Source organism: Peromyscus eremicus, chromosome 2 (assembly GCF_949786415.1).
Source record: "Peromyscus eremicus chromosome 2, PerEre_H2_v1, whole genome shotgun sequence".
NCBI lineage: Eukaryota > Metazoa > Chordata > Mammalia > Rodentia > Cricetidae > Peromyscus > Peromyscus eremicus.
Genome location: NC_081417.1, coordinates 119,184,371 through 119,245,318, shown reverse-complemented (window position 1 = coordinate 119,245,318; position 60,948 = coordinate 119,184,371). Strand labels below are relative to the sequence as shown.

Sequence of the window (60,948 nt, the reverse complement as noted above, 5' to 3'; positions counted from 1 at the left end):
CTAGAAGAGTGGGAGAGTATATCCAGGTACGGCATCTTCAGTGCAGATGTGTTGGCTATGATTGGCATTATAATTCCAGAGAGAGTTTCTAAAGATGTGTATTTAAGACATCTGGTCCCTTTGAGACATAAATAGGCTGGATCTTAATGATACTCAGTGTTTGTATCAAAAGTAGAAAGTCCAGTGAATCGCATGCATTCTCAGGCTCCAGATGTTTGATAATGGATAGCAGAACCTCTGTGAAACATCCCTGCACTCTCCTGGATGTTTGCATCTGAGCCGATGTGCCAGATGAGCCTTGAGCCTTGCTGCTGTCTTGAACAACAGACTCATCTGATGTCAGAAGCTCCAAGAGCCACTTAAAAACACTGGGGTTCTTATAACTGTATCTTGGTTTTGCATTTTGTCTCTCTCTGGAAAGAAAACTCTTTACTGAACCAATTTTAGTTAAATATCACCTTTCCTTAGCCATATGGGTATTTTCCAAAAAGGGCTAAAGGGCTCGGGGCCATTTTAAAGGTATTTAGCTAATCAATACCTTGGTTACTAGTTAATCACATTGAATGGGAACTGATGAACTTCTGACCACTTTAAACATCTGAAAGATGTTTGGGGTTCCAGCCTGAAGATACCTACAACTTCTAAAGTAGGCCATTTTCTTCTTTTACGTAGATGCTAGATGGTGACTTCTGGATGAGATGTTTGCAGTTGCTTTCTTTGGCTTGTCTTTGATGGCATGGCACCCCAGCATAACTGCACAAGAGAAGGTGAACCAGTAAGTAGGCTTCAGGTCTCTGCAAAAGTGGGATCCTCTGCTGGGGGACAAGGACACTGCGATGTTGGCAGTAGGCTGTGTTGGCATGGAATAGAACCTCTCTTCATACTGTTACTAATCCAGTAAAGGAGTTAGAACAGGAAAAAAGCCAGTTAGTTATAATCTGATCAGTCCAGCTATAAATGGCCATTCTTAATACGCAGCAGTGGGATAATCCAGACTAAATCATTCAATCTCTCTGATTCTCAGTCTTCCTATCTGTAGACTGAGACTTATACCTCTTCTCTAACAGCTAATGCGGATGTAATAAAATCCTGGATTTAAAGTTTCCTCTGCATACAGTAGACATTTAATAAATAGTATTTATCTCAAGCAGTGTGAAGTAGTTAACTCTACTTCATTATCTATATAAGAAAGTGGTGAAAATCCATCCTACCTTACACTAGTTGGGAGGATATATTTAGATCATATATGTAACTATTTTTGTGGAGGAAAACAAGGAACTATCGCGAGACTCAGCCACGTCATTCTAACCCTTTGCTCCGGGGGGGACAGCAGAGGTAATATCTTCCCATGTCAGTTGTATTTCGCTGATTCTATTTACCTGAGATTTCCAACCTGGCTTCATTTGTTTATACTTCACCACTGAATATTTTGTGGTTCTTAAGCAGCACCTTAATCTCACTTTTGGGACAGCTTTTAAGCATGCGCTGTCTCTCAAACATGGGAGGTTTGAAATAGAGTTATTGTATTCAAGTTCTTATTAGTTGACTCAATTTTGAATCATTATTGTTTAAATGCTAGAGTAAGAGAGATTCCCTTTAAGTAACAGTTCAGAAGGGGAAACGTGTTTTACAGGCAGATAATCTGTAACTTGTATTTAAAACAAATACACTCTTGAAACATCATAAAATTCATCGCTAATAATTAGAAGACATAGGCAAGAGGTCGGTGGTGAAGAAAATCTCAGCTGAGACACTCTCAATTATAAAAGCTTATCATGGTAATCCTTTCTGAAAATGAACAGAGTCCTGATGTTTGATGAACTTATCAAACAAGACAGATCAGCGAAGAGGCAAACTTGAAGTCGAGGCAGAGGAGATCCAGTTCAACGCTTTACAGAGTGCTGAGGGAGAAATCACGGCGCTCTTGCGTTCACTGCCTGTGCTTCTGATGTTGGTTTTGAAAATAGAAAGTTACATGACAAAATCATTCCCCTGGGTTCCAATCCCCATGCCGGCATTTACTATTAATAGTTATTTGGTCTTAAGCAAATTACATAACTGTTCAGGGCTTCATTTGACTCACTTGTAAGATGAGAGGAAAATAAGAGCAGGAATTAAATGGCTGAAAGTACCTAGAACAATGGAACACTGCCTCCCACTTAGCGAGCATTCATTAGGAGCTGCTCCCAGTGATAGCAAGCGAAGGATTGTTATTGTTGGTTTTTCCATTTGTTTGGATGGTTGACAGCAATCAGAAAGAAGAAATTTATAATGTGCCAATTGGCATGGGTCTTCCAGATTTATCCAGATCAATTAGAGACTTCAAGTTTTTGTTGGATTTTTAGCAACAGTGCTCGGTTTTTTTTTCCCCCAAAATAAAATTCCATTAGAGCCCTAACGTGGAAGGTGTGTGTGTGTGTGTGTGTGTGTGTGTGTGTGTGTGTGTGTGTTTAATAGTGCACGTTTACTTTGTAAGCTCATGCTTAACATTTACTTATTATACCATCTTGAAAAAAATAGGGGTTGTATAAGTATAAAATCTTAAAACCATGGAAGGAAGTTACAATTAGCAGCAAAATCAGTGATTCTCTAGTAACATGTTTTATTTGAGTAAGATTTTTTTTTTGGTATGTGTTAGTTATGAAACTTTTTTAAAATTTGAAGTTCTTTCAATTTATTGAGATTTCTTTAATGGCTAGGAATGTAGCATTAGTGGATATTCCATGTTGTTCAGTATACATACTTGCAAATAAATCAAGTCAAGTTGGGCAACCTGTGGCTTGAATTTTCATCTCTTTGTTCTATCACTTACTAAGAGAGGGGGACAGTGTCCAAAACTATTCTTGTGTGTTTCCCTAATCTCTGTTTCAGTTCTATCAGTATATACTGTGCATCTTTTGAAGGTGTTATTAAACACACATACACACACACACACACACACACACACACACAAACACACACACACACACACACACACACACACACACACACACACACACACACCAGAAAGAGAGAGAGAGACTGACTGGATTAGATGGAGTAGTTACCTTTTAGCATCACTATGACAAAATGGCTGAAGGGGCAATGATAACATCCAGCCCATTGGATGGTTCCACACACATTCAGGGCAGGCCTTTTCTCTTCAGTTATGTTTTCCTGGAAAGATCTTCATAGATGCACCCAGAGGGTGAGCTTCAGCAATCTCCTCAGTGATCCTGAACCCAGGAAGACAGACAAGGAAGATGCGCCATCACACAGGACTGTCTTCTTGATGAGCAGTCCTTTCATCATTGAGAAATGCTTTCATTATCTTAGATGATTATTTTTCATTTGCAGTGCATTTTGTTTAATGGTAATGTAGTCATTCTTGTTTGCTTGTTGCTTGCATTTTCATGGCAAATGGTTATCTAATGTTTTGTTTTACTATATATGACCATATTTTTAAAATGTATTATCATGTAGACATAGTCTAAGTATGATCTCTGTCTTTTTAAAAGACTTAGTTGATTATCCATTATTAGTATCATCATCATCATCATCTTTTTATTTTGGTGGTGCTGAGTATTGAACTCAGGGCATTGTATATACAAGACAGGCATTCTTCAACTGAGCTACCACTCCAGACTCAGTCTCTGCCTTTTAGTCAAAGTAATTAGACGATTTATATTGAAAGTAGTTATTGGTGGAGGTTGTCTTTGAGTTCATCATCTTACTATTTCCTATTTGTCCTATATCTTGTTTCCATATTTCTCTCTTTCTTAGATCATCTTTTAAATTTAGTATCTTAATATATTAAATGGATAGAGTATTTTACTTTATTTTTGTTGTACTCTGATAAGATTTATAATGTATAATATTAACTTACCACATCCTATGTTCAAATGATGTTATATCACTTCTAATACTGTTATTTCATCTGTATAACTTTCTTTGACATTTATTATAGTGCATTTTTATCAATGAGTTCTTTTGTTCTTGTTCTGAAAATGGTAGTATTACACAGGACTTAACATCTGATTTAATCGACTCACATTACAGAGAAAAACTGAGTGCCAGAGAGAGAGAGGGAGAGATGTTGGTAACACGATTTCTCATCTGGCATTTCATGAACATTGAATTTAATCATCACTGCATCCTTCTTAAGTTGCTTTTTTATAATTCTTCGAACTGAAGACTGGGGAAGAACGGGGCAATTTGGTGCATTCCCCTGAGATGTGTGGTGGCACGGGCCATCTTCCAGCCTCTGGACCAACATTTTCACCAGATCCATTGCCAGTCTCTCACACCAAGAAAACAAAACAAAGAAATTACCTCTTCAAAAAACAAGCTCCTGCTTTGATAAGTCACGGGCTTAATTTGGAGTTAAGATAGCTCAAAGATTTCACCCTATCATTTCTACTGGTAAAAACCAGAATTCATTAGGGAGACTGAAGAAATGTAAATGAAGACCTTAGTCCTAGAGGAAACAGAAACACCACCCAAGCATCCAGTGGAATCGTCACTTCTCCAATAACCCCCATACGTAGTGGATGCCAAAGAAGTGTCAATCATGTTTCTTCTTTTTATTTTATTGCCTTTATGGGCATCAAAGTGTGTTTGCCCAAGTGTCTGGGCCAGAGCCATGTGAATGTTCTCAGCAGTCATCAAGATGGCTGGAATTAATATGCACACAGGCAACACTGTCTTCTAATTAACATCCACAATTGGGTGGCTGTGATTCGAAAGTAAGTCATAGTAATATAGAGATTGATATTCAGAGTAACTAACTATAAGCTATGCATCAAATGACACTGGGTATGAATTATGGAGGAAAGCCTGTTTACACTCTTGGAACTGTAAGTGTGTGTGGAATGCTATGTGGCTTGCAGATACATTTTGGTATCATTCATTTGTTGTTTATTTAATAAGTAAATATTCTAGGTATAGTAGTTACTAGGTAGTAAAATAAGCAAATTATATCCCGATCCTCCTGTAACTTACAGGCTGTGTGGTTTGAATGAGACTTGTCCCCATAGATTCATGCATTTGAATACTTGGTCCCCCATTGGTAGAACTGTTTGGGAAGTGTTAGGAGGTGTGGCCTTGTTGGAGGAAGTGTGTTACTGGGGGCAGGCTTTGAGATTTGGAAAGCCCACACCATTCTCATTTAGCTTTCTTTATCTGTGCTTCATGCCTGTGGATCAGGATGTAAGCACTAAGTTACTGCTCCAGCACTGTACCTGCCTGCCTCCTGCCATGCTCCATGCCTTTATGGTCAGGGCTCACCCACTGAAACTCTAAGCCAAATGAACACTTTCTCCTATAAGTTGTCTTGATCATGGTGTCCTAGAACAGCCATAGAAAAGTAACTAAGACACAGGCTTAGATAGTAAACATACAAACACAAATTTTCATTTAAAATTGTTAAGAATACTATGAAGGACTCAAACAGAACATGTTGAGAGAGAGAGAGAGAGAGAGAGAGAGAGAGAGAGAGAGAGAGAGAGAGAGAGAGAGAGAGAGAAATTGGTTGGGTGACAATCTCTGTAGAGGAAGCATCTATGCTGAGACACGAAGGTTGGGAGAAGCTGTGTCAAGAAGACAATATGAGGAGATGAGCAGGTGCTATGCTCCTGTTGTGGGAAGTAGTTTGTGATGCATGGCAACTGAAAGAGGTTGTTAGGAATGAAAAACAAGTGCGCATGAATGCATGTCAAAATGGTGAGAAGGGGCTGTATCTCAGGGAGTCATGGACACCATTGTAAGGAGGGCTTGGATTTTAGTTTATGTCTAGTAAAAAAAAAGAAAGAAAACTAAAGAGGGACTTATAAAAGAGAAACATTGCATGATTTCCCATTTTAAAAAACCATTGTGTTCGTTATACAGAAATAAGAAAAAAAAAAAGAAAAGAAAAGAAAGACAGAGAAAACCTTTTCCAGAAGGGGCCATCAAAGGATGTGGTGATGTCATGGGGTCTTAAATTAGCATGGTTGGTACTGAGGTTGGGAGGAAGAGAAGAAACCTGAGATATGTTTTAATAACAAATTGACAGACATTTCCAAGGGTGAGAGAAAGAAGGAAAAAAGGACCACTGCCAGGAATTCAGTGTGAGAATTTGTATGTGTTGGTGGTCTCACTAACGATGGGGTTCAATTGAGAAAGGAGTTGGTTGAAAGTCAAAACTAAGAGGTTCAACTTAGAACCATTATGTTTTCTGTGCTGCAGTGGGGAGTGGGGATGTGAAGCTGGGGAGCTTGGAGGGGAGCAGCAGGGCAGCAGTGCAGTCCAGGGTGGCGAGCTAAACTTAGAAAGCACTGGCATGGATGGTATATGATGCTGGGGGAGCGAATCTCAGCTCCTTGAGAAGAAGAAAAGCAAGAAGGGAAAGGAAGGACAAAGAGGTGTCCTGAAGAATTCCAGTTCTTCAAGAAGCCCAAGGTACTGGCCACTGAGTAAGAGAGCAAGTAGGGGCTGTATGGAGGAGGTCAGCGGGAGGGAGCTTCCAGAGGGAGTCATGGCCAACACAGAGTGAGTCAGATGAAGTTGGAAAATGCTTCAGTGGGCTTAGCAATGAGTAGGGTGCTGAAGATGGAACACTTTCAAAGCCAAGTTTAAAATACCTTCATCTCATGATATAATTCCTATGTAATTGAATGGATTAGTTCAAGATTATATCATTAGTGACAATCAGTTTTGACTATAAGCTGAACCTGCGTATTAGGATACCCCCCTGTAATAACCAGATAGGCTTTCGGACCTACTGGCTTAGGATCAGTTTGTAACTAGTTAATGACTTTGTTTTCTAAGTTGCTGAGGTGGCCACATTCTGGGGTCAAGCATTTGACTCTCAGGTTGCTTATTCAACTCGATTTTAAGTCCTTTGTCTAACATGCCAACCCGAGTTAAGAAGTCAGTAAGGGCTGGGGAGATGTTTCGGTCGGTAAAGGGCCTGCCACAGGGCAGGATGATATGAGTTCGGGTTCTCAACACTCAGGTAGAAGACCAGCACAGCAGAATGTGGCAGTAATCCCAGTGCTGGGAAGGTAGAAACAAGTGGATCCCCAAGGCTTGCTGGACAGCCAGTCCAACCAATCAGTGAGCTTTGGGTTCAGGGAGAGACCTTGAATTAATAAATGAGGTGTAGAGCAATTCAGCAAGACATCTAATATTGACCTCTGGCCTACATGCTCATTCACATATATCAAACACACACACACACACACACACACACACACACACACACACACACACACACACACACAAAGTATCTCAGTGGTCCATGGCCCTGTACAGGGTATGTTTCTGATGAAGATGGCGAGGTTGGTACGTGGCTAAATTGAAAGTATTTGGAAAAACTGGTATGTGTCCTAGGCTGCTGCTTAGGGTCTCATGCATGATCTCACTCCAGAGTTTTACAAGCTGTTACCTGTTTTTAGTTGTGAGCAGCAGAATCTGGGCTCAGATGTGCAGCTGATGGACTCTAAACTCCTGTTAGCTCAATGTTTCTTCAACTGTGCTCAACAGCCTTACAGATGTTGTATGGAACAACATGGTTTGAGTTTAAAGTAAGTGGGGAAATAATGACATGAGCAAAGTAAGATGCAGAGCCCCTAACACTATCAGGCGTTTTAAATGTACATGGATGGCACATTGTAAACAATTTATTCAAATGAACTTGACCGTGGAACTTGTCTTCTCCCTGACCCCCACCTGGATACACAGTTTAAAAACTGGTACACTAGAGATCAAACTTGGAAGAAATATGCAGCCATACTACAGAACTTATACCATTTCAATAGATGAAGTCATACAGAGTAACTTGCTAATAATATCAATTGAGTTAGAAATGAACACCTGACTAGACTCACATGCTCTCAGGTTCTGGTAGTCCAGATTAGTTTCTTACTGATTGAGTGGGTTATTGCTAGCTGGGAGTTACTTTAAAATTATTTGCCAAGATTTCATAAGCCACAGAATTATTAGTACCTCCTTAAGTGTCACTGATTCATTTTGCACTGCTGTAGTCAAATACTTGTGGCTGGGCACTTAATGAAGAGCTTTATTTCACTTGTAGTTTTGGAAGCTTAAGAGTATACTGCTGGCATTCCTTGGCTCTTGGTGATGGCCTCTGGCTCAGTCACAACATGGCAGATGGCATCATGGGAGAAACATATTGTAAATGAGAACATGTAGTGAAGCAGAAAGCAAGAGGCTGGAGAATGAATGGCTAGGTTGCTCCTTGTATAGCAACCCCCTGTCACAGGACCAGCCACTGAGAGACCAACGTTAATCCCTTCCTAAGGATGGTGTCCCATGATGTAATACTTTATAGTAGATCCTACCTCATACAGATTTCATCATCTCAACACTGCCTTGCTGGAGACTCAGCCTCCACTGTAGGAAAACTGTGACGCGTAAACCACATCAAACCATAATTAAGAATGGACACAACTCCCTGGGAAAGCTATTTGGCAACGTGCATCACAAGCTTTAAAATCATCCGCTCCATTCTACAGGACATATTGCAAGCAAATAATCTAAAATTCAGGGAAATCTTGGGGCTCAAATATCTACTTATTATAGATAGTGAAGCATTACATAGTCATCATAAATAGTTTATATCTCTTCTGTATTAAGTGGAAAAAAATCAAGTTATACAACATGATACTCAGTATGTCCTCAACTATATTATGAAAATAGAATGGAAAGAAATATAATAAAATATTAATGGTGCTAAGATTTGAGATAATTTTTTATAATCATTGCTATACTTTCTTTAATGTGAATGCATTACTTGTATAATCATCAAAAATGAACTACATTTAAAAATTCATTAAAATGATGAGAGACTATTGGTCATGTTGGCCGGAGCTGATTTAACGGCCGTCCTGGTGTCTCTTCTGTGTCTGGCCCTCTGTGATAGCGTCACCATGTGCCTCCGTCTAGACATCATGTCATGAGCTTGGGAAGCTGCAGCTGTGTAACACTGCTGTCTGGGTTTCTGCTGTCGGCTGCCTGGCCTTGCTGTTTGTTTCTCTCCATTGTGACATCACAGCACAGGCTGTGGACTTCCAATGGCATTATCTTGGCAGTTCCGCAGTGAGGTGCAGTGCTAATGCAAGCCCTCTTCAAATCCCCAAATCTTTGGCTTGTAAATTCTCTCCATGTTGCTCCAAAACATTCTTTTATTTTAGGATAGTATATCAGAAACAAAAAAATCTTGTGGCTCAAACTTGGAGCTCTCAGCATTTCTAGATGTCAAGATTATTTAATTTAGTTCTAACTAGGAATCGGGTTCAAACAAATCTCTTTAAAATGTCACTGTTTTCCAGAAATTGGCTTTATTTTTCCTTCCTTCTCTTCCCTGCCCCTTCCTCACCTCGTATCCCTCCTTCCCTCTCTTCCTCCTTCTCCTCTTTCTCCTTTTTTTTCCAGTGTAGTACTTTCTGAATATCTTCCACAGGTCTAACTCATGACAGATGGTAGGATTCAGTAGCAATAGAGACAGGGCCTGAACTCCAAGGGTTTGGACTCTGGTGAAGACAGGAATTTTATCAATACTGCAAGCATGCTAATTCAACATTGAGGAGATGGGCTTTGAGGATGCTAGAGAGCTGAGGGCTGAGAGAGGGGCTCAGCAATGCCTACACACCTCCTGCCCTGTTCCCTGGTTCAGAATGGTACACTCTGTTATGAGCTGGGCTCAATAGCCAGCAGAGCCTAAAGTCTGCAAACATCCCTTGAAAGGGAAGGATTATGTGGATAAATTCAATCAAAGTCTTATATTTTTGGTTGTGAGCCTAGCCTTGGCGGCTGAGCAATCTCTCCAGCCCAAGCCATCTCTCCCAGTGGTGGGACTGGGACACCAACCCATCTACAAAATCTATGACCCACAAGCTGCCCTGCCAACAAGACGCACTGGGGCATTAGTGGCTCAGAGCTTGTGGGAGTGCCCAAGCAATGACTGGTCTAACCTGAGGCTCACACCGAGAGAGGAAGCCCAGGCCTGACACTGCCTGGATGGCTAGGATCCAGAAGCAGGATGGCTCAGAGACCTAGGGTAGAATCACTCATGACTGACAAAAAATAAAAAAGTCAATGAAATGATTCCTAATGATTTTCTGCTATATTTATAGATTGATGCCTAGCTCAATCATCATCAGAGAGGCTTCCTCCAGTAGCTGATGCGAGCAGATACAGAGACCCACAGCCAAACATTAGGTGGAGCTCGGGGACTCTGCAGAAGAGTTGTAGGATTGTAGGAGCCAGAGGGGTTGGGGATAGTAGAACAGGGTCCACAGAATCAACTAAGCAGGGATCATAGGGCCTCACAGAGACCTAAGCAGCAACCACAGAGTTTGCATGGGTCTGCACCAGATCCTCTGCATACAGCTGTGGTTCTTTAGCTTGGGGTTTTTTATTGGACTTCTAATAACGGAAATTAATGTGTCTCTGGCTCTTTTGCCTGTTCTTGGGGCCTATTTCCTCCTACTGGGTTGCCTAGTCTATCCTTGATATGAAGGTTTGTACTAAGTCTTATTACATCTTGTTATGCCAGAGGAGGGGAGGGGAAGTTGGGAGGAGGGAAGAAAAGGAAGGAGGGTATGGTTGGGATGTATTGTATGAAAGAAGAATAAATGAATAGATAGATAGATAGATAGATAGATAGATAGATAGATAGATAGATAGTTTGAAATTAAAAAGAAAAAACCTTGAGAAGATATGTAAGAAATCAGCAAAACTGTATGGCTGTCAGCAAACTTCTCCTTCCAGAACTGAGAGCTGTGATGATTCTGAAAAACAGCTAGGAGATGAGCAGGTGGACAGCAATTGGGTTCTATGGGTAGGTGTGATGGGGGAAACATACCTAGGTAAGAGTTCAGAGTGACCTCCACGGAATAAAATCTGGATATAAAAAAGAATGACGATAACAGGGGTCTTACTGATAGAGAGGAAGTTTTGGTATCAAGATAATGTATGTCCTAGTGAGGTTTTTTAAAAAAAAGCCCCTTGGGAATCATTGAGCTCTAAACTGTGGCTGGGTGGGGCAGTGGGGCTCAGAGCAGGTACGAACGGATCACTCAGAGGAATACCTGTGCTGGAGGCTACAAGGTTCAGCATATGACCATGGAGGAAAGCCATGATCACAAGAGAGGAGAGAAAAGACATGTGACAGGAGCTGGTGTTAGGTAGCTCTTTATAGGAATGAGTCTCAGAGCAAAGGTCAAGAGAGAAATGGAAAAGAATTTGTGAGTAGGAAAGGAATTTGTGATCAGGACACTAACATTTTCTTTGACAGGATGGTTGGGTTAGTGTTATTCTATTTTTTAAACATCTTTTGACGATCAGTTTCTCCAAGTGTGGTATATAGACCCCCAGGGCAACTATAAACACAACAAAAATTACAAGTAATGTCTCTGTATTACCAGAATATTTGTTTTGAATTCATAGGCCCAAGTATGTCTAAAAACATTTTCCTGGTGATACTGGGACATTGTTTTCCCTTTTCACTGTGTTTATATTTGCACTGCGGGTGGACTTTGGTGGTGAAACTGCCATGGTCTTGATACAAATCAAGGCACTATCACCAATTCAAAGGGATAAAATGAAAGTTGTGTAGTAAGTCCTTCTTAAAGCAGAAAAAGCTATTCAAGTTGTTAAACCCTAATCCTAGACTAGATGTTTTGAAATCATTTTATGGGAAAATAGGAAGAAGCCCCAAGAACTTGTAGCGTGCCAGCATGCTGGTTGCCTGGAGGAAAAGCAGTTGCTTGAGTTGTGAGTTAAAGTAGCCACTTACTTTAGTTGGTACAGGAGTCTATCACAAATTCCTGTGGCTGGTGGCTTTTTCCGTACATGATAGGCAATGCTTGTACACTCTACCACCAAACCACATCCCCAGCCAGGCCTGGTGCCTTAAATGGTAAATGTTATTGTTTTCATAGTTGGGGAGGCTGAAAAGTTTAAGCACAGGTTCTATCTCTAGTGAAATAAAAGAGACATGATATTTACCTCCTAGGATGGTTATAAAGACTAAATAATATGGTCTAGGTAATATCCCAGCATACCACACTTAAAGACAACTGTTAGTAAACATTTAGTAAGTATGTTTATGTGCTTTCAGTAACTGTGTTGGATAATGCTATTTTTAACATAGTTTTACCAATGAGACAACAGCTTTGAGACGTTAAGTAATTTACTTAAGTCTTTGAAGCCAGAGCCTGGCCTCAATTGTGTCTAAACACAGAAGTTTCTGCTTCTTTGGCTCATGAAAAAAAAATGCCAGTCACTGGAGGACTCATATCTCTAAAATGGTCATCATTTGAGCTCTCTGACACTGATAAAGATGTGATAGTGTTGATGGTGCTTGTTGTCTCGACTGGGCTGTGTCTCAGGTTCTTAGTATCTTGTTTGAAGAACTGAAGTACATACAACTAGCAATGTAGCAAGGGGTGTTATTTGTAAGCACAGTGCAGGGTGCCCTTTAGGGGAGCAGCAGGTTTGGTGTGATTGCTCAAGAGCCCCAAGTTAGGTCTCATGGCTTCCTTTCATGAGTCCAGAAGGGCAGCTTGCTAGAGGCAGGGTTTGGTGGTCTCTGTTCCCATAACTGTTGATTGACAGGTAGAAATTTGGACTTTCTGGGCAGACATGGATTTTGCATCCTATAATTGTAATCACGCACACCCCATCATGTGTAATACCCTAAAAATTCATTCTGAGAACATAGTTTACCTGACTGTGTCTACAACTAAAACCAGTTTGGCTCATTTCTAGTACCGGGATGTGTCTGAACACAAACTAACCGCAAAAGGGGAATTGCTAGGGCAGAGTGACCAACAGCTTTGCTGAGAAAGGGGTGTGTTCAGCCCCAGTCACGCTGGGCTAACCTATCCTTGTAAACTGCCTACCTCAGTAGTTTATTTAAGCCCTCCAGTACTACATTAGCCTTTAATAGGAGTAGGATAAGTACTCTTTCTTAATTTCCTACAAAGCACACTTTCACTAGCAGCAAAGTGTACACACAATTCTCTTTTGCTTTAGTTTGGAATCTCAAAATTGATACAGGGGTCTTTGCTCCTTTTAGGCGAGTTCCTCGGGCTGCAACCCCTGAAGCAGTTGATTGTCAGTTGAGCGACTGGTCAGAATGGACAGATTGTTTTCCATGTCAGGACAAAAAGGTAAGCCATCGAGGAGCATCTTGGGGTATTGCATATCTGATTTGTGCATTAGGTGCCAATGGAAATAAGCAGCTGGGACTAGGAAACTAGGGCTCCAGAGAGAAACTGGATGCATCTTAGGCATTTGGAAACCTCTGGTACCCGGGTGGTGAGGCTTAGGTCTGCCTCTCCTGATTTTGTTTATAAGGCATCACACACATGCTGAAAGTGTCTGTGTTATGACACAGGAAAATAGCCACCAGGACACCGCACACTGAAGCTCCTTAGAGTCTCCGGGTCCTGGCCAACGTTTTGCCCTCTAATGAGGGTCATCCGGAAGGACTGCTAGGTGGCATAGTAATAAAGAGCCAGGTTGTCCACAGGCAGCTGAGCAACAAAACTCTGAGCTGCTCCCTGGGCCTGAAAGATGCTCAGCAATGCCACAAAGCGTATTCCCATGGCTGAAGAACGCAGCACATCCAACACACAGGTATGTCCATGGTGTTCATTTAGATACTTTTGAATGATTCAAGGTAGTCCCTAAATCCAGTCTCGTATGAAAGGATAAGCATAAAATCCCATTTACTCAGAAGCACCGGCTGAGGTAGACAACAAGCAGTCTAACATGTACCGTGTTGTATATTGTTTATGAATTCCTTCAGGCAAAGCCTGCCTTTGTATGGGATATATCCTGGATATATCCTCCAGCCTTTTGGCTTTAAACACTACTGGCTGAATCCATTGTGTCAGGGTAATACTGTCAAGTTCAAGTGTTTACCCTGCAGTTCTACTGTTCGGGTATGATGCTGCCTCTTACCTGCTCTGTTACTGGGGGCTTATTTTTCTCTATCCGTTCTGCACCTCACTGCAGCAGCAGTACAGTGCCTACAGGGTGGAGTTCCTGAGCACTGAATGAGTGACATGGACAAAGGCACATGGCACACAGCAAGTGTCTGACAAACAGCCTGGATTTTTATAAGCATGATCTGTACCCCGTCTCTGACTCCTTCATGGCTTTGAAGTGAGCCCCATCTTCTCTCAGCAGAGCTTCTGTGGGGGCCATTGGTCTTACTCTGCCTCTAGACTCACCTGACAAGCTGAGATGTACTGGGAATGTTGTTGAGTTGCTAAAAGAGCCCACAGAGCTAAGAAGTAGTGGAAACACAATTTGGACCTGAATTATTGAACTTCCAGCTCTAAAATTTAGCATTCTGCCTTTCCTAGCTCAAAGAAATGACAAAGCACCCTCAAACCTCACCACTGAAGGTTGGCTCCTGCATTCTCACTTCATCTTGATATATATTAATCTCCCAAGTCAACAATAATACATTTCTACAAACACAGTAGCCTATTTCTACAAACACAGTAGCTTTACACAAGAGACATTTGTCTCCTCGGGGTCCTGGAGGCCAGGGAAAGCTATAGAGGTGTGAGTGGTGCCTGCCTCCTTTTGGAGACTCCAAGGGAGAATGTGTGCTTTGCTTCACCCACTGCTGGTAGCTGCTCATAGTCCTCGACCCATGGCTGCATCTCTCCCTTCTGTCTCTGTAGACACATTGCTTCCTTTTCTTCTGTGGCTTCTCCCCGTGTGTCTGCCTGCAATCTCCCTGTACCTCCTTCTTCTAAGAAAGTATGATAGTACTTTGGGCTACTCAGCAAACCCAAAATAGTCACATCTCAAAACTGCTAACATTTTCAGCAAACTGTTTTGCAAATAAGGGCAAATTAAAACCTTTTACAGATTTGGAATTATACTTTTTGGTGGCCATTACTCAACCTATTGAGTATCTTAAACTTGCCTTTTTCTCATGTGTTTTTGTTTAGGTACCAGATTGCATAGGGAACCTCTTACAGTTTATATCAGAATTGAATTACTTCCTTAAATACTTAGAAAGATATATGTGTCTATGAAGAAATCCTTAAGATATTAAATCTTGTTAATTATTTAAGTAAAGGACCACCTTTGTTTTATTTATTAATATGTCTCCTCTTCTCAAAGTCACCCAAACAAAGTTGTGCATTTCTGGAAAGAAACATTATCTACTACATAGAAAAAGAAAATTATGCTTTAATGGCACAAGCCACAGGCAACAGCACAGAGAAGTCCCTCAGGGAGTACTGACACTCGCCTTCCTACAACCCACTGTCCCCATTATTTGATAGCAACTTAGTAAACAGGGGACTGATAGAAATGAACCTGAAGGCTTCCAGCATTGTTCAAGTACAGACACAAGAGGAAGGACAATGATGACACTAATTCTCACCATTTATCAAGGCTTTCCATGTCCCAGGCACTGCAGTAATGCTTTACATAAACACATTGTCTAGTCTGGCTTTCCCAGGCAAGTGGAGGGGACGAGCACCATAGTCCATTGTCGGAGGTTGCCCATTGAGAAAGGCAGACCTGAGACTTCAATCAGGGCAAAAGTACCAGGGACTCACAGATTCAAGAAGCAACTCACAGATGCTCAAATCACTGCTTTTTGACTTGTTAACATTCTTGGGGGAAGGACTTTTGGCTGAGCAAGGTCAAGGGCAGAAGGCACAGGGCTAAACGTTTCATTGCCAATCACTCCATGGATGCTTTCCAGGCAGTGTATTTCGTATCATTATATATCGTATCTCAACTGAACTCTAAGGTTCTGGAAGGCAGCAATGAGACCTCCCATTTCTCTTGATACCCTAATTTTTGGCCCCCTGTTTCTACAGCAGTACCTGGCCCTTGTGTATTTTTCAGAAAGTCTTTATCATGAAACTCTAGAGCCCCAAAGTTGGTGTGTGTTTTAATTCTTCCTGTCCTTTTATCAACAAGTATTTACTGGTCTGTAGTCAAGGCTGGATTCAGGGGTTGAGATGATCTTTCTTTTTAAATATTTTTATTTCTACATAGTAGGTATATAGCTACATGGTGCCCAGAAATTTCCAGAAATGTCACTTTTCCCAAAAACAGAATCATAAGAGACAACTATTATTGGCTCAGGTTGAGCCGAGACCAATCCCCGAAGCAGTTATTGCAAACACACAGATATGATGCTCTGGCCATCAGGGCCTGGCTTGTGTTCACCTTCCTTTGTGACTGGGGAAAGAGGGAGGCCATCCCTCTTAGGACCCTATGAGATGTATGCCAAATAAAGAGCAGATGGCAAGACCAGAAACAAACAACAAACAAATAAACACGCCCCCAAACTGCAAAGGCAAAGTGGCAATGGCCTCTCGGGGTGTACCTGACCACAGATGAAGTCTGAATCCGTGAAGCCACCTAAGGCTGTCCTTCCTTCAGTCCCTTCACTGCTGCATCTCCACTTGTGATTTTCTCACAAAGATGGTGGGCAGGATAGACAAGTAGGCAGATGCTTTGTCGCTGCCTTATTTGACAAGTGCTAAGGAAGAAGGAAGGTTTGCGGAGTACAGGATTGAGTCAGGGAAGGCTTTCCAGGGGACAGAAGCCATGGGCTTTGAAAGATAAACACTTGCAGCTGGTTGACTATGGGAACAGAGGTCTTCCCTAAGAAGTAAGAAGACCTTCAGAACACATCCATCCTAGCCTTTCATGTCATCCTTCACATCTGTCTTCAGAATTCCAGCTGATGACTGTGCCACCTGTCTGAACACCACGGTGCATGCTCATTTGTCCCCTTATAAGACAGCCCTGAAGGCAGCTTTCAATCATGAAACAGTTATTCCTTATGTTGAGCTGAGACCTGCCTGCATAGCTCTTGGATGATTGATTGACAAGACTATGTCTGGTTCACAATCCGATTTAGTACCGACACCGGAGCCTCTTGCAGCCAAGCAAGTTTGGGGGAACCATCTGCAGTGGTGATATTTGGGAGGAGGCCAGCTGTAACAGCCCCACACCTTGTCTGAGGCAAGCACAGTGTGGACAGGATTTCCAGTGTGGTGAGACAGGTGAGTAGCATCCCACTACAACAACAGCTGTGCCTGTCAAACACAGTGTGCGAAGTAAGTACTTGGAAGTTGGTTAAAGTGGAGACTCCTAACTATTGGAGGTTTGAGAAAGGGTCCAGAAATCTGCATTTTAAGTCAAGCTAGTAACCCATGTAATTAAAAAAAATACTTATTTTATTTTTTTAAAATTATGTGTACTCATGTGTAGAAGAGTGGTATGTGCATGCATGAGTGCAGGTGCTCATATAGGCCAGAAGAGGGCATCAGATCCTCTGGAGGTGGAGTTATAGCCTATTTGATATGAGCCCCCACCTGGTATGGGTGCTCAGAACTGAATGCAGGTCCTATGCAAGAGCAGCACACATTCTTGACTGCTGAGCCAGCCCATATAATTTTGATTCATTTGTACATATATTTTTTATTAATTTTGAGAAAGTGCAACACATAGTTAATAGATAACATTTATTAAACAAATACTAGGTACATATTAAGTTCCAGACAGTGTACCACCTGCTGTTAATATGCAAATTAAAAACAAATTAAAATTGTCCTAATCTGTTTGGAAGAGAAACCTACAAGAGGTCAATTATAGTTTTATGGGATAGTCTTGGGTTGTGTGCAATTCTCTAGCAGGGGATACCCAAATAAGCTTTGGGAACTCAGGACAGTCCTTAAAATAGCATTTGAGTTGAGGTTTGGAAAATACAGGTGAAGCTTCCAGAAGAAGGCATGTGAAAAAACATGAAAATTTAGGGACTTACACTCTTCCCAGAATCTTTGTAGCAAGAGGGCTTTAGAAAGAAGTCAGGTTGGGTGATGGACCCCTAAGGTAACCAGGAACAAGGTGGGCAATGAGGGTTCAGACTTTGACATTTGGAAGGATGAGGACTATCTTAGTTAGGGTTTCTATCATTATGAAGAGACACCATGACCACAGCAACTCTTACAAAGGAAAACATTTAATTGGGGGCTGGCTTACAGTTCAGAGGTCCATTATCATTATGGTGGCACACTGGACGACATGGTGCTGGAGAAGAAGCTAAGTGTTCTACATCTGGATCCACAGGAAGAGACAGTGAGCCACCCTAGCCCTGGCTTGAGCTTCTGAGACCTCAAAGCCCTCCCCCAGTGACATGCTTCCTCCAACAAAGCCACAACTACTCCAGCGAGGCCACACCTCTTAATAGTGCCACTCCCTGTGAGCCTAAGGGGGCCATTTTCTTTCAAACCACTACAGGAACCCTTGGCAGATACAGAGCAAGAAAGTGGCATGGGCAGGCTGGCGTTTCAGGGGATGAGTGGTGGGTTTGAGGTGGAGGTTGGATTTGAGAGGGAGAGATGGGTAAGCCTGAGCTAAGGGACACAGCACAGAGCTAGAGAGCTAGCAAGAATGGAAGAGGTGGTGCAAACAGAAAGAAGAAGAAAGACTGGAGGGCAAAAGTAGGGAAGCTTGTGACAATAGATGTTGGGAAATATGGTTTAGGAAGCACCCTCAGCCTTGTCTCCCTTAGGTCGCTGCTTGAAACGCCACCTGCTATGTAATGGAGACAATGACTGCCTGGATGGCTCCGATGAGGAAAACTGTGAGGACACCATGGTCACTGAGGATGACTGCCATCAATATGACCCAATCCCAGGATCAGAAAGGGCAGCTTTGGGGTGAGTGGCCACCTGTGGCTGTTCAAGAGTGCCAAATGATTCCTCTCTCACTGTGGACAGCAGTTTTGAGGCAGAATAAGTCTGTTTTTGAAGGTTTCTCTCAAGGGTACCATAGTTGGAATTTCTCTGTCTCTCCAGCTGCTCCCCAAATAACCACAAAAAACTTAATATTAATTATAAATGCTCAGCTGATAGCTTAGGCTTGTCTTCACCCAGCTCTTACAACTGAAATTAACCCATTTCTACTTATCTATGTGCTGCCCCGAGGCTCGTTTACCTCATCTATGAACTTCCTACATTGCTTCTTCCATGTCTGGCTTGAGACCACTCAGACTCCCCCTTTTTCTTCCTAGCATTCTCTCTGCCCCCCAAATCCTGTCTAGCTATTGGCCAATCAGCTTTTTATTAACAATGAGAGCAACACATTTTCACAGCGTACAGAAGGATTATTCCACAGCAGGGTACCTGTAGCTACAAGTAGCTCTTGTTTCCTAGGGTAGCTTGCACGGTCCTGGTAATGGGACATCACCCACACTGTCCCTCTTTTTCTACCCGAGGGACCTCCTCCCCTCTCTGCTGTCCCTCCCCTCATTTCCAAGGCTATTATCTTCCATGAAACCTTCCTAGATGTCCCCAAAGGCAGCTTTCCCCAGACGGTCCTGACATCTCCAGCAGCCTTGCTCACTGCACTCTGGACAAGCTAACAGTGTGATACAGTGCAAAGAAAATGGGCTTCATGGTGAGACAGAAGCTTGAGCCTCCACCTTGTCATTGTTTGATTTACCTCTCAGACTAGAGCTTCTCTGTTGAGCTGAAGTCAGCTTCAATCTCATTTCTCTTCACTGTACACCTTACATCCAGGCTCAATTTCCCAAATGCCTCACACTCAGTTCTTCTGAGCATTCATCAATTTTATTTCTTCTTTCTGCAGTATCTTTGTCTATATCCTGACCTGGATGACTTCCTGTCTAGTGTTATAGACCGAACAGTGGCCTCTCTATTTATGTCAGAACCACAAGCACCTAAAACGATTGCATTTGTAGACAGGGATTTGAGGGAGTAATTAAGGTTGAATGAGATCAGAAATGTGGAGCCCTAATCCAAAAGAACTGGCATCCATAGAAATAAATGGAGAGATACTGCAATCTATTTCCACAACTGTACAGACAAGAATCTACATGAGGACATAAAAAGGGGAGCTCTCTGTATGCCCCCCAAAAAGCTCTCACTGGAAACCAACCTTAAGGAAAACCTTGATTTTGCATTTGAACTAGAGAAAAAATTGAGTTCTGATGTTTAAGATACCAATCTGATATTTTTAAGGCACCCAAGTATATTATTAATAGGACTGCTCAGCATGACTTCTAGGAAATCTAGAACGTGTCCCTCACCAGCTCTTGGCTATGCCTGGATTGCCTTAGCCACTCCTAAAGTTCACAGAGCATCCTAGCTGGCTATCCCAATATGCAACTACCAGGGATGAAGACAACTCTTAGGGTGTCCATCTGTTGAGGCACAGAACTCCTCGTCATTTCAGCCTCCCCACGTCCCAGCACAAGGGCTAGCTCACGGCAATTGTCTGGTGTGGCCAGTTTCCTGCTATTCTGTCTTTGCCTTTGGCCTTGTCCTCTACCTGGAATATCAGCTCCCTGAGGGCAGAAGTTGCTTATGACTCACCTCTCCACATCCTTCATTCTGTCAGAGTATGTTCTGTACTCACTTCTCGGTGACTCTAGGCTCCACTGAAGTATGTCAACGTTGGCAGCTACCACTTGGCAGAGAAGGAAATGTGTGAGGTAGTAATTGTCACAAGTGACCCAGTCAGGGCACAGCCTACCTGGGGACACTGGGAACTGTCAGGCAGCTCTCATTCATAACACTTAGTTGTCCTGAGACCACAACCCCCTCACCAGACTCTTTGGATCCTGCACCTGCACGAAGACTCACACACGCAGCACCAGGCAATGTGCTGCTCTTCAAACCAGTTGTGGCTTTCACTAGGATGGCCGTAACAAAACACCCTAAACTGGGCAGCTGAAACAACAAGTGTATTTTGTCATGGTTCTGGAAACTGGACGCTGAGAATAAGATGTCAGCAGGGCTGGTTCCTTCTGAGGGCTTTCTCCTGGGCTCACAGGTGGCTGTCGTCTTCCTGGGTTTTCACAGAGTTCATAGAGTCTCATACATGTCTCTGTCCTAACTTCAACTTTATTCTCTGGGATAAGGCTTAACTATAGTTCCTTTATTTTAACTTAATTACTTACTTTTTAAAGTTTTTTTTTTAAACTGTATTTTTACTTCATGCGCATTGGTGTTTTGCCTGCATATATGTCTGTATGAGAGTGTCGGATCCCCTGGAACTGGAGTTAGAGACTGTTGTGAGCTGCCATGTGGGTGCTGGGAATTGAACCTAGGTCCTCTGGAAGAGAAGCTGGTGCTCTTAACCACTGAGCCAGCTCTCCAACCTCACTTAATTACTTCTTTAAGGGGTCTGTCTCCAACTGACGTCACATTTTGAGATTCTGGTGCTTAGAATGCCAACCTATGAGCATTTGGAGTTAAAATTAGGCCACAACACAATCAAAGAGGATTCTGGTTGACTTAGAAAGTGGCTGTGGTGAACGGAATAGAAGTATGGAATGTTCAAGTGTGGGGCAGAAAAATAATCTTCTCCAACTGACAAAAACATTGCAGACAACCACCCTGCTCTCCCGTGATTGGATCAGGAGCAGTTCTGACACACTTCCTGACTAGTGTGTTTCTCTCACACTGAACACAGAAACAAGTGAAATGATGTGATTGCCTCCAAGCAGCTGATATTTTGATATAATTCTGTACTTTTCAAGGTCTTGGAAACTTTTCTTGATATTTTAATCCTAATTTAAGCATTTTCCAGCTTCAAATTTTTATTTATTGTTAAATGTAGAATATATACTTGAGGCAAACCTGGGTCTTCATGTGCTCTACTTATATGCTGACACCTTACCCAATGGTCCTCTGTCCGTTCCCTCCCTAGAGCTGACCTTGTAAAATATGGTTCCGGCACTTCCAGATTAGGTTTAAAAATAGGTTAACTCCATATACTATCTGGGAAACAAACCTCTATGATTGTCTTAAAAATGCGGGTAGTACTTATATAAATATGATCATGACATATATCTGTTACCCACTTTTGTTTTTTAGCTAAAAATTGTTGTCCATACAACATATTTTGATCATGTTTCTATTCCCTCCCCCAAATCATCCAAGATGCCCTAACTTTGTACCCATCCAACTTTATGTTCTCTCTCTTCCAAAAACAATAAATAAATTTTGATCTTGTTTTGTTGTTACACACTTTTAAAACTGAATACCATTTGATGATTTCCTCTTTAAACACATATTCTCTATCTCATTTTAAAAAAGAAACACAGTGTCGTGTAACAAGGATTAGCAATAGTCTGAAGGCAAAATCCTGTTGTCTTTATAAACAAAGTTTTATTAGTACACAGCTTTCACCTTAAAATGGCAGTTAAAGAGCAGCAGTTAAAGCCTATATCCTGCAAGGTCCAACATATTTACTAGCTGAACCTTTATAAAATATGTTTGCTGACTCTTTTGTAATTACGGAAGATTTTATTTGACTACCTCTCACTGAAAGACAACTAGATCTCTTCTCATTGTGGTAGCTACTTTTCTCATAATATCTGCAACCAAATTATCTTCAAGAAGCAACTTAGGAGAAGGAACCATTAATTTTGGCTTGTGGCTTGAGGGTGCAGCCCATCATGGGGGGAGGCATGGCAATGGGAGTGTCCTGCAGATGTGATGGCAATGCAGTGAGGCTGCTTGCTCACCACTTGATAGATTCAGAAACAAGAAGGGGGCGGGCTACATACCTCAAAGCCTATGCCCCAAGACACATTTCCCCTAGTGAGGCCCGCACATGGAAGGTTTCACAACCTCTTGAAACAGCACCTTCATCTGGGGACTAAGTATTCAAACTAGAGTCTGTGGAGATCAGTTTCCATCCAAATCGCAACTCCCATCCCCCCTCTTACAAACAGTGCTGCAATGAATATCCTTGTCTGTGCGTTCTTCGTACAAATGCATAGATTTCTAATAGTGTAGAGTTCTAACTGTGCCTTTCCACTTCCGCTGGGGCTTTCCCAAATATAGTAGGCCTAATGGTTACTTTTGAGGCCCACTGTTGCTCTGAGTTTTTGTTTGGTATGTTTCCCAGTCTGTGCTTTTAAACTTCAGACAGAAACATGCTCAGTGGGTAGGCAGATAATAATTGGAGGGTAGAGATAAGGGCACAGTACTTAGACTTTAGTGTCAAAAACAACTTGAAGGGAAAAAAAATCCATTGTGACTGTAGGCAAATTATTTCATCTTTTTGAGCTTCCATTTCTGCATTGGCAAAGTTGTCATGAGGTCTAAAGTTAATGTGTGTTAAATGTCTAGTTCAGTATATATTCAATTCATCATAGCTATTCTTACATCACGTCTTCTAGTAAGGAGGAGGTGGAGAAAGGAAGTGGAGATGGACAGGCACACACATTGAACTTCTAAGCTATTTCAGGTGCTCCACAACTACCCATTTATTTTTTGAGGTAGGTTATAGTCATTTATCTTTTGTTCCCTTTCGGCCACTGTGCCTGTCACAGAGTGCATAGACAGTCATGGGAGTGCCATGCAAAAGGTAAGTACTGACTGCCAGGAAGCCAGGGGAACGTGACTAGAGCATTCAAAGAAGGCCATATGGAGGAGGCAACTTTTGAGTTGAGTCTCAAAGGCTACAGAAGAGTTTGAGAGGCAGAAAGAAGCAATACTTTTATTATTTGTTGTATAAGAGACTTTTATGTCCAGTCCTAGAACTTTTAATCATCTCTAATGTCTACAGTATGGTGACAAAGTCACAGTTACAGGAAGTGGCAGAGCTGGAAATTACCCAGGAGTCTTCCTGATATTCACACTGTGCACATTTTTCATCCCAGGCTGCCTGAAAGACAATGGATTTTTCTGAGGATTTGAGCCTTGCACATGATTATTCAAATTCGCTTTCTAGTATCACAGCCTTTTTCTGAACTAATACTAACAATAGCAGTAGAGGTGTCTATCAAAGTTACTTTTCTATTGCAGTGATTAAAACACCATGACAAAGGCAACTTATAACACAAAATGTTTAATTTGGGACTCATGGTTCCAGAGGGTGAGAGTCACTACCACTCATGGCAGGGATCATGGCAGCAGGCAGGCAGGCATGGTGCTGGAGTGGTAGCTGAGAGCTTACATCTCACTCACAAGCAGAAAGAAGAGAGAGCTAGCTGGGGATGTCAGGCATGGACTTCTGAAACCTCAAATCCCATCCCCAGTGACACACCTCCTCCAACAAGGTCACATCTCTTAATATTTCCCAAAACATTTTAGCGAACTGGGGACCAAGCATTCAAATACAGGAGCCTATGAGGTCATTCTTATTCAAACCATGACACTATCTATTCAGTATAATATATGCCACCCTGTCTATGATGCCTTTACATGTACTAATGTATATCTAACCCTAGGAGGGTGGTACTATTACTAACTGCTTTTAACAAATGACTATAGTGAGGCAGAGAGATGAAATGATTTGCCTGAGCTCACACAGCTATCTGTGGCACTACCTTAACTGGCTTCTGTGCTTGAATTCTTAGTAACTGTTCATGTTGTCCCCTAACTTAACAGCTAATCAGAAAGGCCTCCGTAGGACACTGGCCAAGATGCTCTGGTTAAAGGCTCCCTGGGGGCCCAGGCTTAGTCCACCCAGTTGCTCAGTATTGCCTACTCTCCCTCTGTGCCCTCAAGGTACTTGAAGGAACCCCAGGGCTCCATCAAACACACTCGGTGGAACCAGCTACGACATGTTCTAGAGGATGACGTGTTACATTTTCTTTCCCTTTGAAAAGATTTTTCCAAGATGCTGTTTTTTCAACTTAGGTACAATATCCTCACTGAAGAGGAAGCCCAGAGTGTGTATGATGCCAAGTATTACAGCGGCCAGTGTGAGACTGTGTACAATGGCGACTGGAGGAAGCTCCAGTATGACCCCACCTGTGAGCGCCTCTACTATGGGGATGATGAGAAATATTTTCGGAAACCCTACAACTTCCTTAAGTACCACTTTGACGTAAGTCTGATGGAGATGGAGGGAGATTGCTTGCTGTGGAGGCTTTTATTTTCCACAGGGCTTTCTGGTGAATGAAGGCTCCTTCATATCTGCTGCACATACGTGCTCAGTGTCGAGGCTGAGGAGAGGCGAGTGTAGGAGAGCTATAGCTTGAACATAGCCACCAACTGCTTGATCTTGGCTCCATTCCCAAAGCAGTGAAACATATCTGGGCTGCCTTCTCCATCCCTGTTCCATGACGTGGCTCTGTTAAACTCTAACTACAAAAGACAGTGAGCAACTCATGTGCCATTTCCCCCTGGGACACTCTCCCAATCTGAAAGGTGGGATTAGGACTGACCCCTACTCCCCACGCTTCACCAAGAGTGATTTAGAGCTGTCGTTTTCATACTTTTCTTCTTAATATGATTTTGCTTTTTTAAAAAAATGTTCTTTTCAAAGGGGCTTACAACCTGCTGGTGGTCCGTGTGACTCTCCATTTTTTTTTTTAATTTTTATTTTGCAATACAATTCAGTTCTACATATCAGCCACAGATTCCCTTGTTCCCCCCCTCCCGCCCCCCTCACCTTCCCCCCAGTCCACCCCCCATTCCAATCTCCTCCAGGGCAAAGCCTTCCCCACAGACTGAGATCAACCTGGTGGACTCAGTCCAGGTAGGTCCAGTCCCCTCCTCCCAGGCCGAGCCAAGGGACCCTGCATAGGCCCCAGGTTTCAAACAGCCGACTCATGCAATGAGCACAGGACCCGGTGCCACTAACATGAGATACACATGTCAATGTCCCTTTCAGATATTAGAAAGAAAACACAAAGGAATACAGCGTCAGTCCCAAAGCTGTACTGCAATAGTTGGCAGAAACAAGATTCTCACCAGATCTGTCCAAACTAAGACCAGATCATGCATCACTTAGGAGAGTGGACATATACACTATATATATGACCCATGTACATTAGACCCGCACACATCTACAAATGCAGATGGAATGAGCAATTATCTAGACACATCCTCCCCATTCTCAAGTATTGATAGGAAGCACTGGCAACCATGTGGGGTCTGTTTTTAAGACATTTGCTTCCCCAGTTCTGTGGTCACTTGTATTGGACATCAGGCTCTGAAAAGTCATGCTGAAAAACACTGATAATGCCATTTTCCTAATTACAAGGAAGATCTAGGGTCTGTGTGCCAGGCAAAATGGATAGCCTAGATATAGTCACAGGGTTCTGAAGTCTTTAAGGCTAATGTATCTGTCTGAGCATCACAGACTCTCAGCGACTCACTGATGAAGGCACCATCGCAGCATGTGCCTTTAGGGTCACAAGCTCCGAAAGGTGTACTTCTATGGCCGTGCTTAAGTCAACTAGTAAATGCAATCTTGTCCAGTGCAGGGAAAGAAATCGCTGAACATTTGTGGGTTGCACTAAATCCCACTTGCTGGGATTATTATTATCCTTATAAGCCTTCTTGACCCCTTTCTACCCAGGTCAATGCCCAGACATGGCTTTCAGTGACCATCCAAAGTGCAAGCAAGCAGCTGTCCTTCATAAAAGATGAGCAACCCCTCACCCTCAAGAAAAGCTATTCTATTAACATTTTGACATAATCATCTGCATGCAGGAACAAGCAAGTGTGTATGTAGTGTGTAAATAAATATCTTAGAAATTCCACTCGACACCAATTGCTGTATTTTCTCTATTTTAGCAAGCGTCAGTCTGATGCATGGATTAGCTTCCGACAGGAGTCACACCAATCTGGGGTTTCAGATAGCATACAAAGCAAAGATTCTGAGGGCACATATCGGCTGAGAAGCATGCACAAAGTTTGCTAATGTCTAGTTTTCTCTTTTCAGGCCCTGGCAGATACTTTAATCTCCTCAGAGCTCTATGATGATGCAAATGAGCTCTTTTCTAAAATAAAAAAGGACAAGTCACAGTCAAATGGCATAACCTTTGGCATAGGCCCAGCAAAAGTTCCTATAACACTGACGGCGAATGTATCCTGGTCCGACAAATCTTCATTCATGAAAGAGTTAAGCAAGTATAATGAGAAGGTATTGGAACATAAAGTCTGCATCTTGCAGTATTCCATAATCTACACTGAACACGTAGTATGTTAATTGCATTAGAAAGTACAGTAGTAATTGAACCTTAATTTGCTTGTGTAATTGGAAGTGTCTGATCAGTGGTGATCATGTTTGTTTTTTATTATGCCTTTGCACACAGACTCATCATCACAAATGGAATAGAGCTACACTCGAAGACTAGAATGCCTATCATTCTGCACCCCCCACCCAATCTTTGCATGTTTACCTAGAACATATAGGAAAATACATAGAATGGCTGGATTAAAGAAAATCAGCCTGGCCCTCTAAATTTGACAGTCAAGGTTTCTAAAAGAAGACTTATGTTTTCAAATAGATAAGAAGCTTTGTATGCTCATCTATCTAGCAGACATTTGCCCCTCAGTACCTAACCCATGTGGGAGTTACTGTGAACATGACCTGGGTGGCGCAAAGAACAGAGGGGAATACATGAGAGAAGTCTTTTGTACCTTGGTATCCAATATGTGCTTGTCAAATCTAAGAATATTTTCTTCCATGTGTTGATGACTGTGTTTTCCTGAGCTACTAAAGGCTGACCTTTGTGTTCACCTCACATGCTTTTGTTGTTCTTTTGCCTCATTTGGATGCTGTTGGAAGAGATTCAGCTTCATGAGAGTGTCTACAAAGGTACAGACTGCACATTTTAAGATGAGGAGGCACAACATTGTGCTGGATGAAGGAATGCTGCAGTCACTGATGGAGCTCCCAGAGCAGTTCAACTATGGAATGTATGCCAAGTTCATCAATGACTACGGCACCCACTACATCACCTCTGGAACCATGGGTGGCATTTATGAATACGTTCTGGTGCTTGACAAACAGAAAATGAAAGATGGCCGTAAGTAGATCCAGAGCGACATGCACAGTGGGCATCACACACTCTGGGACATGTGTCTTTGTTTCATTTGTTGTTGCTGAGGTGCAATACCCCACCCCAAACCACTCAGGTGAGAAAGGATTTATGTCACAGTTCCAGGTGATGGTCCACTATTTTAGAGAATGACGGTGGTGGGACTTGAGACAACCGGTCAAATGGCATCTATAGTCAAGAAGCAGAGAAAAATGAAAGCCTGCATGCTTGTGCTTATATAGAACTCAGATACACTCCTGGATCCTGCCAAGGGAATAGTCCACCCACAGTGGGCAGGTCTTCCCTCCTCAGTTAATATAATCAAGATAATTCTTTGCAGATATAACCACAGGCTAACTTGATCTAGACAAACTCTTTTTTTCTTTCTTTCTTTTTTTTTTTATACTTTTGGTTTTTCTAGACAGGGTTTCTTTGTGTAACAGCTTTTATATACCAGGCTAGCCTTGAACTCACAGAGATTCACCTGCCTCTGTCTCTCAAGTGCTGGGATCAAAGGTGTACATCATCACGCCTGGCTTAGACAAACTTTTTTTTTGAATTAAATTTTTTTCATTTTTCGTAACAACCCCAGTTTCCCCTCCCTCCCCTTCTCCTGCCCCCTTTTCCCCCATCCCATCCTCTATCCACTCCTCAGAGAGGGTAAGGCCTCACTTGAGGAGTCAACAAAGTATAGCATACCAAGTTGAGGCAGGACCAAGCCCCTCCCCACTGCATCAAGGCTGAGCAAGGTATCCTACCACAGGGAATGGGCTCCAAAAAGTCAGTTCATGGACCCGGGATAAATCCTTGTTCCACTGCCAGCGGCTCCACAAACAGATCAAGCCACACAACTGTCACCCACTTCAGAGGGCCTAGTTCGGTCCCATGCAGGCTCCCTAGCTGTCAGTCCCAAAGTCTGAGCTCCCACTTGCTCAGTTCAGCTGTCTCTGTCGTTTTCCCCATTATGATCTTGACCCTCTCTCACTCATATGATCCCTCCTCTCTCTTTTCAACTCAACTTCAGGAGCTCAGCCCAGTGCTTGACTGTGGATTACTGCATCTGCTTCCATCAGTGACTGGATGTAGGTTCTATGATGACAATTAGGGTAGTCACTAATCTGATTACAGGGGAAGGCCAGTTCAGGTGCCTTCTCCACTATTGCTAGGAGTCTGAGACTTGACTGTGTCAAGTTAGCAGTTAAAACTAACCACCAGAGCATGGTTTACAGTGTCTTTACTGATTCTGACTCTAAAGTAGCATGTTCTCATTTCCAGCGAGGTGAGATTCATTAGAATAAGCACCACAGGAGGATTTCAACTCAAGACTGGCTTTATCTCTTAAACTACACTCTTCCTATAACCTCACATTACCTTTTCATAAATAATTTTGAGAGCTTTGTTATTTAAAATGTAAAAACTTGTTTTGACTATAAAGTTTTTGGGAAAGGAACCTCTTTGCAATTAGTCAGTGAAAACCTAAATTCATCCCAATTCCTCCCTCTCAGCCTCTCTCTTCCACCCCCACCCTTCTGTGGTAGGCTGGACTTTCATCCTTCACTAATGACACCAGTTTCTAGATGGTCTCCAGAGTCAGACTTGGGGGCCCATCTAAACTCTTCTCAGCAGTTGCCACCCAACAGATAAGTACTTCACAGATCCGATGACTTGAGTTTCTTATTTAACACTGTGAAAGATGAAGAATGGTGTTTAAACCCCTTTGTATGACACCAATAGTCTTCATGATCTCATTTAAGCCAGACAACAGTGGTTTTCAATGTGAGCTCAAAACCAGCTACATCACACCATCCAACAACTCATCAGAAAGGTGGATTCTCGAGCCCTTACCCCAAACCTAACTGATGGAAACTCTACTGGAGTGTACACTCAGAACGCTGTTTTCACATGCTCCCCGCATGATTCTGGTACTTTCTAGAGAGAACCGCTGACCTAATCCATGAATGATCCCAGATTGAAAGATTCATCCCTATTGTAAAACCAAGTTCAAATGCTCAGTTTTAAGATGTCAGGCTGTCTACTCCTCTTCCTCAACCAAATCATAGAAATGATGCACATTGTAGTATTAAAATAACTTTCAGCTATTACTAGTATTTCATCCCCATTAGATAACAACATTGTTGAAAGCAAGTACCATACCGCATGCTTTTCTGTCTTTTTTCTGCCTCTGCACAGGCCCAAGACAAAGTGAATGCGCAAAGCAAGACAGGAAGTGTTAACTCAGACTCTTGGCTAGTTCATTTTGAAATTTGTTCATCTGTGCATGTACTCTTTTCTTTTTTGTAATAATGTAAGTTATGCTTCTCAACATTTACTGCGCTTGTGCATGGGATATAATGGCGTCTTTACCCATTTTGCAAGATGTGGGTTGCAATGCAGTAAACAGCTCTCAAAATCAATGCATGGATTACAACATTTTTGGAAAACATCAATAACCACAAAACAGCACAGTAGACTTTAAGTACCAAAGGTAGGTCATTGCTTTGGGAAACCTTTTCCAGTTAGATAAAGAATGTATATATGTGTACTGTCACATTAAAATACAAAATAAGCAACATAAGGTCATTATAAAAAGAGCTTCAAAATCTGCTCAAGTGAGTCTTTTTTCAAGTCATTCAAAGAAAGGGAAGGGAGGGAGGAAAGAATCAACATCATTGAGCACTTAATAAATTGCTAGCACGACTGCTTATATTCTCATTTAATTTTGTGACAACACTTAGAGGATGGTGTTGGACAAATGTTAGACACAAGAACACCGAGGCTTATCTGGGAGGTGAATTACTTTGCCCAAGGCTGCAGAGAATCTGACCTCAGAGCCTTGGACCTGTAGTGCCTCTCTTGTGGTTTGGGCTCCTATCTTCAGTGTTGGATTACTAATGAGTTGCCTGCAGTATCTGGTGCCCCCTCCTCTTTAAAATAATGTAGGGCAAAAATGGGCTTCCAAAGTGGTTAATATTCAAAAGGAGCCCACCGACAAATTGTCCCGGGATAATTACCTCAGCTCTGTTTATAGAAAGCCATATGTCGATAATAGCACAATTTGCTATTTGTGAAGGGCTGATTTTCTATAAATCCAAAAAGTTAGTGTTGCTTTTCTATAAATATGGAAATGTGCTAATCATCACCTCATCTGCTGGAGACCGCTAATAAATCAGAATGTCATTTACATATTAACCTACAAAGAACAAAACCATCCCTACCTCTTTCCTTTGACAAACAGCAGCACTCACGCCCTTTCTCCTGTCTGATGTCTGGCTGGTTTGCTCTGTCGTCCCTCCCCATTCCCTTTCTTCCTAGGTATATATCTTTTTTTTCTATCTCTACTCTTCTTTGTCCCTGTCCTTTCTACCTTCTTGATCTCTATGACTTTTATTTATAGTCTATTAAGTGCACTTTCTATTAGACATCCTAGGTGGTCCACTCTCATGTTTCACATGGCTGACCTTAGCCTGGAAAGAGTTCAGTAAACACACTGGTTTGCACTGGGGACGCCTTTGTCCTTGGGTTTGCTTCAGAGGATGCACAAGGCTGTTTTTCTTCTAATATGTCCTTTAGATCAAATGCTTTTTTTCCGAAGACAGCATGGCACCATGCATTAAAAAAAAAATCAAGAGGAGACTGTACTTGGGAGAGGCAATGTAAGACTCCAGTGTGATCCTAAACCTTCCTCAAGCCTGCTCCTGGCAGCCTTCTACCCTCTGCTGGAATCATTATGGCTGTGGCCTAGAATTTAGGTATCTGGACATGGTTTTTTTTTTCCTTTCATTCCTTCTTTGGCACTCACCGTTTGTCCCTGGGCTGGGCTTTAACAGGGAGTGAGGAGCATGTTCTCCATTCTGGCCTGTCTGGAATGTCGTCAAGTTGCAGTTTTCCTAGGGTAGATGTCATTCTTCAGTGATCCTGTTCTGATGGTTTCTGTATGCTTTCTCTCTCCTCTGCATTAGTTCTCTCTTGTTCTGTAAGGCTAATCCCTCCAGCACTTCCTGACTGGACAAATATCAGCTCACCTTTGTAGGCTCCCTCCCACTCTGGCCTGCCTCTACAATTTCCTCAGTGTTTGTGTGTTCCTGTATTCACTCACATAGCCATATTTGCTGCATTTGTGTTATGTACCAGTTGAAAGAGACCACTATGATCCTCATTTCTGTAAATCCCAAATCCTTCTTCTTCCTGGTGAGGCCTGTTGGCTTCCTTCCAAAGTCCATGTGGCCATCTCACCTCCCGACTCTGTTGCTACCCATCTTGTGCAAACCACTGGCATCCCTTAGCTGCCTCCTGCAGGAGTGTGATGGGCTTTCATGTTTCTCTCTCATTTATTCTCTTCATCTCTGGTCATCGTCACTGCTCTATGGGATTCTATGTAGCTGGCTAACTTTAACCCAGGGTCTTCTTATAGGCTGTCCCCTCTGTCTCAACTATCCCTCCCTCTGAGGCTTTTCATAGCAGTGTTCCAATCATTCAGACCTCAATTTCAAAGCCAACATTTCTGAGAGGCCTCTCTTGACCAGGGAGGCAAGTCCCTCTTTTTATATGGCCCTATCTTAAATTTAGGAAATCACTGCTCACTCCCTAGTTGGCTTGTCTAATCAGCTTCTCTGTTGCTGTGACAAATGCCATGACCAATAGTAACTTGGGAAGAAAGGACTCACTTGACTTACACATCACAACCCATCACTGAGGGAAGCCAAGGCAGGAGCTGAAGCAGAGACCATGAGGACCACTGCTTACTGCTTTCTCAGCCATCCTTCTTATGTAGGCCAGGCCCATCTGCTCAGGATGGCACCACCCACAGTGGGCTGGACTGTCCATCATAATTAGCAATTAAGAAAATGTCCCACAGGATTACTTATCTTATGTAGGCAAGTCCTATACACTACCATATAGCTGTACTCGTTTGTTTATGCTCACTCGCCCTCTTTCTGAAATGTGAGTCTAGGTAGGTACTTCTGTTTTGTTCTTTTCTGCAGATATCTTTCCCAGCACAGTTCCTGGACGAGGGATTTAATAAGTGGCACTGAATCCATCTATCTATCTATCTATCTATCTATCTATCTATCTATCTATCTATCGTCTATCAATCATCTATCTATCCTACCTATCTACCTACCTACCTATCTACCTACCTACCTATCTAATCTTCCCCAGCACAGATTGATATGCTTGTTGAAATCTTCCCATATCAAGGTTATCCATGTAAGACATGAATGTGCCCTACCCAGCATGTCTAATAGAAACTGCACTAAATAGAATATATGTTCAGTTTATAGATCTTAAAGATAAGATACTGACAAAATTTCAAATTATGCTAAGGGCAATGTGTACAATAACATTAACAGGTTGTAGAAATATAGAATATTGGCACACATTGGAGGACACTCACTTAGCTTTGGGTGTCCTGAGATGGTCTCTCTGAGGAGGGAAAATGCAAGTCATGCTAAGAAGTAAAGACTAATGAAGACATCTGGATATTCTTGGCAGAATGGGCAGCTTTGAGAAAGACTCTGCAAGTAGAAGGAGTATAAAAGGCTTGAGAATGAAAGGAGGCATGTGTGCTTGAAGCCTTTGGGCAAAGGGAAGCATAACAGGAAAGGACTAAGGTTTTAAGAGGTGAGGGCTGGAAATAATAGCTAAGGTGCAGAGTGTATATTGCTCTTGCAGAAGACCTGAGTTCATTCCCCAGCATCCATGTTGGGCAGCTCAAAACATCCTCTAACTTCTGCCCAAAGGGGATCTGACACCCGTGGCTTCTGTGGGTACCTGTACTCATGCATTCATACTCCTACGTAGCCAGACACACATACGCATAATTAAAAATCAATAAATGAACCTTAAAAAGAAGTATAGAAAGGCCCCCAAAGACCCAACTGACCATAGTAAGAAGGACAGAGCATATCTGCAGTGGCATGGGGGGCCAACTGGGTGCAATGTGGTCTAGCCTATGTGGCTGCAGATTGTTTGGGTGCTTTGTAATCACAGATAAAAAGGAGTGAGGGTGGACTCAGGAGGACACACAGAGGCTCTTGCTGATGTCCAGGTAAGAGATAAAGAACCAAGGTAGAAGAACATGAGATTTGGGGCATGTGATGGCAAATCTTGATTGCATTATGACATGCTTAGGGCGTTCGTCTTCGATGGTGCTGCCAGAATTAACCACAGCTTCTCCTCTCACCTTGTGTGATCCTCTTCTGAATTCAGAGATGCCATCAACTCCCCAGCTTCCCGGAACAGACAGATAGGAAGTGCCTGACAGCTATATGTCACCATCTCAGGCAACTTTGTATGAGTTTTCTAATTCATCAGTGGTCCTGGGAAAGTAGAGGTGTTTCCTTAGTTCTAGTTAGTGAAGAAGACTCAAGGTATTCTGAGTTAAAATCCATATTTTCCCTTTCATGCCAGTTGCCTTTATTAGGCCTCCTTTCTCTGTCTCCCCATATACCACTGGTTACCTGTCCTGTAATCACAATCAATCTCACCTCCCCTGGCGGGTCACTTCTTCCATTGGTTAGGTCGCTTTCTGTTCTTTCTGTCAATCACTCCAGTGAAGCAGACACTTAGATGAGGAAAGGATCAAGGGTGGATGGATATCCCAAAAAAGACTTGAGGAATGAGGTGGCAGTGGTCTGCTTTAGACCCTTCTTTTTAGCCAATGTGGATAGGATTTGTGACATTTGTTTCAGCTTTGGTGACCTTGGTCCCTAAAATACAGCTTGAAGTAGAGAGTGTTTCTCATCAATTAAAGAGTTTAAGCTTTGTAAGGGAAACTCTATATGTAGTAGGAAGTTAAACTAATATACCAAAGGCCTCCCAAATTGACAGTTCTGTGGGTTTGGGGTATATTAGGAATGTGTTGCAAGGGACTGGAGGAATAGCTTAGAGGTTAAGAGCACTGAATGCTCTTCCAGAGATCCTGAGTTCAATTCCCAGCAAGCACATGGTGGCTCACAATCCATCTATCATAAGATCTGGTGCTGAAGAACAGCCTTTGTACACTGTGAAAATGCATTGCTTTCATTGTTAATAAAAAGCTGATTGGCCAGTAGCCAGGCAGGAATTATAGGCAGGACAACCAAACTAAGGACTGGAAAGAAGGAGGGCGGAGTCACGAGCAGAAGCAGGGAGAAGCAAGATGGACATGCTGTACTGAGAAAAGGTACCAAGCCATGTGGCAAAGTATAGATAAGAACTATGGGTTAATTTAAATGTAAGAGTTGACTACTAACAAGCCTGAACTATTGACTGAGCATTTATAATTAATATTAAGTTTCTGAGTGATTCCTGGAACAGACAGATAGGAAGTGCCTGACAGCTATATGTCACCATCTCAGGCAACTTTGTATGAGTTTTCTCATTCATTAAAGGTCCTGGGAAAGCAGAAGTGTTTCCTTAGTTCTAGTTAGTGAAGAAGACTCAAGGTATTCTGAGTTAAAATTCACATTTTGGGAAGCAGCTGCTGGCACAGGAAAACTGTGCCTACATATGGTGTCCAACGTGGAGCACAAACCCACAACCCTGGGATTAAGAGTCCCATGCTCCACCAACTGAGCAACCTGATGTCCTCTTCTGGCATGCAGGCATATACATAATAAATAAATCTTAAAAATATAAATAACTTTAATCGCAGCACTTGGGAGGCAGAGGCAGGTGGATCTCTGTGAGTTCCAGGCCAGCCTGGGCTACAGAGTGAGTTCCAGGAAAGGCTCCAAAGCTACACAGAGAAACCCTGTCTCAAAAAAACAAATCAATCAATCAATAAAATGGTTTGCCAGGATCTTCAAAAAAAATGATTGCTGTTAATGCTTTGCTGAGAATGAAGGCAGAGGCAGAAGCCTCCTGTGGTCCCATCAAAGCCAGCATGCTGTGTGGTAACATGGAATTCTTGTCCTCAGAGGACCGTTGCTTCTCACCCACAGTCTGCTGCTTAGAAGCAGCAATGTCACATCCCTGAACCTCAGTTTGCCAAAATATTATATTAATATTATCATAATTTTAAGAAGCTATTGTGTAGTTGAGTGTGGTGGTGCAGGTACTCAGGATACTGAGGCAAGAGGTTTGCTGGGTTTGGACTACATGGAGAGATTCCATCCCAGGAACAAGGGAGAGCGGGTGGCCAGTGTGAGAATTAACCAATATAATGGTTACAAAAACACTATGAGGAATAAAGGACCATCCAAACAGTAGCTACTGTGTGGCTTGTGATTTCAAGGGGGCTCAGTCAGGTCCTAAAGGCGTCTGAATTAAAACAAGAATTAAAAATTCTTTGCCTGTTGTGGTGCAAAGAATCCAAACATTGAAGTCAAACACCCAGGTGGGTTCTTGATTCTAGATGACTCTGACCAAAGTACTGGATTCTTTGCACCTCAGTTTCAAAGCCTAAAGGACGATAATAGTAAAGGTTTATTTAAGAATGATTTCATGTACATGGTAACACAGTAAACATTCAACAGATATTTTCCCCCTTTACTGCACTATATTAATACAATTATCTACATGAACAGTTAAAATCATGGGACTAGTTACTTATTAATTGCACAATTCTGGGTAGATTACTTAATGATTTGAAATCCAATTTCACCTGAAAGCTGGATATATAATCTTTTCCCTCATGGTTAAGAGAGGAGTAAGTGAACTTATTTGTAGAAAGCATTTAGTGTAGTGGTCAGACTACTAGGAAGCACTCGGGAAACTTTAATTGTTGAAGTCAGTTCTGGAAGGCAGCACTGTCAACTACTAGACCACCAGCTCCCCAGCTGAAGTCAGTTCTGCATCAGACTGTGGGGGTCATGTGTGTCTCCACTACTGATCAGCCCTGTGCTCCACATCAGTTAATGTCTTTGTACCCTAGTTTCCTCTTCTTCCAAATGAGACAGTAACAGAACACACTTCATGGATTGTTTTAAATGTGAAATGAAACAATCTATGTGAGTGCCTGGCCCAGAGCCTGACATATGGAAATTCAGAAGTGTTACCTATTTTTGTGCTATGAAATTTCTGTTTGTCTTGGTCTATTTTCTGGTTCTATAAAGAACACTTGATGAGGTTAACTTATATAGGAGACAGATTTAGGACTCATGGTTCTGAAGGTCAGATAGTCTAAACAGCTGGCATAGGTTAGACCTCACATTGCACCACCATTTTGCAGAATAACAAAAAGGCAAGTGGCCACGAGGAAGAGACAATCCAATGTTAGGAAGAGCGAACCGACCCACAGGACAAAGGCATTAATTCCTGCTGATGACACAGTCACTTATAAAAGCCCCTCCCCTCTCCTAACACTGTGACACTGAGGAGAGAATTTCAACATGAGAATTTTCAGGGGAGGAACTATATTCAGAGCATGGAAGTGCCATTATTACGATGTGCTATTATCCTCAGCCTTCCAATTTCTAAGTGCAATCTTAACTGTTCTCTCATCTGTAAAGTGGGGGTAATAAGAAGACCGATATCAAGGGGTTCTGCAGCTGGCCAGTACTGAAACATTGTTCAAACAGAAGGGAAATCATTACCATTGTGTCCTGCCTGCAGTGGCTGATGTTGCTGCTGTAGACCTGGAGCCCCAGCCATCATGCCTCCTCCCCCACCTGCCCATTTTTTTGATCAAGGTCATTCATTTCTGTCTCCAGAGCTTCATCCAGTTTTGGAGGGTCTGCTCTTCCCATTTGTCAAGGTCACTTTGGATGCTCATCACTATCTTTCAAAGTGCTAACAACTCTGCCTAAATCAGTGTGTGTTTTCCATCATCCCTGCCCCTGATGGATGCCAGAACACAGTGGCCCTGGAAAGGCCCTTCCAGCAACAGTGCAGTTCATCTAGCCCTTCATTGATCAGCCTTTTCCATCATGGTCCTTGGGCCAGCTGACCACCACTAACAGACAACGTAGAACAACCCACAAGGACAGAATTAATTATAGCTTCACTTGCTCTTCCTCCCGCCTTTCCACCTGCCTTATTCATTCATTCCTTTAGCTCTCCATTAAATAAACATTTGTTAAACACACTTAACACGGGAGGCACTGTCCAGATACCAACATGATTAATAAGTGTTCTCACTCATCAGGGGGCTCATAGAAGGTAGTGGGTTTTTCTTTGTTATAATCTCCTGATTATAGTCATGGATGATTTACTTTGTGGGTAGCCAAATGAGTTGCCACCCAAAGTGACTAATGATTTAGATTCCCATTCATAGTACTTAGAATCAACCAAAGTATTTGATTTAATAAAATATATTTACACGTAGTAACACCCAATATTTGTAAAGCAAATATATAATCACATCTGGTATTCAAATTAATCTTTGTAATAGTTTCATGAGGAATTGTGTTATTATTTCCTCTAATTTTTTAGAGAGAAGGCCAAGGCCCAAAGAGCTTAAGAAAACACTGTAACGTGACTCAGTGCTGATCTGAGGTCTTCTGAGTTAGAGTTTGTGTACCTTCCAATACGTATCCCTTTCTCATATGTTAGTACATTCTGCCATTCATTGTGACGTTATACACCACCACAGACATAACAGTAAGACCAACCAGCACCTACTGGCATTTGTTGGGAGTTTAACACTGAGCTAATAACTTAAAATTCACTATTTTGGTTGGTCAGTGGTGGCTCACACCTTTAAGCCTAGCACTTGGGAAGAAGCAGAGGCAGGCGAATCTCTGAGTTTGAGGCCAGCCTGGTCTACAGAGTGAGTTCCCAGATAGCCAGGCCTAGAGAGAAACCCTGTCTTGAAAAATAAAAAAAAACACTATTGCATTTAATGAGCAGACATTTCTGAAAAGGATAATAAAGTATATAATTTATAAAGGACTAAGGTCTAGCAACATCAAATATGTTTCCCAGTGTCAAGCATCTATCTCAAAGATATATATCTATGTGTCACTGGAATCAGGTGTCAATCTTGGAAACTGTATTTTTAAAATAATTTATTCTTCTCTGATACAATACATCCCAACCACAGCTTGTCACCCCTCTCCCAGATCCACTGCTCCTCTGTTTCCTTTAAGAAAAGAGCAGGCCTCCCAGGGATAGCAACTGAAACATGGTATAACAAGATGTGATAAGGCATAAATCCTCATATCAGTGCTGGACAAGGCAACTCAGTAGGAGGACAAAGGTCCCACAGGCAGGCAAAAGAACCAGACACGTCATCACTCCCAACTAACAATACGATAATGTCTCAGGATGTTGTAACCTCAGGGTTTTTCAAACCATAGACTATAGTCCATTAGTAGATTGTCAAAGCAATTCAGTAGATCATGACCAGCATTAACGTATGCCCAACACACTAAAATATGGCAGGATGCAGAATATGAGTGCATCACTCAAAATATAATTAACTACTGAAACTTCATTTAGCTGAATGTGTGGAAGTGGGACCACAGTGTAAAATGTATTTCTTACTTGTGATATCCTAATATAAAATATAAATTTATTACTTTTAGGGACAGTCAAAAGAGTATTAAAAATTATGTATTAATGTGGTATCCTCTGTTGATTATAAACATGTACCAAACCACTCTAAACAATGGGGAAAAATCACCAACAGATACAAGAAAGGCACCAGAAAGTATATTAGTTCCCGTTCTCCAAAGAAACAGAATCAATAATATATATTTACCTAGATGTTTGCACAAAATATATATAATTAATGAGATTTACTATAAGGAATAATCTCACAATTATGGAACATGAGCAATCCCAAATCTTTTGTTAGCAATCTGGAGGCCCAGAACAGCCACAAACATTGTCAATTTGCACTGAGCACCCACAATTTCTGGTACATAGAGATGCGGCATGCAGATCCCTGCCCTAGAGAAATGTGCTGTTAGCTGGAGGTACCTAATAACACCATTCTTGAATAGAAACAGACACAGGCAAAGCACAAAGGGGAGAGCAAGGCCTTTTTGCCCACCCTTTCCAGTTTTTGGCCTCTGAAGACATTCACACCTTCATGGAGTTGTGTGGGAGTGGCTGGAGCAGTAAGGAGGGACCAGTAGGATGGATGTTAGAAGGCCAGGGTCCAGGCTCACTCCATCGCTAGATTCTGTTGCAGAGGCCTTGTCGCTGCATCTGTGTTGTGTCAGGTAGAGTTATGATGACAGTAGCTAGGAAATGAAGTCAGTGTTGGACTTAAAAGCTAGCTGCAAGAGCCATGAAAAGATGAACACTGAGGGTCCCTGATGCTGGTAGTGATGGCTAGTATACGTGAGTGTGCTTTGGCCTTGCCCATAGTTCATTTGACCTCTATCCAGGTTGCTGTGCTGTACTGGGACACACATTCAACCCTGAGCATTCTTACATTCTCTTTGGGATTCTGTGCTCCCTCTCATCCCTTCCTCACCTGTCTGATGTTCGCTCATCTTTAGGTCTCTGCCTAGCTTCTATAGGATTTTCTAAGTAATCATTCTGTCTCCTTTTCTGGGCTGCGTGCCTGTCTTTAAAAGCTTCAACGGCCTTTGGACTTAGATATATGTGCCACTCTATTGCATGCACCTCTTTGCATATGCATCCTATTATTGGTAAATTTACAGAGTCCTGCCTGAGGATGGAGGCTGAACCCCAGCACAGGGTCAGAATCCTATACTTGACGTACATTCTCTGTAGCTTTCCTTACACTCTGCAAAGGCAGGTGTTTTACTAAAGGATCTCAGGTCCACTGGATAGTGAGGAGGGTGAGATAGACAGAAACTTGATTGTGAAGAGTTCTATATTCATGGCTAAGCAGTCTGGATGGCTCAGCAGGTCTTTTGCTGTGCCCGCTAACTAACCAGTCACCCTGAACAGACAGTCACTGGATTCTAACAAGCTCCAGGCTTTATCCCCAGTTACCATGACAACCAGACTTCACGGTGATGGATGGTATTGATTGACTGACAGACTCCTGGTGTCTTGGCTCTGTCCCCATTCCCCTTAAATCATTTGCATACACATGGAACTGAGAGACACTCAGTACTATCCTTCTGACTTTGCCCTGATTTTGAATTTCCACTTCTAATATCATTGAAAATAGCTTCATACTTAAAGGAGAAAATCTGAGATGTATGATAATTCTTCTCACTCTTAGCTTTGCAGGCAGTATAGCATGGCATAGAGAGCAGAGGCTTTGGGTACCCTGGTCTATCCTCCTTGGATATTTACTTACCTGTAATCTGGGTTTGCTTGTACTGCCTGCCCTCACCCATGTCCTAGCAGATTATACTACTTAAGTGTTGATGAAGAGAACCTGTTGTTATCACGAATTCACCTGCCTACTCCAGTTTCACATCTTCCACATTGAGAATCAGGAACCCAGAGGCTCCATGTAGCTTGCAGCTTTTCCCCAAACAGCATAAGTGGCAGTATTCGGCCTTTACTAACATCTCTGTGAGCAGTTAACATAGCATGGATTAATACATTGAACCCTCATCAAAGCCCCATGAAGGGACTGTACCAAAGTCACCTTCTAGGTAGACAAACTGAAGCACAGTGAGGTCAAACAATTGTCCAGACAGATCCTGGTCAGAGATGGATTCCAGCTCTTGTAGTCTCCACTTTTAGAGCCTGGCCTCCAATATGCTGCTCCTTGTCATGGCCAATGTCATTGTGCAAAATCAGAGAACCTGAGGCAGTTCTCATCAGGCAGGCAGAAGTCTGGGCTGCAGCCTTAATATTGCCATTGGGAGTACACTACATGGCCATCATTCTCTGAGTTTCCTTGAGTGATGAGGACATAACTGGAAGGCAGCCCTTGCAGGGCTCTTTGGGGGGCCACCATTGATCCCAGTGACATGTGATGAGTGTTTCTTTGCACAGCACCACTGGCAGTGATGGCATAGGCACTTGTGGATTTGGGTCAACATGTCTAGCTTTCAAAGACCTGATTCTTGAGTGCGCTAGTCATGGAACCTGGGGCGAGCAAGCCAACAATAATAGCCAAGGCACAATGAGTACTTCATTGTGCTGGACCCTGTTTTCAGGCACTGACTAATAGAAACTACTATTCCCATTTTAAAAACAGGGGAACTGAGGCACAAAGAGGTTAAAAAATTAGAGTCACACTACCAGCTAATGGCTCCAGACTTTACACTCTCAGCCAGCAGACTCACCCTTTTCTAGTAAGCTCATAATATGGTCAAATCCTCCATGCTCAGAAGATGGTTGGAAGGAGATGATGAGTTAAAGCAGATGAAAACACTTCATAAAACACCAAGACTTAACCATGATTATTACAAAGCTCTGATCCATATCTTCCTTTAAAAGAATACATACAAATGACTCCCCCCAAACACACACAACTCCCCAAATGTTTTACCATCTAGGAATGATAGGACCAGCGGGTACCTGAGCACTCCTGGGGGCTTGGAACATGCCATGCTCTGTGCTGGACCTTGCTTAACCAAATGGTGATTTTCAGTCTAATAGAAAAGAAAACAGGCCAAGGAAGAAAAACTTCCTAGGGTGTGCTAAATACAGTCCTGGAGGGAAACACAGAGGTATTGTAGAGATCCCTAGGGAATGGAGGAAGGATACCTGGAGAAAATCCCAAAAGGCTTAATGAAAGGGACAAAGGGCTTTCTGGCCACAAGAACTAACACATGCAAAGGCACACGACACTCACATTTGCCAGCTGATTGGCAAAAAAAAAAAAAAAAAAAAAAAAATGAGTTTAAACAGACTAGTGGAGTATGGAGAGAGAAAGAGCAGGTTAGTTAACCAACATCTCAGCCAGTCCATCCACAAACTAACCAATGATCTTTCCCACTGCGATGGCCGAAACAGTCACAAAGTTCCCTTGGGAGAGACTATTTTTGCAGGCAACCAGTGCAGCAAAGCACACAGCGGCGAGATCACAGTCTCCTGAGTGGTATTTGTTTGCTGCGAAGAGATAAATAATACATTACACCTATCTGTTTTCCACTTGATGCCTTTAATCTGAGAAATGACAGAGATTGTCTGTGTTCAGGTACCTCAGAAGTCAAGCTGCCTGCTTCTCCCTCGGAGCCCTGCTGATCCTTCAGTACTCACACGAAGCGTGAGGACTGCCCTCACTCCTGTACCACAGCCATGCCCAACAGGAAAGCAGAGAGTTGGCATGGTGGCCAGAGCCATATTGTTTGAGGCCCTGGGCTACCAAGCAGACATCAAAGCTGTCCTTCTTGGCACCAGACTAGAGAGAGATGAAACCCCTGGAGGCAGTTAGTTTCCTTCCATGTCTTTTTCACTCTAGAGTTTAGGTCAGCCTTTCTGAGTACTGTCTTGTTGTGGGAACATGAACCCTCATGTGTCCTCCCTCTGCTCTCTGCAGCCTACGTTCTTGCTGGGTACTGCCTGTTCCGCTTACATCCAGCATCCTCCTTTTGAAGGAAGCCTGTTCAGACCTCCTGCACTGTATCAGAGCCCTCTTCTATGCATGCGTGCGTGTGTGTGTGCGTGCGTGCGTGCGTGCGTGCGTGTGTGTGTGTGTGTGTGTGTGTGTGTGTGTGTCTCCTTCCTGTTTCATGAAATGATTGCATCCATGATAAAGACCATGATCAAAATCAACATGGCTTACACTTCTACATCAGTCCATAGGAAAGGAAGTCAGGGTAGGAACCTGGAGGCAGGAACTGAAGTGGAGCATGTGGAGGGATACTACTTACTGGCTTGTTCACCATTGCTTACTCAGATTGCTTATACAACCCAGGAACACCTTCCCTAGGGTGGCACACCCAGAGTAGGCTGGGCCCTCCCCCATTAACCATTAATCAAGAAGACATTCTACAGACTTGCCTACAGGCCAATCTGATGGAGGCATCTTCTCAACCGAGGTCCCTCTTCCTGGGCCAGGCAGTGACACACACCTTTAATCCCAGCACTCAGAGGCAGAGTCTGGTGGGTCTCTGTGAGTCTGAGGACACCCTGGTCTACACAGAGACTTCCAGGACAGTTAAGACTACACAGTGAGACCCTGTCTCAAAAATTACTTACTTAGTTACTCACTTAATTTTAAAATTAAAAAAGAGGTTCCCTCTTCATAGATGACCCTAGCTTGTGTCAAATTGACAATAAAACAAAACTAATACTAATTAGCATGCAGTATCAGTGAGGTGTGGGTTTGATTGAGAGACCCACCCTCAAAGACAGACCCAGGAAGACTCCCTAAATTTCTTGGCATCAACTTTGGGTCTCTATACACATGAACACACACACGACAAAAACTTTTATCGTTTTAAGACCCCTGAGGACACCCACCCCCTTAGCACTGTAAGCATATAGTGCAGTGTTATTAATTAACTAGAGGAGCAGTGTTGTACAGAGAGCTCATAACTGAGATTTCATGTCTATTGATTAGCAACTCTCTCTTCCTTTCCTCGTCCTCTCAGACCTGGCAACCGTTAGGATCTACTTTACTTCAATGGGTTGCACTACTTTAGATACCTCATGTAAAGGGAAGCCCTGTAGTCTCTGTCCTTCTGAGCCTGGCTTCCTTCATGTGGCATAATGTCCTCGAGGGTCATCTGTTGTCATAAGTTGCAGGATTTCTGTCCTCTTTAAGGAATTTCAATGGCTAGGTAGTGTTTACAGAAGGAATGTGTTTTATCAGGTTCTGGTTTTTCTCTAGCCTGGGAGGGGAGCCTGAGATTACTCCATCTTTATTTTTCTGTTTTTCACTTTCATCTGGCTTCATCACCCTGATAACCTGGGAGTAGTCCGGAACTTCAGGCCTTGTCTGCTCAGCTTCCCATATTCCTCGAGGTACCTGTGTGGTTGGTATTTTGTCCCCAGGGTAGAATGTTACAACTTTCCCAAATGAGTCTCATTTTTTCTCAGACTGTGAATCCAGTCTCCTGAGGAATTTCTGAATCCTGATTAGCAACCAGAATTACCCCCTTGATTTCCCAATTCTTACTCTGAGTAGATGTGATGAGGTTGACGGTTGTATCCATATCCAAGGCATTGGTAGAGGCTCTGACTGAAACCGTATGTACCACAGCTCACTGGAGTGAGCTACCAGACATCTTCTGTGGAATCATAGTGTTCCACTTGTCCCAGATTCACCACCTGAGAATCATCTGAGACCCTTGCTTAAAATCCAGATTTCTGACTTCTCAGAAATACAGACTCAGAATGAAAGGAAGTGGGGCCTAGGAGTCTACGTTTAATCCAGAGTCGGATGTGGTGACATGAACTCCAGAGTTAAGAATTCAAAAGCTTCAAGCAAGTCTAGTTTGATCTGACCAAAGTCAAAGGCGTACTGTGGAACATGGGTGGTTGGGATAGGTCTAGAAGACAGGCAGGGTGTTCTATAGATCAGGCCACCCGCCTAGGCCACACTTCTCCACAGCAGTTCCAGCTCCTACTCTGTTCTCGCCACTGTGCCTCTTGGTCTGTTTACATCCGTCCCTCTGGATCTGTGTCCTGGCCTCCAACATTAGTTTCAGATCCTGCCTTTGGAGGCAGGTTTGAGCTCCTCTACCTGACCCAGCTCCTTGTCCTTGGTGTCTCAGCAGGCTGTGTGTGGCTACCTGTTTGTAGCATCTCTCAGACCTTTTGCTAAGACCCTGCTCACCAGCTCTACTGTATTCCAACCAGCAACTCTCCAATACAGATTTGTCTTCAGCTGGTCCTTGCTTCACGAACCCTGCTAGCCTTATAAGGGCAAGGCTTTAATTAATCAGATTCACATCCAACCCACAGGAGTTTTAACTCAAGATGGCTACATTAGCAGCACATGATGTGCCCGGATGGTACACAGCAGGTGCCTACTAAATGTTTCTCTCAGAGAACAAGATGCTTAAGTCTGACTCGATGACTGGGGATAGTGAAAAGGCTGCAGGCTTCAGAGCCAGACAGAGAGTCACGTGACTCTCAGCGTCCCTGCCTTCAGCTGCATGGCCTTAGGTGAGCTAATTAACCTTTATGAACCATAAGCATCTTGACTATAAATTAGAGCTGTGGACTGGGTGTCTGAAGGCTCGTTAGCTCTCGGACTCTGTGATTCTCAGTGTCACAGTCCTCCCCTTCCTGTCTGGTACCCTACTTGGAGGTCCTCAGAAGGCAAAGCCACTGCAGTCAAGTCTCACAGCTCAAATCCGGCTAGAATTCTCTTCTCCCCACACTTCATGGCACCGTGTCTGCAGATCCTCCAGGAGCACAATCACTCCACAGCACTTTCTGGCCCGATTCGTCAGGCCATGCTATCATTAATGCGGCAGCACTCTGCCATTCACTCAAGTAATCACTCTGGCTGCTGGCTGTGAATTCTTTTCATCCACTTTTGTTTATCACTGTTGAAGCATTTTTTAATCAAAACAATTAAATATGCTAAATCTTCCTCAATTAGTTATGCATTAAAAATTAAAAGTGCTTCAATGGAAAGAGCAGAAGAAGCCCTTTACTTGGTACTAAGTGGGTCGCTCAGAGCATCTCTTCCTCCAGGCACTCCCTTCCAGCTCCGGAGGTGTGCAGGAACTGATATTTATCGTGTCATGGAGTGCTTCAGCTGATGCATACTTAGAGGAGAACAATCCCTTCTTTCCATAAATGAGAAACCGAGGCCAGCGAGATCATGGCCCTTTGCAGAGTTCACAGAGTGTGGCAATGACCGGGGTTTGAAGTTGGAAGCTTTCTTCTGTTCCCTTCCCCAAGGATTGGGACATTCACTTAATCACTTATGTCTTTCATCTATCAGTCATCACTTCTGAAAAAAATGACTGGACTCCTGCATACAAAGAACAGTGACAAAAGAAGAGACTGAGGAGTTTTCTGTTCCTAAAACACTTCCTGAAGTAAATGCTGTTTGAACAGGAGCGTGGGTAGACTTCAGAAAGGGTGTGGTGGTGGGGGAAGAAGGCACTTTTATGGAGGGCTATCCTGTGCAAAATGGGGTGAAGACCAGGGCTGAAGGGGGATGCATGCACTGGAACCATTGCTTCACGGAGACTCAGAGGAGAATCTCAAAGGAAAAAGAGTGAGAGTCTAGAGCAACTCGCACGCACCATGCCGCGCCCGACTCTCATTTCTTCAGGTGCTTTGACCGCCCTCCCACAGGAGAGAAAAGTGAAGATGTCAAGCCAGCCCTCTCTGCCTCTAAAGTCAGAGTAAGCTTTCCCTAGCCTGAGCTGCTTGCACCACGGCAGCTGTCATTTCAAACCTGAGTGCTTTCCTGTCTTCCCACTGCAGGTATTACCGCGGAAGATGTCCAAAACTGCATCGGAGGCAGCCTGGGCCTGGAGTTTGGGGATACTTTAATCGTTGAAGGAAGTTTATCAGGATTTAAGTGCGAGAAGTCTGGAGATGCTAACAGGGGCAAGTGCTTATCAGTGGGTCTCCCCCAAAGAGAAGCCAGCCTTTCCTTGGGACACTCAATCCCTGCAAATGATTCTCTCCCCCACCTGATTCCATTTCTCTTGGTAGTCTTACTACAAGTACTAAGTAACCCCAAGCCATGATCAGTGTATAATATGTCTGTTTTGGGTCCACCTTCTTACAGTAAAGCCATCTCAAAAATACTCAACAGTTTAAGGGTCCTTGCCATATTTCAAGGGTTAGACAAAGACCCCAGCAAGGAATGGGGTGAAAAGGGATGTGTAGATAGGATCTGTTATCATCTCATCAGGTAATGGTGCAGAGGGAGTAGGCAAGTCTCTCATGAGAAAGGGTTATGACTCCCAAGTCCAAGCTCAAGGAATGATGATCAGTGAAAGAATGGATAGTCAGCATTTCTTGAGCACATCACTGTGGGTGTTTATACATTTATTCATTCACTCACCTGTCAAATACAAACCAAGTTCTTTTGAGGTAAGGGACAGAGAACTAAAGGAGTATGAAATCAGCTTATAATGTAGTAGGTGAAATACATACTAAATAGGCTTAAGTTATAACCATTGCTTAGGTTATTTATGCCTTGAGTCTTAAGCCAAATTACCCTATATCTGATGATGCCTCAGCCTCTGTACCTGACCTAGCAAACACTTTGTAATTTTCTTCCCTGATTAGCCCATCTGCCTGTTTCCTTCTCAGTGTCTGCGCTGAGTACTGCAGTGACATTTGTCATAGAGTCTGCAATATTTGATAGGGAGAGAGGGTAAGAGCAAAGGAGAGAGGAGAGGGAGAGACGGGGAGAGAGATGGAGAGATGGCAGGGGAGAGAATTCAAGAACAAGAAGGCACTGGGTAAACTTCTGACCTATGAATGAATAAGTGCATGAAGAACCATGGACCTCCCCAGCCATTTATCATCCATGTTGAGTTGGGTTGGCCTCTCCGTGTCTGCTCCACTCAGAGGATGTGCAGTTTCTATCTATCCCATCCTGCAGTTCATCAGGTACAGTAGAAGGATAGGCCTAGCTCTAAGGACAGCAGATGAACACTAGTAAAAATTTTATCAGTAGAACTTACCACCCAGTCCTTTGGTTTGGGGAGAGGGAAGCTAACACTGCCTTTCTCTTGACAGAAATACAGAAGAAGAGCTTGGCAGTGGAGGAGATCATTTCTCGGGTGCGAGGTGGCAGTCCTGACTGGGGCAGTGGCTTGACACAAAATAGAAGTACCATTACATACCGGTCCTGGGGGAGATCATTAAAGTATAACCCTGTTGTTATCGATTTTGAGGTAAGTCTTTTCGCAGTTGAAGAAACCCTACGTCTATAAGGAATGAAAGTGAAGCCGACCAGATCATTTCATATTTCTTATTATGAGCCCATCAAAGAACAAGATTAAATGTAACGGCACACTGAACTGGTGCCCTTTCCCAAATCTGCCTGGAGGGAAGATGTGACATTAGACCAGACCCACAGGCCAGCTGGGGTCAGAAACTTACTGTCTGTTCAGGGTTCAGGTGACCACTGCTAGCCCAGAAGCTCTGCAGGGTTAGACATGAAACACCAACTCGCATTTTTGCACAAACTAATTTAGAAATCACATCTGGTACATTAGGAGGTTATAAATTTTATTTAAAAATGGTACTTTATGAATAGCAATAGAACTTACATGTTAAGTAACACTACAATAGAGTCATTGGATGTAGTTTTAAACATGAGAGAAAACTTCAAGTTGTAGCACTTCTGAGCCAGAACAAATCTGAAAATAAATCACTTTTTATAAGTATGTCAATGTGACAAATTTAATTCCTGTTGTGCTCCTCCTGGTCAATGGAATGCAAACAAACAATTGACTCTCACAACTGCTCCCTGAAAGGAGGAACGCATGGTGGATCCTACTGCCACACAAGAACGGCTCTTGTTGCTTCAATACATGGGGAGTTGAATCCATACATCCACCATGAAAACTAGATAAAACAGCTTTATATTCCTTTTCAATACCCATATGTCCTTTCTCATCACCTAGTGTTATCTTCTCTTGATTTCCTTTCTCAGTATTTGTACTTACCCACCCTCACAGCTGTTTACATATACATGAACTACATTAATGGCTAGGGTCTGCAGATGGGGGAGAACATGCTTTTTGGGAGGGGCCACCTCTCTTGATATTATGATTTCCACATACATCCATCTCCCTGGAAATTTAATCTTTTTAACAGCTGAATGATATTCTGTTGTTCAGAGTACCATGCTTTCATTAAAGGGGCAGTCAATAAATATTGAACAGATTAGAAATCAGTCTGAAAAAAGACTACAGGAATTGCTTAAATTGCAAAATAGCTGCCAGATAGTGTCTGTGTGCCAGTGTCTAGATTTCAGGCTCATGAACTATGTTCAGTTCTCTTGCCTCTGCCCTAGCACCTTCCTTAAAACACTGATTCTTAGATGGTGGTGGTGCACGCCTTTAATCCTAGCGCTCAGGAGGTAGAGGCAGGTGGATTTCTGAGTTTGAGACCAGCCTGGTCTACAGAGCAAGTTCCAGGACAGCCGAGGCTAGACAAAGAAACTATGCCTAGGGGTTTTGTTGCCCAGGGGCAATATGGCCATGTACCAGGTCAGTACCAGGCAATGTGACAGGGTTGGTGCTCTGGGGACTTCGAAGAAGAAACCAGGGACCCTGCTAAACAGCCTACAGGGTACACACCAGCCCCCCAGCTAAAGGTCCTCTGGCCTGACATGTCAACAAAGTTAAAAGATCTGGCTTTGTCCCTGACCTTACAAACTGGATTACATTAGCTGTCAGGACAGTCCTTTAAAAACAGCTGTTATTTCAAACTTTTAAGAAAAGTATTCTTGTTATCCCAACTATTATCTCCCTGTTTATGTCCATTTTTCTACATGTGTTTAAGCTTATAGATATTATGTCTGTAAACCAATAGATATTTCTAAGACATCACAACAGTTAAACCTAAAACTCTATTTTAACACCCCACTTTCTACAAACATAAAAGGTCAGATGGATTAACCTTGATTTCGTTTCTTCTCCAATAAGTAAGGGGCCACTTTCACGCACCTGTAATTCACATAGGGTCTGAAAATTGCTATCATCAAGCTATTAGTGATTTGAACAAAAACTGTAAAATTGACATCAGGGGAATATATATGAACTTTGAGGGGAAGGCAGGGTCACAGTTTGAAGATGGAAACTCTCTTTGGAGAAAAGAACCCGGGGTTTGGGAGGGAGCAAAGAGGAGTAGTTTGGATCATGGCTCATCCACCCTTTCCAGCTGTAGCCTTGGTCTATTCCTTCACTTTCAGCCCCTCCCCATTCCATGAATAATATAACAAAGAATGCTAGACTATAAAGTCACAGAGGGGGATACTCAGGGAATCTTAGATGAGGAAACAGATCCACAGAACTAATGGACGAGCATAAAAGCCTGTAGTAAGCAAATGACAGCCATGTCCCATTAACTCTTAAATATCCATGTCTTCACAACTTCCCCTACCCCCTGAGACATGTATATCAGTACACTAAATCATGGGAAGGTTTTTATTGTAGTGAAATAGAGCTAGTTTTATGCTTGAAAAGGAGAGTGGAGAGAGGCAGAGAAGGAGATAGACAGACAGACAGATAGATAGATAGATAGATAGAACACAGATTAAACATATCAATTAGGAATTATTTGAGACCCATAGTAGAAATGGTGTCAGCAGTAACTATTTATTCATAGCAGATACTTAGATGGAGTGAATCCATGGGTCATTGTTTTCTTCTATATTATATACATTGTGTTATGTATTAATTTATGTTATGTTGCTTCATTACTTGCCTCTCTGATTCTGTTCACTTATCTATAAAATGGGATAGGACCATTGCCAGTAAATTTTGAGCTCTAAAATTCTAATATCTTTCTTTTTTATCCCTTTCTCTCCCTAAAATCCACCAGTCCTCCCCAGGAACATTTCCTGAGAGTTATGAGAGGGAGGGACTTGAGTTTAGTCTGCTTTAAGGTTAAGGGGAAGCTGTCCTGTGGACTGGCCTGACCTGGAACCAAAAGTCATCTTTAATCAAGACCCTGGGCAGCCCATTCCATACTTATGTCCTAACAGCGGGCCTAATTTCCTAATATGCCAGTAAGTGATTATCTCTTGGCTAGGGCTCCAGCCAATCCTTGCTTCCCCTGTCTGAAGGCCTCTGCAATGGCCTCTGACCACTCACCAAGGTCTGTTTGCCATGAGTCTTTCTGTCCACATTTCCAGGAACCCATCAAAGTTCTGTGAAGTGCCTGCCCTTGACTTCTGGCTGACCCAGGGTAGCTCTATCTAACCTGGCAAACTGCCTCTCTTGTTGGGGCCTCGGGCTCCTCCCTTATAAAATTAGAGTCCCACAGAAAACTTTCACTGTAGGTTTCCTCCAAATACGTAGCATTGCAAGGGTGCTAAAGATAGCCAGAGTAATACAACTAGAAGAGCATAGTCTCTCTCTCTCTCTCTCTCTCTCTCTCTCTCTCTCTCTCTCTCTCTCTCTCTCTTTCTGGTGTATGTGTGTGTGTGTGTGTGTGTGTGTGCGTGTGTTGCACTCATACCTGAAAATGCATTTGGAGGTCAACAGTCAATGCCAAGTGTCTTCCTCTGTTGCTCACAAGGCTTGGATCTTGGTGATGACTGGCCAGCGAATCCCCAGGATAACCCAGTGTGGAGGTTACATATAGCACCTGGCTGCTGTGCCTAGTTTTTTACATAGGTGCTAGGGGGTTCTAACTCAGGTTTTCAAGTTCACACAGCAAACAGTTCAGCCACTTCTCCCCAGCATTGTCCCTTTTCTTGCTAACACTGTTTTCTAATGAGAATGGCATGTTGTTGTGTATTATTCTCTCTCTTACACTGTTACCTTACACTCACTCCTTTGTGTCGTGAGGAAAACAGGCACCATTCCCAGGTTTAGAGGGAAAATGGAACCTCTCAGCCACACAGCTAGACAGCAAGCAGCATTCACTTCACTTTTCTAGGTGACAAGGCCTTGCCACATGTCATCTTTGTGGGAGCCCACAGAGGTTTCCTAGTGAGATCTGAGCTTGCTTTACACAGCAGGTCTGCATAAGGGGATGGATTAACCAAGTGTGAGGTTACAAGGTATTTGAAAGGGTCTGCACTTGGCTGTGCTGGTGGGAGGTCTTTTGTTCCACCCCTTGGCATTCCTATAAATAGCCCTTTAGAAAAGATAGAAGGGGCCAGTGGGTTTTGACCCAGGCCCTCCCAAGGCTATCCTGTGTTTCTATCTCTCTTTCCCTCTATATTTCTATCTAAATACTTCTCACTTCTCCCTACTCAAGAGTACCTTAGGGAAAAGTGGGATCATGACTCCCACACATCTTCCTGGATCTTCACAGTAAAACCAGGAGGTGAGGTGATGACTCTCATTTTCAGATGAAGAAGGGAGGGTCATTTGACAAAGATCCCACAGTGAGAAGCAGGAAAATGGCAGACCTCTTATCACTTCTCAGCCTGAGGCAGTTTTGTGTGTAGGGCATTTAGTAATGACATGGTTTGATTTTCAGGACAAGGGTGTTGCTGGCGTCTAGTGTGCAGAGTCCAGTGATGCTGCTAAACAGCCTGGCATACACAGTACCACATGCTTCTGTCAGCACATTCTTCATTCCGGTCAACACTATGGAGGCTGGGAAAGCCTGCTTACCTCACATCCACCCACATACCACTGCCCTTGCATCATTAAGGGATCTGCTTCCAAAGGCAACAAAACTCCTTTTACCAATGCCTGTGTTCAAGAGTGATAGACAGAACCAGAAGAAAAAAAAATACCTGAATACATAGACTTCAACCTATTACATGGTTTTGGCTTCCCAAAGTTCTGGAGGCAACAAGTGAGTTGGCCAGGGTGGCTTCTAGGTGCTCTTCTTCCTCTGGAGTATGGAGAGCATTCGTTTCAGAGATATTTGTATCTGTGTTCAGAATGGTTCTTGCACTTAAATGCTCATGTAATTCTGAGCTAGTTACACGCACACTTTGAGTTCCTGATCAATGACATGGTATGCTTAGTGCAATTCACAGAATGGCTGTGAGGACTGACCTCTGCAGCAGGACTTCCAGAAGCCTCACAGCTGGCCCTTGAGTTCTGAGAAGGTGAGCAGAGCCAAAGAGAAACCCCGAGTTCTTCTTGTACCTGCAGATGCAGCCCATCCACCAGCTGCTGCGGCACACAAACCTGGGGCCTCTGGAGACCAAACGGCAGAACCTGCACCGGGCCTTGGACCAGTACCTGATGGAATTCAATGCCTGCCGCTGTGGGCCCTGCTTCAACAATGGGGAGCCCATACTCCAGGGTACCAGCTGCAAGTGCCAGTGCAGCGCGGGTCGGCAAGGCCTTGCCTGTGAGCAGATGGCGACGGAGGGTAAGACCCATGCCTTCCACTCTGCTCCAGCCTGGCCTGGGTCTGAGGGGCGTGTGTAGAAGGAACCTTTGGGATATCAGCCTCTTTTTCCTAGGTCCTCTCATTGATTACCTTAAGAATCCACAGCCTAGAGTTTTATAGTTCATGTCCCATGTTTAAGCCTTTTTCCATTCTCTCCCTGATATCAAGACTTCTCTTTGGTCCAGGTTTGCTAGTGGGGGCACCAGGAAGATTGTATCTGGAGCTTCCAGGCAGGATGTGTCCCATGCTTCTCTTGGCTTCTAGTGGTTGTCAGCAAGTCTTGGAGTTGCTTAGTTTGTAGACACATGCCTCCACTCTCTGCCTCCATAGTCATACGACTTTCTTCCCCCCTTTCTCTTGGCTTTTCTCTCGGTAAGAATACAGGTCATTGGAGTAGGCCCCAGCCTCATTCAGGTGGCTTTATCTCAATGTGTTTTCACAGCAAAGACCAAATTTTCAAGTGCGGTTCTGTTCACTGGTAATGGAAGCTGGGAGTTGAATGTGTCTTTTGGAGGGATGCAATGGGTGTCATTATATAAGGAATTACTGCTAGATACAAAGTTGGAGCAAATAAGGTCCAAAAGTATGTAGCTTTGACATAAACCAACTCATTAACCAGCACTATAGAAGAAATTTATCAACAGGAGTAAACACTCATTCCCTTTAGGATGAAGTAGGGGGACTCTGGACATGAATCCCAGATAGTTCATAAACTAACCCTAGGACACTGGTGAAACACCTCTTTCTGGGGGCTCAACAGCTTCCATCTAAATTTCTTTTGAATTCCAATCTCTCTCTCCCTCTGACTGGGGAGAGGAATCCAGGGCTTTATGCATACTGGGCAAGTGCCCTATGGCAGATTTATACTCTAGCTTTCTTTTCACTTTTAATCTTGAGACAGGAACTCACTAAGTTGCCCAGGCTGGCCTTGAACCTGTGACCTCTCATGTCAGCTTCTCAAAAAGATGGGATTACAGGCCTATGCTGCCAGGCCTGGCAAGCTCTAACAGTATCAACGCATATCCCAATACCTAAGTTTTCAGCTTACCAGACATACAAAGCTACTTTCATATGATGCACAGAATGAAGGCAGAGAACATATACCTCAGTTTCATTTGGCTATTGTACAGAAGAACACATACACAGAACAGAGGAAGTCTGGATGGATAAATCAAAAGGTAGTGTGTCCATAACAACCCCAGACAGCACTTTCCTTAGTGGTCAGGGGTTACCCCTAGCTGATCTGGTTTTAAGGTGAGATAATAGTGGGTTATCATCCCCTCATTGAGAGAGAATCTCCAGGTGGGAGTGCAGCTCAGGTCAAACATGCCTTTGAATCAAGCATCACTGATTCTCATGGAAGCACACGTTATAAAATGAAATTATAGCTGTATGCTCCTCACACGCCATGTTGAAGATTAGACCAGCTAAAACACATGGCTGATTCCATGCTAGCAAGCAGAAGAAAGAGGCTGTTGCATATCAGATGCTCTATGGACAGAGCATACCTGGGGTGGCCCCTTCTCTGGATTCTTCCACTGCTCAAAAACAGTTTAGGTCTCTGTCTCTTCTCCAGAGGAGGGATTCTGAGAGGACAGACCCAGGAGAGTGAGGGAAAGCCTAAAGTTGAGAAATGTGGGTACAGAGAATAAAAACTACCACCACCAACTACCAGCTCCAAGGCTGTGGCACTGTCTGCTCCTGGGAGTTGGAGAAAGCCATTGCCTATTTAGGAATTGGTGAATTGGGGGGTGGGGGTGGGAGAGAGAAAGATACTCTAGCCTGAGATAGCCCAGCTCCAGAGTTCAGGGACCCTCCTGATTTCACCAGCAGGATATGCACTTGGTTCCGGCCCCTTCAGCCAGGCAACTTTCCCAAAGGGACCAAAGGCCACTTGACAGAAATAATGGTTCTTCATTCCAGGCCAGCATCATAGCAGCGCATCCTTGTGGGTGAGCCTAATTATTCCCACAAGAGCCTTATGAGATAAATGCTCTTGTTAACATCGTTTACGGATGGGGAGCCTGGGGTAGGAGGAGGAATGTTGGATAACTTGCTGAAGGTCATGTGGCTGGAGAAGGGAGGGGCAGGGAGCTGGACCCCAGGAGTCTGATGCCAGCACCCAAGGTCTTAACATAATGTTCACTACCTGAGTCTGTCTCGTGTTATACTGTTGCCAAAGTTTTGAATGAGAGCAGAGACTGAGGCAATCTCAGTAACAATCCCTTAAGGGAGTGGGCAGGGCTAACCAGTTCGTGGATTTCAGTCAGGCCTGACTTCAAGACACACATGTGATCCTTGGCTTGGCCATTCTAATTATTCCCTTTCTAGGGCCTGGTCCACCCAGCAAAGAGATAAAGAGAAGAGGGGTCACTTAGATGACACACGTCTTGCAAGGTGAAGGCCAGACAGTCAGTCATGCTGAGCCATATACTATGGGTTGTGGAGGAGGGGCAAGATGCCAGTAATCCGAGTGACTGTAGAGGACAAGGAGCTGTATCCAAGGTCTCAACCCTTCTGCATTCATTCCTCTTACATTCAGCTAACTGCCAGCATTGGGAGGAGATCCAGTAACCCTCCAAGCAGGGTGTGGGTATCTGGTGGCCTCATGGCCACCTCACTCAACTTTCAGTCTGACAGAGATTAAGCTGGCAAGGAAAACTAAGGCAGAGGAATCTGTCAGCTTCCACAGAAACCCATTAGAGTCCCTGAGAGTTGCCCCAGCAAACCTTTGCCAGTAGGGACAGAGTCACAGAGGTGGGAGAGACAGAGACTAAGAATGCTGCTGTGGCTGTTCCATCAGGAGTATAATTACAGTGCTGGAAGGGACTTGGAGATAATCTAATCCAATGCTGTTCACAGTGGGATCTGAGGAGCCCTGGGGTGCTAGGCCTTGCCCCAGGGGAGGAGGGTGAGCCCAATAGTCACCCTAGCTTCAATAGAATTCCTCTGCTTTCATCTGAATTGGATGTGGGGTTCATGGAAGACTTAATTTAGGAAAAAGAAATAGTGATAGAAAGTGATGAATCCCATTAGATTAGTCCATACTTCTTAAATAATCAAAACCTAAGCCTTCCCGGGGGAGAGGGACTTGCAGAGCTATAGCCAGTGGAGCCAGTGGCCCTGGGTGGGGCTCTGTGTGCTGGGTTCCTGGACTCCACACTTAGTGCAAGCATTTGGAAGTTTTATACAGACAAGCTGTCATACCGCAGGACCCATTGCCAGACTCTGGAGGGTTTGGCTTCGAAACTCACATACAGAACCTCAACAATCTGCTCCAGAGATCTCTAGCTATCTCCCTGCCTTGGATCTGCAGGGTGGCCATAGTTCTAGTTCCTTACACCCTCCAGTGACTTCGACTCCTTCTCCCAGAGGACTGTCTTTCCCGCCTTGCTCTGCTATCTATCTTCCATGCAACCATGGATTCCAATTTCATGAGATGGGCTCCCAAGTGGCTTCTTCTCCCTCCGTCCGGAGTTTCAAATTAACTGTGGAGCAGCAAGCACAGAGGTCTCGGTTGGCTACCCAGGGCATTTCCCCAAGGAGGGACTGCAGAGCACTCTGGGGCAATAAGGTGGCCTTCTGCCCTCCATCCCCAGCCAGCTGCTCCTCCTCCGCTAACCTCCTCCTCCTCCTCTGGAACATTTTCCTGCAGGAGCCAAAGCAGATGGTCGCTGGAGCTGCTGGAGCTCCTGGTCAGAGTGCAGAGCGGGTACCCGGGAAAGGAGGAGACAGTGCAACAACCCTGCACCCCAGAATGGAGGTGCCCCATGCCCAGGGAAGAGCGTGCAGACCCAGACCTGCTGAGTACCTTTGGAGGCAGGCTGGGAAGTCTGTGGATGCTGCTAACTGGCCTGCCTACTAGGTAGGACTGATTGCTGCTCCAAGTGACTGCAAACCAACAAAGACCATTCCCTTCATATACTCATGGATTGTTTTCTAGTATGAACCTCATGACTCTTAGCCTCTACCAATTACCTGGTTCCAAAGCTGTCTCCCTGTTTCAGGGGGTTCTTACCCTGCACTTCTCAGAACCACTTTCTATCTTACTAGGTTCAGGGTGCTTAACAATAAACCAGCTGTGGTTTAGACATATCAGAAGTTATTCCTCACAATTCTGGGGGCAGAAACTGCAAGATCAGCGTTCCAGCAGGTCTAGGGTCTCAGGAGGCTGTGTCCACTTTATATATGTCCTTTGTTGTGTTCTCCCATGGTGGAGGGCTGGGGAGTCTCTGAGACCCCCCTAATAAGGACACTAGTCCTACCCATGAGAACTTTGCCTTCAGGACTTAGTCAACTGAAAGGCCAGGCTCCTCCTGCCACACCAGGTAGAGGATTTCCATGTATGAATTTAGAAAGACCCCAGCATTTGGACCCCAGCACATCTCCCATGACCCTCTAATCTGTCTTCTCCCAGGAAGCAATCATATTTGAAGGCAGTAACTGGGCAGGTTTCATTCAGCACAGTATCTTCAGATGCCAAGGCTGTGTGTCGCAGATCACGGGGGCCTAGTCAGTAACAGTCACTGGGACACATGAACAGACCAGTCCAAAGGTGAGGCCTGCACTGGTCAGCCTCCCAGAGCTGCAGGAAGACTTGGAAGAGTCAATTCATGAAGATCAACACCCAGTCCTTGCCCTTCCCGAGAAGAGTCAATCCCACCAGCCAGCCCGGTGTTCCCATGTACCCTAAACCCTGTACTTGTTCAGCATCATTGGCAATGCCTTAGTTAGGGTTTTTCTATTGCTGTGATAAAACACCATGAGCAATAACAACTTGGGAGGAAAGGATTTTTCAGCTTACATGTCCCACTCACAGTCCATCACGAAGGGAAGTTAGGGCAGGAAGTCTGAAGCAGAGGCCATGGAGGTGTGCTGCTTACCGACTTCCTCCTCATGGCTTGCTCATCCTGCTTTCTTATACCATCCAGGACCACCCGCCCAGGGATGGCACCACCTGCAGTGAATTGGGCCCTCCCATATCAATCACTAATTTTAAAAATACACTACAGACTTCGTTCTCAAGGCCAGCCTGGTGGGGGCATTTTCTCAATTGAAGTTCCCTTTTCCAAAATGCATCAGGGTGACATAAAACTAACTAAACATCTCAGGCTTATAACCTGGCCTTCTCTTCAAAGATGGTAGAATTCATAGAAACGAAGCCTTCAGAAACAGAGGGCCAACTGTGTATGTGAAAAAGCAGAGACTCTTGGGCCATTGGAAGTGACTTGTTAACATCAACACATGTAGCTCCCACATGAATGTAGAAGGAGAAGACGTGAGAGAGGGCAGTCTTTCCACGGGATGTATCAGAGGCAGCATGGGGTCCACCTGGACCCGGATGGACTTTTCCATAGATCGACAGGGAGGAATCTTTTGAAAAAGAAGTCCAGCCTAAGACAAAGTTTGAGGGTAAGAAAGAACATGGGGAAGGGAGGACTCGCAGGTGTGTATGTGTTGGGGATGAGGAGTGGGAAAGACAGCTACCAAAGAAAATCAAGTGTATGGAGCCCATCGCAGCAAATTCTTAGCATCATTATTGTGATTCCCATTGATAAAACATGTGGTTCAGGGGTTTATCTAAATAAAAGTGGCTCTTCTCTCTGAAAGAATGAATAAAGGCTCTGTTCTTGCTTTCCATCATGTTGTGTGCTTTCCCCCTTTAAAATTTGTTTACATTAATGATTAGCCTACATTCACGAGCTGGTGATTAGTAGCAGCTCTGTGCTAGCAAGTGGCCGGAGGCCAGGTGGGAGAGGTTGAGTGGGCGATTGATGAGGACTTTCAATCTTGCTCTAAACACTCGCTTCAGAGCTCCCAACCTTGGCTGCGCATAAGAATCATCTGGGGAATTTCATAAACCCTGATGTCCAGAAGCGGCATCCCAGACCAATTAAATCGGAATCACCGGGGGCAGGAGCCAGCCATCAGCAGTTTCCAGTGCTCCCTTGGCAATTCTAAGCGCAGGCAAGGTTGACCACCACTGAGAGTGGAAAAGCCATTATGTGCCCACAAGGAATGGGGTGTATGGCACACAGAGGGCCGGGGGCAGAAAAGCTTGATCTTTGCTATTTTATGTAGGCTTATCAAGGACCTCTCAAGATTTGTTTTGCGAGGTCTATGCCACAGTTACAAACACTGCATCTCGTGAGTCAGAGCTGTGGGCCAGATATTTCATGCACTAGTTCAAGCACTTGTCCCCCTTGTCCCCCTGCTCTACTGCTCTATGCTGTCTGCCATTGGAAAGTTCCGCAAGGTAGTTTGCGGTGCTCAGGGCAGGGGAGGAGATGAAGCAGGGAGCCTTGTCAGGGGTCAGTGTAGTAAACCTGGGAGCAAGAGGGAAACTTCACCGGAAGACACTAAAGGCTCACACATGAGCCCAGATCACCAGCTAAACACAGAAGAATTAGAAATGAAAAGCAAGCAGCCATGGCAACCTTTTACTACATCAGCCGCGTCTTCCTCCACAGTGATTTTCCCAGTGCATTTCCCCTGGGTCCTTTCAGGAGATCTATAATCTCAGGTTTTATAGGGAGTGGCGTGTAAACAAACAGTTCAAAGTTACACTCTTCAGCTTGACAATGTGTCTTCTGAAAAGTAAATTAACGACGGAGAGGAAAGCGGTAAGGAGAGAGGCTTCCTTCCTTCCTTTTCTTCTTTGCAGGGAGATCGAAAGAGTTTCGCACTCAGTGAATCTCTTCCGAGCTACTATGCCTTTAGGGGTGAAAATGGCCGCAGAGGAAGGGCAGGCTTTGGAAGCCACACTGCAGATATGAGGGATGTCTCAGAGAAGCCTCTGTGCTTCACAAGGATGGGATGGTGATACCGACTAACAGAAAGGCATCCCACTGCTGTGAAGGCGGGCTCCACTGTCGCCCTTCCACTTCAGAACTGGGCAGGCTAGGACTGGGAATGGGGCTCAGTTAATAGAATGCTTGCCTAGCACTCATGAAGTCCTAAGTTCAATCTTTAGCACTTCATGTCTTAGTCAGTGTTCTCCTGCTCTGAAGACACACCATGACCATGGCAACTCTTCTAAAACGAAAGCATTTCATCGGGGCTGGCTTACAGTTTCGGAGGTTCATTGTTGTCGTGGTAGGGAACATGGCGGCGTGCAAGCGGACACAGCAAACAACTGAAGAGTTCTTCATCTGGATCCGTGGAGAGCAGGAAGAGAGAAAGAACCGCTGACTCTGGCTGGGCCTTCTGAAACCCCAAAGCCCACACCCACTGACACACTTCCTCCAAAAAGGCCACACCCACACCAACTGACCACACCCATTCTAACAAGACCACACCCACTAGAACAATCCTTTCAAATAGTGCTGTGCCCTAAGCATTCAAATATATGAGCCTATGGGGGTCATTCTTATTCAAATCACCACACTATAAAAACTGAGAATGAGCGCTCACTAGTAGGTAGG

General features: G+C 43.6%; 1 protein-coding gene across 1 annotated transcript; it reads left to right on the top strand.

The window, feature by feature from the left end:
- The first annotated feature begins 698 nt into the window (after window positions 1–698).
- C8a (complement C8 alpha chain) lies at window positions 699–57,411 on the top strand. Its single transcript, XM_059256016.1, has 11 exons — window positions 699–775; window positions 13,064–13,157; window positions 16,901–17,045; window positions 18,557–18,704; window positions 24,666–24,855; window positions 26,701–26,901; window positions 27,550–27,790; window positions 46,952–47,077; window positions 48,224–48,381; window positions 53,281–53,503; window positions 57,180–57,411. The coding sequence occupies exons 1-11, from the start codon at window positions 699–701 to the stop codon at window positions 57,329–57,331; spliced, it is 1,755 nt and encodes a 584-aa protein (XP_059111999.1). The 3' UTR covers window positions 57,332–57,411.
- The last annotated feature ends 3,537 nt before the right edge of the window (window positions 57,412–60,948 follow it).

Coding starts and splice junctions, on each gene's coding strand:
- C8a (XM_059256016.1), top strand. CDS start 699: ATGTTTGCAGTTGCTTTCTTTGGCTTGTCTTTGATGGCATGGCACCCC. Junction 24,856..26,700: donor TCCTTAAGTACCACTTTGAC/GTAAGTCTGATG, acceptor TTCTCTTTTCAG/GCCCTGGCAGATACTTTAAT. Junction 47,078..48,223: donor GTCTGGAGATGCTAACAGGG/GCAAGTGCTTAT, acceptor TTCTCTTGACAG/AAATACAGAAGAAGAGCTTG.